The 63,979-nt window shown below is 43.3% G+C and overlaps 1 long non-coding RNA gene across 1 annotated transcript; it reads left to right on the top strand.

Moving 5' to 3' along the window:
• Positions 1-18,367: 18,367 nt before the first annotated feature.
• On the top strand, positions 18,368-51,751 carry LOC120982135. Its single transcript, XR_005774851.1, has 3 exons — positions 18,368-18,554; positions 23,982-24,010; positions 50,466-51,751. It is a non-coding gene; the product is annotated as an uncharacterized LOC120982135 (long non-coding RNA).
• Positions 51,752-63,979: the final 12,228 nt, after the last annotated feature.

Genomic DNA, 63,979 nt, shown 5'->3' with positions numbered 1-63,979 from the left:
GCGTGGCTGGCAAGAAAGGGTATAAAAGAAGAAAATCTAATGACATGGCCTCCTTGTTCACCTGATCTGAACCCCATTGAGAACCTGTGGTCCATCATCAAATGTGAGATTTACAAGGAGGGAAAACAGTACACCTCTCTGAACAGTGTCTGGGAGGCTGTGGTTGCTGCTGCACGCAATGTTGATGATGAACAGATCAAAACACTGACAGAATCCAAGGATGGCAGGCTTTTGAGTGTCCTTGCAAAGAAAGGTGGCTATATTGGTCACTGATTTGTTTTTGTTTTGTTTTTGAATGTCAGAAATGTATATTTGTGAATGTTGAGATGTTATATTGGTTTCACTGGTAAAAATAAATAATTGAAATGGGTATATATTTGTTTTTTGTTAAGTTGCCTAATAATTATGCACAGTAATAGTCACCTGCACACACAGATATCCCCCTAAAATAGCTAAAACTAAAAACAAACTGAAAACTACTTCCAAAAATATTCAGCTTTGATATTAATGAGTTTTTTGGGTTCATTGAGAACATGGTTGTTGTTCAATAATAAAATTAATCCTCAAAAATACAACTTGCCTAATAATTCTGCGCTCCCTGTAGTGTTAGGATGAACTGCAAAATCAAGGAGACAAAGAAATCTGGGCAGCAAACTGCAGAGACATGCGGTGGCTGGGAGAGGTTGTCATGATGGTCTGGACCAGATGGAAAAATAGGGAAGGAATTTGAATCAGCTGCTTCTAAGGCCACCAGGATATTGTCATGCATTAAACGAGGCATGGACTCGCGGGACAGGGATGTAAAATTACCACTTTACAAAGCATTTGTTCTGCCTCATCTGGAATATACAGTTCAGTTCTGGGCACCTGTCCATAGAAAGGACGCACTACAGCTGGAAAAAGTACAGAGGAGAGCAACTAAATTATACAAATATATAAATGGGCCATACAAAAAATACGGTGAAAAACTGTTCCATGTAAAATGCGCTAAAAAGACAAGGGGCGCTGCCTCCGACTGGAGAAGAAAAACTTCAGTCTCTGGAAGCGTCAAATCTTCTTTACTGTAAGAACGGTGAAGCTGTGGAATAGACTTCTTCAGGACGTGGTCACAGCAGGAACAGTGGACAGTTTTAAAGAGGGTTTAGATGAATACTTAAAAGTAAACAACATTAATGCTTATGAAAACGTGTAGAAATCTGAGTCTCAATTCCTTCTGGGATTCGTGTCCCCACCTATCCCATGGTTGAACTTGATTGACTTATACATTTTTTCAACCTTATTAACTATGAGTGCAAAATATATGAAATCTTATACTGTATGCATATACGGTATATCCATAGTATGGCTAAGCAACTTATACAATAGTATATATTTAGATTCCCAAATAATATACAGGTTTTTTGAAATATTATTAATATTAATAATTATTTTATTTGGTTGTACTGTATGTTTAAAAGAAAATCACACAATAAATTGCTATAGTCAAAGCTATGTATTCTCAGCGGTAACCGTATCTCCAATAACAATTCAAGAAAATGGATAACCGTAATTAAAACTTAACATTTAATTAAAGCTACTTTAAAAGATATGTGCCCATAAATCAAAAAATATTTCATTTTTTCATTTTTTCCCTTTTTTTCAAAAAGCATTTAGCCTAATGCCTAGGAGAGGCGACAACTGGCTACCAAACAGTAAATGTAATATAAAGGTGACAGAGGGTAGAGAAGAATAGATATTTAAGAGACAGGGATACTGGGTCGCTAAGCCCTATGTGTCCCTGTATCTACCCAATAGACCCTCTAGATGACCCTTTAAATCCCTCTTCCAAAGTGACAGTGACTGCCCACTTTCGTCAAGTAATACGGAAACAGAGACAAGAAGAAGGGACTCCTAAATAAAATCAACACAATTGTTCCAACGCGTTTCATTGGCTTCCGCCAAATCCTCAGGGGACCAATTCCAAAAATGATGTTATTATACCAAGGAACCCAGTCGGTGTCCCTGGCACATTCACAAGGCAATATACAATGTTTACTTAGCTGCCCAATAGTTCCTCAATATGGCTCAGCAGTGGATCTTCTGCGTGTGGCAGCAGGTAGTGTATAGTCCTGCTTGACCGCAGCATGATGTGATGTCATGTGTATTAATTTATGGGCCCACATCTTTTAACATAGCTTTAATTAAATGTTAAGTTTTAATTGCGGTTATCTATTTGTGTGAATTGTACTGTATGTTTACTATATATAATAAAGTAATGGGACCTCCTCCCCTTTACTATGTATGATATGCAGCTGTAATTCCCAAAATTAAAACACATCAGCAGCTGTGAAAATAATGATGATGTTGATTATTATTATTATTATTATCATTATATTACTATTATTATTGTTATTAGTAGTAGTAGTAGTAGTAGTAGTATTAAAAACGCTTATTTCTCTTTTCCTTCGACATGTCATTAAATATTTACAAACAATTAATTTCTAATTAATTGAATTCAAAATATCTTTATTTTATATAATATTAAAATTAAAATAATTTTAAATAATTGTATTTTTAAAATTTCTTTTAGTTCCTCTAAGATGCCATGTTCCCCCATGTTCTTGGTTATTTAACCACATGGGAAACTTATAATGAAAAAGGTCATTTTATTTTGGTTCTAAATTAAATTCTACATATAGTTGGCGGATGTAACATGAAATCAGCAATACAAATTGCCTTATACAATATCATGTGGAAGGGCTAGGCTGCTATGTAAGCAGAATCCCACCGTCTCCTGGTAAGCTATAGAAGTTGATTCTCCCGGAGACTTTCTTCTATATCATAAATGTGACACATTTTGAAGAATTATATTCTGCGACACCTGATATGATTGGAGCTGCTGCAATGTAAATGAGGCCGAGTTGGAAAAGCTGTTATCTCATTCTCCATCTGTGCGGTATAAAATGTCAAAATTCTCCAGGCTTAATAATGTGTTGTCATGTTATTACAGTCTATCTACAGTCTACACAATCTACACAGGGGTGGTATTCATGACCTCTGCTCAAGTTACATTTAGCAATATTTTTCCTTCTACTTGAAAAGTTAGTAAGTTAATGCTACTATATATTTTAAGTACACTAAAAGTAATGTATGTACACAGTGACTGCAACAGCAGAATAGTGAGTGCAGCTCTGGAGTATAATACAGTATGTAACTGAGCATCAGTACAGGATAAGTAATGTAATGTATGTACACAGTGACTGCACCAGCAGAATGGTGAGTGCAGCTCTGGAGTATCATACAGGATGTAAATCAGGATCAGTACAGGATAAGTAATGTATGTACACAGAGACTCCACCAGCAGAATAGTGAGTGCAGCTCTGGAGTATAATACAGGATATAACTCAGGATCAGTACAGGATAAGTAATCACACCTGATTGAACACTATAAATGGTATAAATCTAAGTCCTTAGGCCTTTCAGACCTTGGTCTTTTCAGTGCAACATCTTTCAAGTGCAACTCTTTAAGTGCACATACCGAATGATACCAGAATTGAACCAGAAGGGGATCAAAGGTAATTACAGAATTACAGGAATAGTTAATGCAAACAATGTTTCAATCTTTCATCTTACTCCTCCCACTTTTCCAAAACCTCCGGCAATACCCCCACATCCAGTTCCAGCAAGGAACTATTCATCTCTTTCTCCATCTTACCTTCTCATCTCACCACTTGCACAAACCTGTTTCTCATTGTAAAACACTTCCTTCCCAAACACACACAGATACTTCATGCCCTCTTTTATTTTCACCTACTAACACTCTCTGCTTCTCCTTATTGCTGGTGATATTTCTCCAAATCCAGGCCCCCCTCAGCAAATCCCCACTATCACCTCTACCTCCTACTACAAATCTCCTTCTACAAATTTCTGCAACCCCTTAAACCTAATAACCATTACTCTGACCCCTGCTCCTTTGGTTCCTCTTGCAGGAGCATTATGGAATGCATGCTCTGTCTGTAACAAACTGTCCTAAATTCATGACCTCTTCATCTCTCGAAAAATTTCCTTTCTGGGTCGCACAGAAACATAGCTGAAACCCTCTGACACCTCCTCCCCTGCTGCATTCTCTTATAGTGGATTTCATTTCGGCTGCAAACATGGTGGAGGAGTTGGTCTTCTCCTTTCAGACACCTGCTCCTACAGCCCAACTCCACTGCCACCCTCCATTACGCGCACTTCATTTGAAGTACACTCTGTTCGTATCTACTCTCCCTCCAACCTCCAGGTAGCTGTCATTTACCGCCCTGCAGGCCCAGCCACCATCTTTGTTGACCACTTTAACACCTGGCTCCTACACTTTCTTTCTGCTGACATCCCCACTATCATCATGGGTGACTTCAACATCCCTATTGACACCTGCCAATCAGCCGCCTCTAAACTCCTATCACTCTCTTCCTCTTTCGGCCTCTCACAGTGGTCTTCAGCTCCCACCCACAGAGATGGTCACACTCTGGATCTGATCTTTACCCGCCTCTGCTCCCTATCTAACCTTTCTAATTCGCCTCTCCCCCTATCCGACCACAACCTACTCACCTTCTCTTCACTCGTCTCTTCTGCTGCTCCCCCTAGCACACCCCCGCAGGAACCTTAAACATCTCAACTTTCGCTTGCTTTCTGACTCTCTTCTGCCACTCTCTACCATTTGTTTCCTCCAGGACCCAGATACTACCACCACCCTATATAACACCACAATAAGTACAGCTCTGGACATTGTTGCCCCCTCACACACAACAAAACCCGAAAAATCAACAGTCAACCCTGGCACACCACCCTGACCAAAAAACTCACACAAACTTCCAGGGCTGCTGAGTGGCGATGGAAAAAATCCCATTCTAAGAATCACTTCACCACAAACAAGTAATCCCTACTCATATTTAAAATCTCACTAGCTGATGCAAAACAGGCGACTTCTCATCTCTCATATCTTCCCTGTCCCACAGCCCTAAACAACTTTTTAACACTTTTAACTCCCTTCTCCATCTCCCAATGCTCCCACCCTCTCCTCTCATCTCAACTGAGAACTTTGCCACATACTTCAAACAAAAGATAGTCAACATCAAAGAAAGCTTCAGTGCACCGTCCCCACAGACCCTCTACACAACTGCTCAGTCCTATTCTCCCAAAACCCACTTCTCCACCATTACAGAAGAAAAAATCTCCACTCTACTCTCGAGATCACATCTCACCACTTGTGCACTTGACCCAATCCCATCCCACCTCATCCCTAACATCACCACAGTGTTTATACCAGCCCTAACTCATCTCTTCAACCTATCACTAACCTCTGGTGTCTTCCTCTCTGGTTTTAAACATGCCTCCATTACACCCATCCTCAAAAAGCCTTCACTTGTCCCATCTTCTTTGTACAGTTATCGCCCCATATCTGTAACGTTCACGTCCACACACACACAGGGGGAGGGATAGTGACCACTGCGCTCCACCCTCACCCCTGGCCCTGCCTACTTGCCTCACGAGTCCTGATGACAGGGGACAACTGGACGACAGTCCCTAACTTAGGATACGTGCAGGGAAGACAGACAAGACAAAATACGGAACATGAACGGACCGGGTCAGAACCAAGAGAGCTACGCAGTACAAAGGGTTAAGCAAAGAATGGTCAGGAGAAGCCGGGGTCAAATTCCAGGAGAGCAGAGAAGTACCAGATGAGTCCTAAGAGAGTAGTCAGGTGGGAGCCGAGGTCACAATACCAGGACGGATGCGCAGTACAGGAGGAGCAGGCAAAGGATCGTCAGGGAACGGAATCAGGTGAGTAATCAGTAGTCCAACAAATAGCCAGGAACCTAGAAATTAACAGGCAACCTGTGACTAGCAGGCTGCCTGTATTTATAGTAGGGAGTGAGGGTCATGTGACGTGGCCAGCGTCACATGACCGACAGACCAACCAGTTGAGCACCGAGTGATCAGCTCGGCGCTCAAGGCAGACTTAGGAGCAGGGAGCCACCCAGCAGTAAAGCCGCCCTGGGAATGAGGTTAAACACAGATCCACATTCCCAAAGCTAAGCAACAGGTCTGCGGGTAATGGGGGACCGAGTGCACCTTCGGAACCCCGTTACAATATCACTTATTCCAAATGCCTCAAAACTACTTGAGCAACACGTCCATTCTGAACTGTCCTCTCATCTCTCCTCCTGCTCCCTCTTTGACTGGCTATAATCTGGCTTTCCACCCCACTACTCAACTGAGACTGCCCTCACCAAAGTCACCAATGACCTACAAACAGCCAAAACCAAAAAACATTACTCTGTCCTCCTTCTCCTTGACCTGTCCTCTGCCTTTGACACTGTCGACCACTCCCTTCTGTTACAAACTCTCTCTTATCTCTTGGCATCACTGACCTGGCCCTCTTCTGGATCACATCATACCTCACAGATTGGACGTTTAGCGTCTCTCACACCACCTCCTAGTATCATTCCCTCTCTGTTGGTGTCCCGCAAGGTTCTGTCCTAGGTCCTCTGCTCTTCTCTATCTACACTTTCTGCCTGGGACAGCTCATAGAGTCCCATGGTTTCAGTATCACCTCTCTGGTCCAGACTAGTGTTGAGCGTGAATATTTGACTAGCAAATTTTTATCACAAATATTGCCACTTCGAGAATTATCAAATATTTAGAATATAGTGCTATGTATTCATTATATAGAATTATTGGCATTTTTTCCCATCTGAACACATGATTCCTCTCTGCTTTTTGCTTGTGGGCTAATGAAAAGGAGGCAATGTCAAGTTCACAACAACACAACAACAATGTAGCCAAAGTGACCCATGCCTGTATTTCGTGTTACGAATTCGCATTACGCTATTTTTACATCGCCGATTTTTCGCATTCAATAAAATAATCTCGAATTCTCGAATTCGCAAATTCTCGAATTCATGAATATAATATCGCAAATTCGAATATAGCCCCTGCCGCTCATCACTAGATCTTCACAAGACCTCCTTCTCTCCTCTCCTCTTATTACCTCTTCCCACAATCGCCTCCAAGATTTCTCCTGTGCATCCCCCACACTATGGAACTCGCTACCCCAACATATCAGACTCTCAACTACAGTGGAATCCTTCAAAAGAAACCTAAAAACCCACCTCTTCAGACAAGCCTACAACCAGTGACCCTGCTGCCTCTATACCGCCATTGCCAGTTTTACCCTCTCCTACTGTGTCCTTCTCCCATACCATGTAGATTGGAAGCCCTCACGGGCAGGGCCCTCTCTCCTTCTGTACCAGTCTGCAACTCGTCCTGTTCATGATTAGTGCAATTGTCTGTATTATGTATGTGCACCGCTTATCATATGTACAGCGCTATGGAATGAATGGCGCTTTAATAATAAATAATAATACACTGTGACTGCACCAGCAGAATAGTTAGTGCAGCTCTGGAGTATAATACAGGATGTAACTCAGGATCAGTACAGGATAAGTAGTGTATGTACACAGTGACTGCACCAGCAGAATAGTGAGTGCAGCTCTGGAGTATAATACAGGATGGAACTCAGGATCAGTACAGGATAAGTAATGTATGTACACAGTGACTGCACCAGCAGAATAGCGAGTGCAGCTCTGGAGTATAATACAGGATGTAACTCAGGATCAGTACAGGATAAGTAATGTATGTACACAGTGACTGCACCAGGAGAATAGTGAGTGCAGCTCTGGGGTATAATACAGGATGTAACTGAGGATAAGTACAGAACAAGTAATGTAATGTATGTACAGAAAGACTCCTCCGGCAGAATAGTGAGTGCAGCTCTGGAGTACAGTACAATACAGGATGTAACTCACGATCAGTAATGAATATGTTATGACCAGCGGGTGAGAACCTCCTGTCCCACGTGGCTAACTCCCTCTGATGGCAATGTCTGAGCACACCCCTCGTTCTTCACAAGATACCTCTGATGGTGAGGAGAGACTTTCCCGAGAGGAGTACCAGGTGCAACCTCAGAGGGGAATCGGAACACGAAAGAATTGGGACCAGAGTGTGAACCCACTGGACTGACCTCCAGGTCACACACAACACCCAGTGGATTCTGGGAGGCCAGAGGCTGATTAGACGGAGACATATTCAGGGTAGGAAGGCAGAAGTCAGGGCAGGCGGCAGTCAGGCAAAGTCCGTAAACGTAGATGAGGGTGAGGGCAGGCGAGAAACAACAGAACACCTTCGCTTAAGCAGGAAACTAGACAAGCTAAGAATTTAAGTTGCTCAGGCGCCTTTCTGTAGAAGGAGGTGCTTTTAAATACCTCCTGCAGACCAGCCATAGGCTGTGGAAGATGGGAGGCATGTGCAGGCTGCCTCACAAAGGGAGGAGAGACACGCCCTACACACCCTAAATACACACAAGGAACTCTGAGCCAGATCGCAAGCTCTGCTCAGAGCCAGGAGGGAGATACTGGTGGCAGGAGTGCAGACCACAGCTAAGAACCCCGCTGCCCACGTCTGTCAGCACAACGTGCAGTAGCGGGGAGGAGTGAGGGAGCCCGACGCCCGTACCTGCGTGTGGGGACAGAATCGCAGGTACGGGGAGCTGGGCTAATAGAATAATTAATGTATGTACTCAGTAACTCCATCAGCAGAATAGTGAGTTCAGCTCTGGAGTACAATGCAGGATGTAACCCAGGATTAGTACAAGATAGGTGATATAACGTATGTACACAGTGACTCCAGCAGAATAGAGTACTATTAAAAACATTTTTAGAATGATTTTCACATGGTGAATTAATATATTTAATAAAGGACTCATGTGTGGAGTGGTGACAGGTCCTCTTATTCTTTACAAAGCAATAGAAACATAACATGAACAATGAGACGTTGTGGACATTACAAGGAATAGTGAACTGTCTCACAGCCTCTGATTTTTGCATAAAACACCATCTTTTTATGTATGAGTAATTCATCTAGACAAGAAGTTCAATCAGCGCTCGGGTCAGCAGGGATTTTTTCAGGCTGGGTAGAAAAATGTTCCAAAGGGAAGCACTAAGGTTGACTGGCTTTCAATTCTGTATTATTTTCAACCGTCGCCTTTCGTTTTTCAGCAAGAAAGAAATGCAGCAAAAGATGTAATTATAGAAAATTTAGTAAGAAAAACACTTTCGGATCTTGCATTTGAACAAGAAACACTCACTGTAGGCGACGCTTACAGGTTGGGAGTGGGAAAGTGTTTTGCCTTGAATTGCGGCGGATGCGGAGTCGTCCTGGAGGGGATTGGATTTGCTCTCTGCGGAGCAGCTTAGAGCCTTCAAGTGGAGCAAAGGAAAAACAAAATGCACCAAAAAGCATCTGATTACACATTGTGGCAAGGAGGGAAATTCTTACTGTTCACATTGTAACAGCTTCTACCTTCGACGTTGTAGGTATTTGAAAAAAACGGTGGTGTGTTTTTAAGTCTCCCTTTGATATTCCACCCCTGGAGGAATTCATTGTGAGGACTCCTGGCGTACCCTTTGAGGACTCCTGGCATACCCTTCTGTACATAGACATACATTGGGATACTGCACCTATACATCTCCATTAAAAGGACCTGTCTCTAGACCTGACACACATCTTAGTAACCATTTGCATCCCCAATGTGATAACAGTTCTGTAGGATTTTTCTTATGGCTATATGCTGTTCCATTCCTTTATTATTCCTGCTAGTCCAGCTCGGTGTACCGCCAATGAGGCGAGGTGTGGCAATTGAATCAGGCAGCACCTGGTAGGGGCAAGAGGGGGACAGTGGAAGGGCCATGGGCAATGAGCGCTTTCATTGTGTAAACGCTCATCTTTACATATTCAACTGCATCGCGGTACTCAGGACAGTGATACAGTTGAATACCGCAACGGGGCACAGGAGCAATATCTCCTTGGACCACCGCTTTCTCTCATAGGCTTTAGTCCTAGTTCCTGTAGGCTATCAGAGGTCGGTGTCATCATTATCGCGCTGCCTAAGCCGGGTTGTTTAGAGCTCAGGGCACAGACTAGAAGAGGTCCATGTCTTGCACTGTGTGAGGTAAGTATATTTATTTTTATTTGGAGGGAATGCTGTTGGACCACAATGGGGTGGGGGTCATTTTTTAACTGGAAAAAGCACTATGGGTACATTGCGACTGTAAAAAGGAGCATTTTTGTACTGGAACACATTATAAAGGGGCCACTATGGGGACATTCGTTCTACTGGGGGCACTAAAAGGGGGTAGTTTTTTTCTACTGACACACGTTATAAGGGAGCATTTTTTTGTACCGGCACATAAGTGGCCATTTTTTTTACTTAGCGCACATTATAAGGGAGCATTTTAGTACTGGCACACAGGGGGTCTGGAGGCCAAAAAGACACTTCTTTTTTTACCTTTTGGCCAATAGAACATGTTTAGTTTGTCAGGAGTAGAGAAGAGTGTATCAATTTAGGTCTAGAAGATGTTTCATCTATCTATCCATCCATCTATCCATCCATTCAAGATTTTAATAAAATTTCCTTTTCAACCTCCATAGGCTGTCCATGAAGCTGTGCTCAGTGTTAATGAGAAGGGGACAGAAGCATTTTCGAGCACCAAGTGGCTATTCCCGCTACTCAAAAGGCTCCCCACTCCCACTTGATTGACAAGGCTAGAGAGACTCTGCTGCTACCAGAGCAGTAACTGCGCATGCGCTGCCTGCTACCCAGAAATTAAGAGGTGCAAACTAGTGATGGTCAAGCACCAAAGTGCTTGAGTGCTCGGGTGCTCGAGTAGAACACCTCGGGATGCTCGGATGCTCTGCAGAGAACCCGAGCACAATGGAAGTCAATGGGAGAACCTGAGCTTTAAACCAGGCACCCCCTGCTCTGAAGAGGGGAGGGTATCTGGTTCACATAAAAAGGTCATACATTTATGGAAACACAACTGAAATGGTTTGGTAACAGCATGTGGAGGATGTCTGGATGAATCTTGGACTCCCAGGTCGCTGCTGGGAACGATGTTGTCCGAGTAGTACGCCACTTTTACAGACTAACAATAATACGCACAAAACCGAAGATAAAATCAATTTTAGAGGAAAATTTGTAAGCTAAACCTACAGTCCAGTAGTGTCTGAGGAAGCCTCCTATAATAAGTCACTTTCACAATTATGCCACCATTAAAGAGAAATTGATTCTATAGAATCAAAACACAAATTTTTATAAAAGTTAGAGACAAAATCGATTGGTGTGCAAATTGAATCGGACCTGAATCGAAGTTACAGAAATTCATTCATCTCTAGCCACCATAGGTCTAATTTTGGTCTTATACCAGACTAGAGGCTTTTCCAGACCAGGGAAGTTGGATAATGGAAATTTACTGGATATCGTCCAAGCTGCAAGATCACTTTTGTGACTCATCTCCAAGTAAGTAGTAATGAGTAACTTGCTTATCCTCAAGGAGCCTGGTGGTGCCAAGTCTCTTCTACATCTGTGCTCGGAGTAATCCACTGTAGCGAGGACTCTTGTCATTGACAAATCAGATACAGATATAAATACAGCAATAACATGGGTAAATGGAGATGAAATATGTAAATGAAGAATTAAAAGCACAGTCAATTAACACATTACAAAACACAATTACTGACATATTCCAGCATTGTTAGAAAGTATCCTCATAAGTACCTTGTAGAAGAGATTAATTAGTGAACAAATTAATTTCCATGAGATTCGCGCCATAGTTACAGTCTAGCTATGGGCTCTGGATTTATCCAAATGAATGAAAAGCAGTCACGGTTCTGCAAAATCTTTTATCATATGTGATACATGAAAAGGAAGGGGAGTTCAGCACCCCAGGGAGAGAGCAGAGATGAGTACATCCATCGGGAAATTCAAGCCAAATTTTTCAAAAAGGTCTGATCTACTGAATCCAAATGTTTTGTGATTCAATTTGGGTGGAATCAAGGAGAGAGAGAGAGAGAGAGAGAGAGAGAGAGAAAGAGGAGGAGTAGGAGAGAGAGAGAGAGAGAGAGAAGAGAGAGTGTCAGAGAGAGAGAGAAGAGAGATTGAGAGAGAGACGGGGAGGAGAAAGAAAGAGGGAAGTAGAGAGCAAGAGAGGGAGGGAGAGAGCAAGAGAGGGAGGGAGAGAAAAAGAGAAAAAAGAAAGTGGAAGAGGGAAACAGAGAGAGAAGGAGAAAGGAAGAGATAGGAGAGAGAGAGGAGGAAGAAAAAAGAGAGAGGGAGAAGAGAGAAAGAGAGAGGAGAGAGATGGGGAGAGAAGAGACAGGGAGAGCAGAAAGGGGAAGAGAGAAAAAGAGAGGGGAAGGGAAAGAGAGAGGGAGAAAGAAAGAAAGAAAGAAAGAAAGAAAGAAAGAAAGAAAGAAAGAAAGAAAGAAAGAAAGAAAGAAAGAAAGAAAGAAAGAAAGAAAGGGGAGCAATGAGAGGGGGAGAAGAAGGAAGAAAGATAGAGAGCGAGAGAAAAGAAAGAGAGGACGAGAGAAAGAATGAGAGGATAGAGGTAGAGAGGAGAGGAGAGGGAGATAGGGACAAAGGAAGAGCAAGAGAGGAGATAGAGAAAGGGTGGAGGAAAGAAAATGAGAGAGAAGAGAGATAGATAAGAGGGGGAGAGAGAGAGGATGAGACTTTTCCAATCTGAGCACTTTCTATTACGGTCAAATTTATTCAAGCCTGAACTGAATTGGTCGATTCAGCCAAATTGGACATAAATACAATTTTAAAAAATTTGCTTATCTCTAGTACAAGGTACTCTGCTAGTAAGATGCTCATTGAGAGCCATGGAATTTGGGGTAAAGTTTGCGCTGTACGCCAATGATGGCGACCTGATTGGCCAAGAGGCACCACACGCAGAGACGCAATGTGCAGATTGTGCAAACTCTGTAAAGCATCCACCTCCTATCACATGCCATTTATAAAACAGATGTCTTCCCCCTCAGGATCCAGGGTTGAGATGTGACTGCTACCTCTGCAGCCCTATAGATGCGTCCCTAACGCCCAGCCTGTTGCCTAGGGGCATTTTAATTAGCATGCATTGTGCAATTCCCACTCATCATCCTGCAGGTGCCACGACACCCACCAAATAACTTTATAAAAAGCATCTTATGGCTACATGATGACCAAATCGATTGAGGGCTCAGGTTTTGTGGTAACATGGTGTCAGCCATGAGTGAAGGTAAAATTGTAGCACTACCATGAGTTGCATCGAAACTCCCATGTTTCTCTATGAGAAAACATCTAGGTATTGTGACAGGAACAGGGGGACATTTATGTGGCTCACATCCGTGCTGTACATGCGGTTATGTAACACCAAGCAAACAATTCTCAAATGCAGACAATACTATGTCCTACACAATCAGGAATTATATAAACTGTAATTCGTCATCATATGTCATTTACATGATAAAGTGTTTCCTTTGCAATAAAAAATGTGTAGGCTGTACTTCATGTAAATTTAAAACTCGTATTTTAGAACATCTCAATGATGTCACCAATCCCAAAATGAATCGGAAAATATCAAATGTATCTAGACATTTTTTACAGGTACATAAAGGTTCATTAATGGGGCTGAAGGTAATCGGCATGGAGAAAATTAAAAAACCTTTCAGAGGAGGTGATGTCATGGATTTGTTACATAATTGGGAGGCGTTTTGGATCTTCCAATGTAATACGATAGCCCCAAATGGTCTAAATATGAAACGCGAGATAATGTATCATTATTAATCTGAATAATCCTTTACATATAATTTGGTCCATGCTGTGGCAGCAATTCTTTCTATTTTTTTGTAAAAAAGTGTATGAGGCACGGTGTAATTATTGACATCTAGCTTTTTTCTGGTGTGAACAATATGTAAGGATAATTGTGGAGTATTTGCTGCAAATTTGTGTGGGGTGTGGTGCAATCGCTGATATCTAACTACTGCTAATGTGAACAACATCCAAGGATAATTGTGGAGTATCTGTTGCAAAAACGAATGGGGCATGGTGTAATTATTGATATCCAGCCATTGATAGTGTGAATAACACCCAAGGATAATTGTGGAGTATTTGCTGCAAGAATGTATGAGGTATGGTGTAATTATTGACATCCATCCACTGCTAATGTGAACAACATCCAAGGACAATTGTGGAGTATTTGTCTCAAAAATGCATGGGGGTATGGTGTAATTATTGACATACAACCATTGCTAGTGTGAACAGTACACAAGAATAACTGTGAAGTATTCACTGTAAGCATGTATGGCTCATACTGCAATTACTGACATCTAACCAGTCTTAGTGTGAACAACATCCAAGGATAATTGTGGAGTATTTGTTGCAAAAATGCATGGAGTATGTTGCAATTACTGACATATAACCATTGCTAGTGTGAACAGCATCCAAGGATAATCGTGGAGTATTTGCTGCAAGAATGTATGGGGCATGTGTAATCACTGACCTTTGACCATTGCAAGTGTAAATAATATCCAAGGATAATTGTGGAGTATTTGTTGCATGTATGAGACATGGTGTAATTACTGAATATCCAACCATTGCTAGGGTGAACAACATCTAAGGATAATTGTGGAGCATTTGTTGCAAAAATACATGGAACATGGTGTAATTACTGACTTCTAACCATTGCTAGTGTGAAGAGCATCCAAGGATAGTATGGTGATTCCAATCAGTATTGATAGGAATGATAGTATGAGTTTTTAAACTTATGTTAGCTTATGTGATAAACCTCCATGTGGGGATTTATTCCCCTCTTATACTGAGGTTATATGTATATTTACTTTATTACAACAAGAATTACATGGTAATTGGGGTGTTGGAGGATTTGTTCTGTTATTTAGTTATATGTATTGTATTTCATTGTATTTTTTATAAGTCTAAGTGAACAGTAAAGGGTTAAATGCAAGGAGTGGCTGGCATTATAATCACCTGTGTGGTAATGAAAATCCTGACCTGGTTGGTGCAGTTTTTTGCTTCCCAGGTATATAGGAGCATTATACTTGCATTTACCCCATACCATGATTAAGATTGTATAGATCGAAATGCGTTGGTAGCGTCACCATCATCTATGTGAGGAAACTGCATTCTTTTAAATTTATGAAATACGGACTGAAGATTTTTATTTATCTCAGTGCTGGACATCTCTTACTACTTTTCTGGACCCTACATTAACCCATGCACGGCAAAGTGTGAAAGTAGTCAATGGGGTGTCTCAAGAACCTGGGGTAGAGAAAATATTTCCCCATTTTTCATTAGAAAATGAACTCTTGTATAGAGTCGATGAGCAAAATGGACAAGTTGTGGAGCAACTTGTGGTCCCAAAGTCGCATCGCCAGAAGGTGATGGAGCTAGCCCATTCACATGTACTAGGGGGGCACTTATCTTATGAAAAAAACAAAGACCGTATTTTGCAGTGGTTTTTGGCCAGGGGTACATAGAGAGATAAAAGAATACTGTGATTCCAGCCCCGATTCTCAGTTACGCAACCCTGTGGCGACCTTTAGGAGTCTGTTAGTGCCACTCCCAATTATTGAAACTCCCTTCGAGAGGATTGCAATGGATTTGGTGGGACCTCTTGTTAAGTCTGCCCGAGGTCACCAATACATTTTGGTTGTCCTCGATTATGCTACCCTCTATCCTGAGGCAATACCTCTGAGGAAAACCTCGGCAAATGCTATAGCAAAGGAGTTGTTTCAAATGTTTACCCGAGTGGGCATAGCTAAAGAAGTACTCACTGACCATGGGACACCATTTATGTCAAAGGTTACAAAGGAGTTGTGTAAACTATTAAAAATAACTCATTGCCGTACCTCAGTTTATCATCCCCAAACAGATGGGCTAGTCGAGAGGTTCAATAAAACCTTAAATGGGATGCTCAGAAAAGTGGTGGCACAGGATGGGAAAGACTGGGATTGTCTTTTACTGTATCTGATTTTTTCTGTATGGGAGGTGCCTCAAGCATCTACCGGATTTTCTCTCTACAAGCTAGTGTATGGTCGACACCCTCGTGGTCTTTTGGATGTTGCCAAAGAGACCTGGGAGAGTGAGGCTACACCCTACAAAAGTGTGATTGAACACATTGCCCAAATGCAGGAAAGGATTGAAAAAGTAATGCCCATTGTAAAAGAACACTTGCTGCAGGCCCCGGAGAGTCAGTTCCGGGTTTACAACAGGTCTGCTAAAGTAAGAAACTTTAACCCTGGGGATAGGGTACTAGTCCTTGTTCCCACAGTAGAAAGTAAATTTTTGGCCAAATGGCAAGGGCCTTATGAAGTTGTCGAGAAGGTCGGAGAGGTAAATTACGGGTTCATCAATCAGGTAGACGTAAGCCCTACCAAATCTATCACATGAACCTAATCAAACCCTGGAAAGGCCGAGAGGTGTTGTTAGCAGCTAACAGTAGTTGCAAAAAGGGATGTAGCATTGAGATACCAGAGGTAAAGATTGCAAACACCTTGTCAGGATCTTAAACCCAAGAGACAAAGGAATTTGTACAGAAAAATAAAGATGTCTTTTCTGAGCTACCTGGTTGAACAGATATAATTAGACATGATATTGTAACCGAACCAGTGGTCAGAGTAAACCAAAAGCCTTATAGAATACCTGAGGCTAGGCAGAAAGCTATTTCCCAAGAAATACAAACAATGCTTCAGTTAGGGGTTATAGAGAAGTCCCACAGTGACTGTTCTAGTCCTATAGTCTTAATTCCCATACCATATGGCACCATACGTTTCTGTAACGACTTCAGAAAACTGAATTCTGTCTCCAGGTTTGATGCTTATCCAATGCCTCGAGTGGATGGGCTGATTGATAGGCTTGGTAATGCCAGGTATTTTACCATATTAGACCTTACAAAAGGTCACTGGCAAGTACCGTTGACTGATGAGGCAAAAGAAAAAACAGCTTTCAGTGTCCCTAATGGCCATTTTCAATATGTAGTCCTTCCCTTTGGTTTGCATGGGGCCCCAGCCACATTCCAGAGAATGATGGACAAAATTTTAAGACCACATCGTAAATACGCAGCTGCCTATTTGGACAATTTAATAATCTATAGCCCGGATTGGGAAGGTCATCTACCCAGGGTGCAAGCCGTTCTGAAGCCGGAGCAGATCTACCATGTTAATTTACTTAAGCCATGGAAGGATAGAGAGACCTCTACGGAAGACAGCCCGTGTCCGGGTTTTCTAGGGGAAGAGGTTCCGTCCCATTTGTCTGATGCAAGGGAAGTGGTCGCCGTCGTAAAAGTTGCTGACAGCCTCTCCTCTAAACAGGCTTAGGAGGCCAGGGAGTTCGTTAGTCGGAACACGGATGTGTTCTCGGACCTCCCTGGAAACACTTCCACAATTCAGCATGACATTGTCACGGAACCTCAGGCCAAAGTCCAGTTAAAAACATACCGGGTACCCGAGGCTCGGCGACAAGCCATCTCGAAGGAAGTGCAGTTAATGCTGCAACTAGATGTCATTGAAGAGTCTAAAAGTGAGTGGGCCAGTCCTATAGTCTTAATACCCAAGCCAGACGGGACGTTACGGTTCTGTAACGATTTTCGTAAACTGAACAAGATTTCCAAATTCGATTCTATTAGGGAAGCGGGTTTGACAGCAAATCCCCAAAAATTAGCATTTGGGCAAGAAGGGGCAAAGTACTTGTGGTACACGATTTGGCGAGGGGTTATTAAACCTCAAATTAACAAAGTTGAAGCCATTCAGAGCTGGCCAAGGCCTTTGAACAGAAAACAAGTCAGAGCATTCCTGGGTTTAACTGGTTATTATAGGCGTTTTATTGAACATTTTGCCAGCATTGCTAGCCCTTTAACAGACCTTTCAAAAGGGAAGGATTCAACCATGGTCAAATGGACCACAAAGGCGGAACAAGCTTTTCAGAACCAGAAGCAGGCTCTATGTGCACACCCAGTGTTAGTCACACCAGATTTAAAAAAAGAGTTTGCTGTGCAAACAGATGCCTCAGATGTGGGTGTAGGGGCCGTGTTGTCGCAAATGAGGGCTGGTGAAGAGCATCCTGTAGTGTACCTGAGTAAAAAGTTGAATGAGCATGAGATGAAATATTCCATTGTAGAAAAGGAGTGTTTGGTAATTAAGTGAGCGGTAGAAGCACTCAGGTATTATTTGGTAGGGAGAACATTCAAACTGGTAACTGACCATGCCCCCCTCAAATGGATGTGCCAAAACCGTGAGAAAAACAGGCGAGTGACCCGATGGTTTATATCTTTACAAGATTATAGTTTTACAGTGGAGCATAGACGCGGGAAATGCTGATGCCCTGTCCAGGTTGTACTGTTTAAGAGCACAGTTTGTTCCTTCCCCAAGGTCGAAACAGGGGGGGGGGGGAGGATATGTAACAGGACCAGGGGGAAAGTGGTAGAAGGAGTCTACATTTCACCTAGGTTCCTGTCTTATACGTTCTAAATAGCAGCCAGGGAATTGAAACAGCAAGAAAAACTAGGTTTTCTGTGTGTGTAAGGTTTTATCAAAAACCTGGTTAGAAGGGCCTGGCTGCTTGGAGCAGGGAGGTGGACTATAAAAGGCCAGACAGCTCACTAGATGATGTCTCTGCTCCTGGGAAAAGCTCTGATGTGAGTACAAAACAACCGTGTGTTTTGGTTTATGGTGCTGGGCATAAGGCTCCATTTCCTGTAGTTAGGAACTGCTGTATGCATAGACGAAGTGGCCAGATGGGCAGGTATTTCTTTTATGTGGTACTGTTTTGTTCAATATTTTTGCCGGCAACAGCAAAATAAAACTGGCTGCAGTCAGGTGCACCATACTTGCTTGGACTGGACTGTGTTTTGTGTGCCTACAGCGCCTGTCTATCCCAGGAGACGGTGATCCCGTAAGCTAATCCTTTTACAGTATCGTGTTAACCTCAAGATGAAAAAAATGAAAATCAGACATTATATAGTATATGGCCATCTATTTCTAACAAAGCTAGAACCAGCCCTATACCATGAATCCAGAGATCTCTCCTTTCATTGTTGCAGATTTATTTAAATCTGGCAGCTCGGGGGGGGGGGGGGGGGGGGGGGGTGTAATTAAAGCTGCAGCTCAGGGGACGTGTCTGTCACAGTGGGGAGTGGGGGAAACCTCCCACCGTACAATGTCAGGAATTTGGGAAAGCAACTAGGCCTGAATGCTGGGATCAGGGAGCTGGTCAACTCCTAATGCATCCATAATACTCGCCCTGACTCCTATCTGTATGAGCCAACCCAGATGGTAGGAGGGCTCATACTCAGGAACCTCATGACCTACTAATCCTCAAAAATCCCTGGAATAGGAGCTGGGGTAAGACGACCTATGCTTCCAGTACACAGATGCACAGGAGTCTCCACCGGCCTAGCTGCAAATACGGGGATGGAGAGAAAAGCAAAGTGGAATGGCAGGTAAGTTTCCAGTGACGGGAATAACCACTGAACCAAGAACACCGGAATACATGGAAACTTATCTGCCGCAGCTGCTGGAAGGCACAACAGAAGACCACACCAGTATTATCTGGAACCCATGCAAACGTACTGCAATCCGAACACCATACCGGACTCAGTACGTATTGACAAACATAGGAACCAGGACTCCAGCAAGCCCCCACTGACTTGACTTGTGCTTTCCCCTCCAGGGAACCCTGAGACCCCCTTCCGGAGGGTCAGACAGGGGAAATGTCTAGCAACCATGCTGGACTACAACACCAAACATTCCAGACATGGAACACCAAACTAGACATTACAGTACACCCATAACATAAACAACACCAAACAAGACACCAGGTGAAAATGGGTAGAGAACAGAGGGAACATAGGGGAGACATCATAGACATCGCTAAAGACATAGGGTTGCCCCTGGCAACCGGCATGCACAGCACACGCGTCACGGCGCATTTCTGTTGCAGCTCAGAAAATGCGTCCTTTCTGTTCCAGCTCTCTCCCTATCACAGTTTAAGGGGTGTGTCCTTTATAGGGGGTGCATCATTTCTGTTGCAGCTCTCTCCCTGCAACAGTCACAGCTTCAAACAGTAGAACCACAAATACCAGAAATACTATACAAACAGGCTGCACATCCAATGATTGTTAAAATGTAAATTCATTTTTAATCAGCACCAAAACATTAAAATACTGTATACAATAAAATAAACCTTATATTGGTTGTATATGTCCTCACATAAATGTGTGCAAACTGGTCCAAAAGAAGGACAATCATGAAGACATGGACCCACTAAATTTAATGAATATATGCAAAAATCATGAAGTAACGATACCCATAATGCAGCAATAGGCGTCAAGAAAAAAACTGCTTTTTCATGGGTCTCAAAAAAAAGAAGAAGTTTTTAGAGACCCCAGAGGAAACTGTATTTTCCAGCGATAAGCGTGGCACAAAAATTTGTGTGCTCACTATCCTGGATATTTACGCGAGGACATATACAAATCCTACATATGGTTTAATTTTTGTATACAGTATTTTGAGGTTGTGTGCTGATTACAAATTCATTTACATATTAATTATCATTGGATGTGCGGACTGTTTATATAGTCTTTCTGAAATTCGTGGTACTACATGGTTTGCATAGACCGGCACTCCAGTCCCCTTTACTTTTGCATTTACTATAGCTTCTAACAGTAGATCTGACTGGTGGCAGTTGAAGGATAGAACTGAGCAGGTATGACCACTTTAGTGAGGTGAGGACAGAGAAATATGGAATAAAAACAAGCAACAGGTGGCGCTACACTCATACATTCTATTGAATAAATCAATGTCTATAAAAAATGTTTAATTACTGTGGGGATTCACTCTAGTAGTTAAGTTAGGCGGGCGCAGTACAGAGGCAAAATACAAGTTTGTAATTCAAACTTCAGTGTCTATTCACACATGATGCCAAAAACAAAGCATCACTTTTGCAGTGTTGGTGTTACTTCAAACCCAATGGCAAGTTAATAAAACAAAAGTCACCTTGGTGACAGTTCTGCCTCAGAAAGTTCAAATACAGGCTTTAGGCGGCCTTTTTCCCTGACACACGGGTCTCCGCTCTCCAGCCCAGCACAGGCCCCAGATCACAGCACACAGACCTCCTGAGCTCCACTGTCAGACGGAGGTAATCCTCTCCACCTGGCAGTGCTGGCTGGTTTTTATGTCTGGAAAAACCCAGCTTGGAACGTGGGGAGTAGTCACCCACCCAGCACTTTGACTACTCCCAGTAAGAACCGTCCCGGAACAACTATTACAGCCATGCTAAGTACCAAGCTGTCAAACAGCAACTGCTGCTGACACATAAAAACCGGCTCTTACTCCACCGAGGCCAGGAACCTCGGTGCACGGACCGATCATCCACGATGATTCCTTCTACCTTCTTACATTACATACAAGTACTAAAGTTTTCGGATCCAGGTGCTAGTTTGAAAAATGTCGAATATTTTTTATGTGACAACCCCTTTAAAGCCTCATTTCCTATCAATAGATGATGTCAGAAATGTATGTATGAATACGTTGTTATCAATCTTATTGTGTGAAATCTTCCTTACAGAAATTTCCAGAATCCTCCTCAGTCACCAAGGAATCCTTCAAGAGAAATACAATAAATATAGGATAAAAGAGAGGAGGGAGATGCAGCTTCAGCCTCTAATTTTCTCTGACTGAATGCTGTGAGAGGGGAGAAGGGGGTGCAGGATTGTACAGCACTCAACAAGCACGGAGAAAGAAAATAAATATTTTCAGAGATGTAAATTATAATATTAGTCTCTTCTTCTATGGCAGAAGGACCTTTGGGTCCCTACATTTATCAGTCCCAACTACCTCTACACCCCTATACAGTAGCTACAGTATGCACCTGTGCATTCCTAAAAAGTAGAAAAATGGAGAATACTCAAAATACAAAGATAAGACACAACATGTGACTGTATTTTTGTCTCTCCGATCCAGTACTTCTCTAAAAGGGGTTGTGTCATCACAGACAATTGGGGCATATTGCTAGGATATGCCCCCATTGTCTGATATGTGCGGGTCCTATCTCATAAACGGAGTCTTCAAAGTTACGGAGGGTGCACTCATTTATTTCTAAGGGGACGACGGAGATAGCCGAGCCAGGACTCGGCTATTTTCGGCGGGCCCAATAGAAATGAATGGAGAGAGGCTTCATTTATGAGCTAGGTGCGGGTCCCAGGGGTGGGACCCACACCTATCGGACAATGGGGGCATATTGCTGGGGCATATTGTTTGTGCAGCCACCACTCCCATTAATTTCTATGGGGACGGAAATAGCCAAGCCAGTGCTCGGCTCCGTTTATGAGATAGGTGAGCCCCCATCAGACAATGGATGCATATCCCAGAACAGGGGTACTCAACTGGCGGACCGCGGTTACCAGGTGTCTGGACCCCTGCATGCAGTGGCGTGCCAAGGGTGCCGGCTCTCAGGGGGTGCCAGAGCCTAGAAGCAATGAGCGCTTCCATCAATACAGATGGAAGCGCACATTGCTGGAGCGCAGGGAGCTGGGTCCTGTCCCTCACCGCTCAGCTCCCCGCGCTCCTCCCCTCCTTTAGGCCGGCGGCGCTCTGAATGGTGAAGCAGGAAGACTTCTCCCTGCTCCACCATTAAGCCTGCAGACACAGATCGTGCTGTCGGCCTGTGTGGGCGGAGCCTGCAAACCGGAAATCTGCATAAGCTCTGCCCACATAGTGCTGCAGCGCGATCTGTTTCTGCAGGGGTGAGAGGACGGTGAGCTTCAGGAACGGGACAAGGTGCGTAGTTACTGTGTTTTTTTTTTTTTTTTTTTAACACAGAGGGGGCACAATTGGCATTTCTACTCTGGAGGGGGCACAATGGGCATTGCAATTGTGAAGAGGGCACAATGGACATTTCTACTCTGGAGGGGGCACAATGGGTATTTCTACTCTGGAGGGGGCACATTGGGCATTGCTATTGTGATGGGGGCACAATGGATATTTCTACTAAGGAGGGGGCACAATGAGCATTTCTACTCTGGAGAAGGCACAATGGGTATTTCTACTCTGGAGGGGGCACAATGGGCATTGGTATTGTGATGGGGGCACAATGGATATTTCTACTAAGGAGGGGGCACAATGAGCATTTCTACTCTGGAGGGGGCACAATGGTATTTCTACTCTGGAGGGGGCACAATGGGCATTTCTACTCTGGAGGGGGCACAATGGGCATTGCTAATGTGTATGGGGCACAATGGGCATATCTACTATGGAGGGGGCATAATGGGCATTTCTACTATGGAGGGGCACAGTGCACAGAGGGCATTACTACTCTGAAGTGGGCACAATGCACAGAGGACATTACTACCATGAAGGGGGCACAGAGGGCATTATTACTGTGTAGGGGGCACAATGGGCATTACTAACACAGAGGGCATTACTACTATTAAAAGGGATCAATGGGGATTTCTACTACAGAGGGGGCATAGAGGGCATTATTACTGTGAATGGGGCACAATGGGCATTATTACTGTGAAGGGGGCACAATGGGCATTATTACTGTGAAGGGGGCACAATGGGCATTATTACTATTAAGGGGCACAATGGGCATTATTACTATGAAGGGGCACAATGGGTATTATTACTATGAAGGGGGTACAATGGGGATTATCACTGTGAAGGGGGCACAAAGAGGGCATTACAACTGTGAAGGGGCACAGATAGGGCATTAGTACTGTGAGGGGGCACTTAAGGTATTCATACTCTGTGGGGAGGAACTAAGGAGGCATCACAATGTGTCAGGGGCACTAAGGAGCATCATAATGTGTGGGGGCACCAAGGGATCATGCTGCTTTGAGGGTGCACTTATGGGTATCATACTCTGTGGAGCACTAAAGGGATATCATACTGTCTAAGGGCCATTAAAGGGGCATCATTATTGTTAGGGGGCACTGAAAGGACATTCTTACTGTTTGGTCAGCAAATTAGGTGAGCTTGGAGGTGTGGATTGTTGTAAAAAATAAAAAATGCAGCGCTACACGCCAATGGTGTTGTCCCTGCTTATATATTTTTATGTTTTGCAGCTCGGACCTTCATTCTACAGCAGACTCAGGTATGTGGACCTTTACAAAAAGTACTTGAGTACCCCTGTCCTAGAGATATGTCCCTATTGTCTAAGATGGGAATACCCCTTAAAATCCTAGTGCTGCATTTATGGGGAGCGGTCGTAGTGTTGGTGGTGGGGTTCTAAATCCTGTGTGCAGCCAACCTGCTTCATTCATATTAGTCCCTGGCATATTTAGTTAAACTCTCCTACATCTGCAAACCAGTGTCAGTTTTCACTGCCTGTGTGGCATTGTATTCCTCATCCATTTTATTTTGAAATCCTTCTATAGAATGTTCAGTTATTAACACTGACGCCTAATCTCTTAGGCCTCCTGCACACGACCGTATGGCTTTTTCAGTGTTTTGCGGTCTGTTTTTCACGGATCCGTTGTTCCGTTTTTTGTTGTTTCCGTTGTGTTTCCGTTTCTGTTCCGTTTTTCCGTTCCGTTTTTCCGTATGGCATATACTGTAAATTACATAGATAAAATTGGGCTGGGCATAACATTTTCAATAGATGGGTCCGCAAAAAACGGAATGGAAACGGAAGACATACGGATGCATTTCCGTACGTGTTCCGTTTTTTTGCGGACCCTTCGACTTGAATGGAGCCACGGAACGTGATTTGCGGGCAATAATAGGACATGTTCTATCTTTAAACGGAACAGAAAAACGGAAATACGGAAACGGAATGCATACGGAGTACATTCCGTTTTTTTTTTGCGGAACCATTGAAGTGAATGGTTCCGTATACGGACCGTTCACGGAACGCAAAAAAAACGGCCCGTAAATGGGGAAAAAAAATGGTCGTGTGCAGGAGGCCTTACTATTACTAAATCTCTGACAGCACGGAGAAACATCTTGGCCATTTAGCAGAAGAGTCTGTCGGATTCCTCTTACTCGTCGGTTTTCTGTTAATGAGTTGTTTCACGGTGAGCACCGCTTACGGAGTTTTACATGTATGCATTCGACTTTCTTCAGCCTCACAGCTGGACACGAGATGCGGCAAGAAAAATGTCAGAAAGAATTCGGCCGGTTTGTCTTCATTAAAGAAATGGCTGCTCTTGGAGGGGGTCTTTATATTGTTAGATGAGTAGAGGATATCAGTCAGAGTCACCACTATCGGTTTTAGGTCCAACATCCTGTTTCTTTACTTGATTTATCTTTATATAGATCTCCTTGATAATATTCTTGATACACGGCTCCAAATCCCCTGCAAAGATGTAACATTCAGCCCTCACTAATGGGAGCATAGAGTCTTACCACAAACAGATGTATTATTACACTGTATCTAATCAGTATACAGTGAGCTCCCCCTAGTGGTAGCTGCAGACAGACAGAATCTTATCATGTATGATATGCATCTGCATTTGAGGCATGTTGAAAGAAGCACTTGCTATCAATGTAAAAAAAAAATTATCTAAAGGCATTTTTCAGATTTGATCCCCTGTTAGCACCTTGCGGTCTGCAAGAGAAAGGGGTCACTTCATCCCTGTGTAGCCCTGTTTCTTGGGGCATGCAAACTGACTTGTAGGCATGTCAGTATCATCACATAGCATGGGGCTCATTTTCACTACACGGTATAGCAGGTCTAGAATTAAAGGGGTTTTCCAGGATTTCAATATTGATGACCTTTTCTCAGGATAGGTCATCAATATCAGATTGGCAGGGGTCCGACATCTGGCACCCCCAGCAGATAAGCTGGTTGAAGAGGAGGCCACGCTCCGTGCAAGCGCAGCCTTCCCTTGTTTGTTTACCTGCTTGCCGTCGACAATCCAGTGGCGGGCAGGTGTAACTACAATTCATTTCAATGGGACCTCTCGCTCCTATTTAAATGTATAGGAAGGAGCCGTCCCATTGAAGTGAATAGGACGGTTTGTAATTACACCACTGCGCTGTCGACGTTGAGCTGGTAAACAAATAAGGGAAGGCTGTGCTTGCACTGAGTGTGGCCTTCCCTTCAATCGGCTGATCTGTGGGGGTGCCGGATGTCGGACCCCTGCCAATCTGATATTGATGACCTATCCTCAGGATAGGTCATCAATATTAAAAGCCCGGACAACCCCTTTAAGAAAGACGGCTGTCACATTGGAAGGATGTGTATGTTCACATTAACCCTCTATGATGCTTGAGCACTTTGAGCAGTCTTTCTCTGATGCATTTTCTCTCTTTTCACCACTGGTTATATGTGTCTGGATATGTAGCGCCATTATTGACAGCTTTGCTTTGTGACTTCCTGGCAGTCACAAGAGGCGCGACGGTCTGTTCTGTCTGATCATATGTGCCGAGGGCTGATAGACACAGTAAGTGAAGTAGACAGGCTCCGCTGCAAGCTGCACGCAGGACGATAAATCCCCTCTGACCTCACAGCCCTCCAGATCAACACTGAAGACTATATGATATCCTGTGAGTCAATGTGCAGAATAATATCGAAGATAGATAGATAGATGGATAGATGGATAGGAAGATAGACAGATATGAAATAGATTTAACATAGATATATATTAGATAAATAAATAGATAGATAGATATTAGATAGATAGATAGATAGATAGATAGATAGATAGATAGATAGATAATAGATAGATAGATAGATAGATAGATAGATAGATAGATAGATAGATAGATGGATAGATGGATAGGAAGATAGACAGATATGAAATAGATTTAACATAGATAGATATTAGATAAATAAATAGATAGATAGATAGATAGATAGATAGATAATTGTACCCAAATCAAAAGTGCACCAATTGGCCTAAAAATTAGTATATGACACTATGTGGTCTCCTAGGACTCGTTTATTTTTCTCTTTTGTCTTTCTTTTTTTTCTTTAGATTCCACTGAAATAGATAAGAAATGGAATAATGATTTGACCATATTAAGCTTTTATTTCTCTTCACATTTAGTATTTAAAAATTCTAAAAAATATTCCTATTTAGACATAACATAGATATGTAGATAGGCAAGTAATGATCAATGGATACAGTAGATAGACAGACAGATATGAACAAATCGACTGGTTCAGAATTCTAACTAAGCAATTTTCTTTTGTAATTCCAGAGACAACGAGCCTAATGTGTTCCTGTCGGTTACTGGGTAATATGTATGCCTTGTCTGGGAGGTTGTACTCTTTCACCTTACAGAGAGCCCCTAGTATAGATCTGGGTAATTAGTAACTACCTTTTAACAGAGCTGAGCAAAGGAACTTTGCTTGGTTGCCTGAGAGGCCTTGGTTGGGTACTATTTTTTCTTATGGAAACCACCGATGAGTACACATGTCGAGTAGTGTAAACCATTCAACAGGATAAAATGGCTTCGCTGTGTTTTCCATTTTGAAGGAATGCTAATTTGAACACCTTTCCCATAAACCCAAAGTGGCATTGCCTGACCTACAATACTCTGCACACATACTATGCATACTAAGCACTCTCCGTAATGAAAAAGAATACCCTCCGGACAATACATAATGTTTCCCAGAAACCAAGAGTAGTGTACTGGTCTCTTTCACTGTCCCTTGAGTGTTTTTTGGAAAAATTCCTAGGAGTCCTAGTAGACCAGAGAGTGTTATATGCTAAATTTCAGGAGCATAATTGATTTGGGTCAGAAAAAATCTATAAAAAAATAAAATAATAAAATTGGTGAATCAAATCATTGATAAATAGATAGTTAAATATGATATGGATAGATAGATAGAAATATTGATAGATTGATAGATGGAAGATAGATAGATAATAAATAGATAGGTAGATAGACATGAGATAGATATTAGATGGATAGATAGATAGATAGATAGATAGATAGATAGATAGATAGATAGATAGATAGATAGATAGATAGATAGATAGATAATAGATAGATAGATAATAAATAGATAATAGATAGATAAATATAAATATTGATAGATAGACAAATAGTGCCGGCTGTGTTGTTTTATATAGCATACCATTAGGGCCCTACATTTGTGCTAAACTGCTGCACATTTACCAAGGGACTTAATACAATAAAAATGGTGTTACTTTCTCGTGCTAGGTTTTTACCTGCAGTCCTAAAAACAGGAAGATAGGTCCACACTTCCTATAGTTCAAACGTGCAAAAAGGAATATGAAGTATTAGGTCCGCGCTATACACTTAAGTAGAAGCTTGCACAGGTGGCTCCTTCACTTGATCTTCAGTTTATTTTGTCTTTTCTCACCACCTTTTCAATCTCTGTACCGACCAGCAGTGAGCATATATTCATCTCCTCCACAGTATATAGATTGCCCAGCGGCCACCGCTTTCATGCACTCCTCACCTGATGGAAGCAGTCAGCAGGACTCTGGAAGCTTCTGATGTCCTCTTCTAATGGAAAGTGAAGGGAGCCATCAGTAGGAGCAGAGGAAGAAGTGCTGGTGCCAGGAGCTTCTACCACCCTGCAGTAGCGCGGACCTAATACTTTATATTCCTTTTTGCACATTTATCAAGGGAGATTAATTCTCGGGGAGAGCCAGAAAATCCAGTTTCATATATCACAGTGCCTTACACAAATATATAAATCACCTTTTTTAGGCCTCTTTCACACTGGCGTGTGCGCCCCGTGGCCGTGCTGCGGCCCGCAAAATGCGGGCCGCAATGCACGAGCACAGTTCGTGGGGCAGCCGCAGAGGATCGCAGACCCATTCACTTGAATGCGTCCGCGATCCGGCCGTTTCCGCAAAAAGATAGGACATGTTCTATCTCTTTGCGGAACGGAAGTACGGGACGAAACCCCACGGAAGCACTTCGTAGTGCTTCCGTAGGGTTCCGTTCCGTGCTTCCGTTCCGCACCATTCCGCATCTCTGGATTTGCGGACCCATTGAAGTGAAAGGGTCCACATCCGTGATTCGGAATGCCCACGGAACGGCACCCGTGTATTGCGGATCCGTGTGAAAAGAAGCCTTATTGTGTATCTTCATAGGGATCATAGGAATGTTGTGTGCAACTGAAGCACCATTCTTATGAATGAAGACATGTACACATAGGATGTGAACATTTCTATAGAAGGTGATATCACACAGTGTCCCAGTGACCAGCACTAAACTTGCCAAAGACGGACACTTACAGCATTAAGGCTATTTTTTTCCTTTTTTTTTGACGATCTGAATACTGTTGTTCTGTTGGGTTCTGTCAGCTGTTTTTACTTCACATTTGATACGTTCCAGTGACTTTATCTTTAAAGGGAACCTTGACGTCTGAGCTCACTGACTCGTCTCTCGATCTGTTCACAATTACTATCTCACTCAATTACTATTTCACTCGATTGAAGCAGCGTTGCCAGCGACCTAACCGCCATCTGCCCGCTGTATCTCTTTCTCTGTGTCACCGAGCCAACCAGGCTGAATTCGGTCCATTTTGCAGGATTTAGTAATCAGCACCAGATGTAAGAAACAGTTGGAGAAAAAAAAATAGTGCCATGTCTGGAACGCAGAGTTCTAATCCCTATCCATGTATGTTTTGTACTTCACTTTTCAAAAGAAATGTGCATTATAATGTACTAATATTTGACTGGCGTAGATTTTACAGTCTCTGCAATTCTAAAACCTTTTAAGAAAGTCTTAGAATTGTGTGGGAAATACTTGCACTTTTATTTATGCAACATCGGATGACTACAGTTTAGGAGAAAGGAAAAGAAAAACATTAATATTTCTTTTTTTTCTTCTATTCTTCTATTTTTACAGTGCTTTGAAAAAGTGGTGTTTTTGTTGCACTTCAACCGGGACTAAAAACAGATTTTAGAAGAGATGCGTCAATAGGTTCTAAAATTCGGGAATTCGACAGGAAATTTATTTGTAGGTTTACATCGTTAATACGGTTGAAAAAAGACATATGTAAGTCCATCAAGTTCAGCCAAGGGATAGGATAGAAGTTCAACCAAGGGATAGGTGGGGACGTGAATCCTAGAAGTTTAGGTTCGAAAGATTTCTGATTTGTTTCAGGAGAATAGGAAAAAGAGAGAGAGATTTCTCCAGGCGATCAGGGTACTTCTGATTCTGTTTGAATTTATTCAGATATTTGCTCGTCCTTAGATTTTAGTTTATATTTTATGTCATGGACCTGACGAAATTGTCCACATTGTTAAAATGGAATAAAAGAAAATACATAGTTTAGAAAATAAAAAAATAAAAACTGAAACATTGTGGGTACATATGTGTTCACCCCCTTTGTTATGAAAGCCCTTAATAAGGTCAGGTCCAATCTATTAACTTCTGGTGTGACATAAGGACCCCCTGTGTGCAAAGTGTCACATGACCAGTCACCAGGAGTGCACCACCAATGAGGCCAGGTGAGGCGATCGCCTCAAGCAGCACCAGGAAGGGGCAAGAGGGGGGCAGTGGGGTTAAGTTTAGAAATTGGCATTGGGGAGGCGCCATTTCAGTTTTCGCCTCAGGGAGCAGAAAGGCTAGGTGCACCCCTGCCAGTCACATGGTGTGAGTGTAAATACACCGGTTCTGAAAGGTACCCGAGTCTTCAACACTACTAAGCAAGCAACATGAAGACCAAGGAGCTCTCCATACCAAAACTAATCCAATGGAAAATCGGTGGCATGAGATGTAGACTGCTGTGCACTAGTGTTGATCGAGCACCAAAGTGCTCGAGTGTTCGGGTGCTCGGGTCAAACACCTCAGGATACCCGAACACAATGGAAGTCAATGGGAAAACCCGAGCATTAAACCAGGCACCCCCTACTCTGATAAGGGCCTGCTGGTAAGCTGAATCTAAAACATTATATGCGAGGGCCTGCAGCTGAGCTGACCCTCTAAAAGATTGTAGATGAGGGCCTGCTGGTGAGCTGACCATCTAAAACATTATATGCGAGGGCTGTCAGGTGAGCTGACCCTCTACAACATTAGGAGTGAGGGCAGACTAATAAGCATGTTGATATGATGGAAGAGGAGGAGGAGGACGAGAAATGGAAGATTAAACCATATACCCTTTTTTGCGTTCGAAGGGGTACATGGGAATACACTGTATTCAGTACATTATAAAAAACACATTTAAAGTGCCTTTATGTTCAGCCGCTTTCCTCTGGTGGAGTCGAGAAGTCTGGGGCAATCCAGGCCTTGTTCATTTTTATAAGAGTCAACCTGTCAGCATTTTCACTTGACAGGCGGATGCGCTTATCAGTTATTATGCCCCCAGCAGAACTAAATACCCGCTCTGACAAAACGCTGTTGGCAGGGCAGGCCAGCACCTCCAAGGCGTAGAGCACCAGTTTGTGCCACGTGTCCAGCTTGGACACCCTGTAGTTATAAGGCACAGAGGGATCACTGAGGATGCTGACACTGTCTGTTACGTACTCCTTCACCATCTTCCAAAACTTTTATTTCCTTGTGACACTAGGCCGCGCATCAGGGTGAGGGTGCTGGCGGGGTGTCATAAAACTGTCACAGGCCTTGGATAGTGTTGCCTTGCCTCTGTTGGAACTGCTGTGTGTTCCTCTCATTTCCCCTCCTTGGTTGCCCAAGGAACTACGTACTCTGCTGCCAGCGTTGTCAGCTGGTAATTTTTGGAGCAATTTTTCCACAAGGACCTTCTGGTATTACATCATTTTGCTCATCCTCTCCGCCACAGGAAAGAGAGATGAGAAGTTCTCTTTGTAGCGGGGGTCGAGAAGGGTGATCAACTAGTAATCGGTGTTGGCCAAAATGCGTACAACGCGAGGGTCACGGGGTAGGCAGCCTAACATAAAGTCCCAACAGGCAAGACTTCGCTGTCGTCATCAGGTGGATGACTCTGAATCTCCTCATCCTCTTACTCCTCTTATGCCCATCCACACTGAACAGATGGAATTAAACTTCCATACGTACTACCCTCTGTAGTGGAGGCAACTGTTTCCTGCTCCTCCTCCTCTTTATCCAATTTGCGCTGAGAAGATGAACTGAGGGTGGTCTGGCTATCACCCTGTCTAATGTCTTCCACCATTTCCCAGTGAGCGTTTGAGTAGACACTGAAGCGGGATGGTTACGCTGATAATAGCGTTATCGCCGCTCACCATCTGTGTTGATTTCTCAAAGTTTCTTAAAACCTCACACAGGTCAGACATCTATGCACTCTCCTATTGTCACCGCCAGCTCTCTGAGAAGCTCTGGCAGACGTTCTTCTGTACCTCTTGCATGATCTTCTTTGTTTTGGTTTCACTTTGTCATCTCTTTTTCTTCTCCCAGCTGTCATCTATTTACACTGATTGCCTCCCTTTATCTTCCCTCCCATACTGCCTCACTTTGCAGTTTATACTACTTCCTGGATTGTGTTCACTGCTAGAGGCTGCAACTGCTGGTTCCTCAGATAAGTCTTTTCCCTTTATTTGTGTTTCCGTGCTGGCTTGATTCTAGGTGACCCTGACTCCCTCCGTATTAAGTGCAGGGAGCCTGTGGTCATGTCCCCTCACTATTATAGGATTTTCAGGTGTCACACAGTCTAGGTACGAAGGCATGCAATCGTCTATCATAAAGATCTTTGCATGGGCATAGCAGTCAGGGAGAGCTCTAGGGGTTTTATAGGGCTCACCCATATGTTCCTTAGTTTGGGATCAAGTCAGTCGGATGTTTATTTATAACTTCCAGTTTTCTGCAACACCATCCGTGACACCTCGCTTGTGAAGAGCAGAAGCTGACTGGAAAGGCAGCTGGTATTCCACTACTGCCCTCTGCTGCTCACAAAGCCTGGCCAACATGTGGAACGTGGAGTTCCAGCGCATGCTCGCGTCGCACAACAGTCGTTGAGCTGGCAATTGTAAGCGCTGCTGCAGCATTGACAGACAGGCGGAAGCTGTCGATGATTTGCGGAAATGGGCACACATGCGGTGCACCTTCACCAGTAGATCAGGCAAATTGGGGTAGGTTTTAAGAAACCGTTGAACCACTAAGTTGAAGATGTGGGCTAAGCATGGTATGTGTGAGCTTCCCGAGGTCCAAAGCACAACCAGTAATTGGTGTTGTCCAAAATGCGTAAAATGCATGAGTCACTGAAAAAGCAGCCTAACATAAAGTCTGCCATGTGTGACAGAGTCCCAACAGGAAGACTTTGCTGTCGTCATCAGGAGGATGACTCTCAATCTCCTCATCCTTTTCCCCCTCTTATGCCCATCCACACTGAACAGATGGAATTAAACTTCCATGTGTACTACCCTCTGAGGGTGGTCTGGCTATCTCCTTGTGTAATGTCTTCCCCCATTTCCACCTCTTTCACATGCAAAGCATCCGCCTTAATTGTGAGCAGCGAGCGTTTGATTAGACACAGAAGTGGGATGGTTACACTGATAATAGAGTTATCGCCGCTCACCATCTGTGTTGATTCCTCAAAGTTGCGTAAAACCTCACAGAGGTCAGACTTCAATGCTCACTCATCGCTTGTGAAGAGCAGAAGCTGACTGGAAAGGCGATGACCATGTTGCAGCTGGTATTCCACTACTGCCCTCTGCTGCTCACAAAGCCTGGCCAACATGTGGAACGTGGAGTTCCAGTGCGTGCTCACGTCACACAACAGTCGGTGATCTGGCAATTGCAAGCGCTGCTACAGCGCTGACAGACCGGCGGAAGCTGTCGATGTCTTGTGGAAATGGGCACACACGCGGCGCACCTTCACCAGTAGCTCAGGCAAATTGGGGTCGATTTTGAGAAACCACTGAACCACTAGGTTGAACACGTGGGCTAGGCATGGTATGTGTGTGAGCTTGCCGAGCTCCAAAGCTGCCACCAAGTTACGGCCATTATCAGACACAACCATGCCTGGTTCTAGGTTGAGTGGCGAGAGCGACAGCTCAGTCTGGTCTCTTATCCCCTGCCACAGCTCTGCGGTGGTATGCTGTTTGTCACCTAAGCAGATCAGTTTAAGCATGGCCTGTTGACGCTTTCCGACTGCAATGCTACACTGCTTCCAGCTACCAACTGATGGCTGACTGGTGCTGCAAGAGAATAATTCGGAGGTGGAAGTGGAGGAGGAGGCAGAGGAGAAGAAGTGGGGGTTGGAGCCACTAACGTAGGTGGTGGCGGAAACCCTGATGGAATTAGGGCCTGCAATCCTTGGCATCGGTAGCACCTGTGCCATCCCAGGGTACAACTCGCTCCTGGCCTCCACAACATTCATCCAGTGTGCTGTCAGGGAAATGTAGCGTCCATGGCCACAAGCACTTGTCCATGTGTCAGTGGTTAAGTGAAACTTCCGAGTAACTGCGTTGGTCAGGGCACGGTTGATGTTATGGGACACATGCTGATGTAAGGCAGGCATGGCACACCATGAAAAATAGTGGCGACTGGGGACTGCGTAACGATGGACAGCCACCAAAATCAGGCTGCGGAAAGCCTCAGTGTCTACAAGCCTAAATGGCAACATTTCCAGGGCCTGTAATTTGGAAAGCTGCGCATTTAGTGCTATGGCGTGTGGATGGCTGACTGGGTATTTGCGCTTGCGTTCAAATGCCTGGGGTAAGGACATTTGTACACTGTGCTGGAACACGGAAGTGGATGTGGTCGTTGATTGTGCTTGCGAAGGTCCAGGTGCAGGGCGGGAGGCATCCGGGCCTGCGCCTTCGACAGGGGATTGGCCAGCACGTTAAATAGGGAAAGTGGAGGCAGTGGTGTGATCCTCAGACACAGACTTTGGACCCAGGCGTTCGGCCCACCTATTACGGTACTTTAATGCCATGTGGCGCATCATGCTGGTGGTGGTGAGGTTTCTAGTGTTCACGCCCCTGCTCATTTTTGTATGGCACAGGTTGCAAATTACAATTCTTTTGTCGTCCGCACTTTCCTCAAAAAAGCACCATTCTGCGGAACACCTACTCCTTGGCAAGGGAGATTTCCGCAAGGGTGTGCTCTGTGGAACAGTTGCGGGCCTGTTTGGTGTGGCCCGCCTTCCCCCTTTTGTCACCTTACTGCCTCTTCCAACCAGTTGCGGTGCTGCAGATCCCTCCCCCTCTGTACTGCTGTCCTCGCTCGGCTTGCCACCTTCCCAGGTTGGGTCAGTGACTTCATCTTCCAGCACCTACTCTACCACTTCCTCACTCTTATCATCCTCCCGACTTGTTGATCTAATAACAACTTCAGTTACTGAGAACTGTGTCTCATCCTCATCATGAACCTATTGAGACACTAATTGCTGTTGACTTATTGGCAACTGTGTCTTATGTGTCTTATCATCATCATCCACCTCGTGAAACACTAATTGCCGTTCCCCACTGTCATCTTCTTGTGACTGTGGATGCTCCAGAGTTTGGGAATCAGGTCACAAGATCTCATGTCCCTCTTTAAACGTACTTGGCAAGAGGCCCAAATGAAGGAATGTGTGGGATCACTTGTTTGCCAAGACTCTCAATGGTGGGTGGGAGGAGTATCAGGGTGAGGATTCTGTTGACCAGACTCTTGGCTATTGAGACTGGACTTTGTGGAAGACAGGGTGGTGCTTAACTGACTGGAAGCATTATCTGCTGCAATCTAACTGAACACCTGGTCGCACTGGTCTGACTTTGAGAGTTGTTTCCTGCACCGCCCTGCAAACTGGGACATGAAGCTAGGCATCATGGATGAGTGTGTTTCTTGTGCTCTGGCAGCAGGCACAGTTTCACCGTGCCCAGGGCCATGGCCTCTGCGTGCACCATCAGCATCACGGCCACTTCCCTGTCCCTTACTTCTCGCCTTCTTCATATTAAATGTTATATATGCTTGAAAGTATGTCACACATACAGTAGCGTAGGATTTGTAAGTGTATGCATAAAACAATTAAAACAGGTATTTGGGATACACACACGTTACACAGGAGAAATACCACAGATAATGTCTCTGATGTCACCAGCGGCTAATATAAAATTACAGGGAATGTCACAGGTATTTTGGATGTGAAAACGTTACACAGAAGATGTAGTGCAGATAATGTCACTGTCCGCAGCGGACACCGTCAACAGAAAAAGTACACTGGGTGTCACTGATATTTTTGGGATACGCACACATTACACATGAGATGTAGCGCAGCTAATGTCACTGTCGGTTGCGGACACCGTCTACGGAAAAAGTACACTGGATATTACTGATATTTTTGGATGTGCACACGTTACACAAGAGATGTAGCGCAGCTAATGTCAATGTCCGCAGCGGACACCGTCTACGGGAAAAGTACACTGGATGTCACTGATATTTTTGGGATGTGCACACGTTACACAGGAGATGTAGCGCAGATAATGTCGCTGTCTGCAGCGGCCTAACTACTGCACGCTATTCAGTGCAGGATTCACAAAAAAATATATATTGCTGCCACATGCAACAGTCCTTAAAAGGACTTTTGGGTCTGTAAAGTTTTAGCAATTTAGCGCAGGTTGCGTAGCAGCCAACAAATGTTGGTGGGAGGAGACTGAGTATTGCACTCGAGCACATGCGGAATACCGCCATGTGACGAGCATCGACACTGGCGTTTGGTCGAGCATGCTCAATCAACACTACTGTGCACCAATGCAAACCATCTAACATGAAAGCATCGTAGCAGTCTTGGCTAGAGGAGCACAAATCCCATTGTCTAACCTAACAAATAGGACACAAAGCTACAGACTTGCAAGATGCCTCCACAAAGCACTGACTCTAAGAATGTGAACACTACTTCTATATTACATATATGTGTCTTTATCTTAAAGTCATTAATAGCATATCACTAGAATTTGCCATCATTGTCAGATAGGTGAGGGTCCCACCTTTGGGATCCACTCCTATGTCCAGAATGGACCACCTGAAATGAATGAGAGCATACAGCGCAAGAGCAACCACCTTCAGCCACCACTCTAGGACTGCCGGAGACAAGGAAGCCAGTCAGGGTGGCCGCGCATGTATGGTGTGCTCTCTTTCACTTTGAGGACCCCTATTCTGGAGATGGGAGTGGGTCTCAGAGGTAAAACCTACGCCTATCTGATATGAATGGCATATCCTAACAATATGTCATCAATTTCTGAGATGGGAATACTCCTTTAATTATTGTTTGCGTCACAGTAAAAAAAAAAATGCATTTTCAAAATGGTAGACATACGGTATATATATATAAAAACAAGCAAATAACATTAGATTATACAAACTTTGCTTTTGTAAATTAAGCATTGCTAAAATAATGCTCCAGTTGTAAGATTTTTTTTTTTTACTTCATTATAATGGTGCCTCCTGGTGTTCAATCAGTTCCATCCTTCAACTGACACCAGGCGCATCTACTTTAAGAAGCTATGACGGTTACAGGGAGAGAGTGGCAGCAGAAATGACACACCTCCGGAGCTGTGATAGGAAGAGAGCTGCAGCAAAAAGGACACACCCCTTTGAACAGAATGGAGCAGATAACTTGGAACAATGAATGGGAAGATCTCTGGATCCAGGTGAGGTACAGGGCTGGTTCTAACTTTGTTAAAGAGAGATTGTCATGTATTATATGATATCTGAGTTTAATTTTTTTACATCAATTTTGCAGGGACACACCCCCAATTTCTGATTAACAAGTTGAATACCAGTAGTTATTAGGCGACAGCTATAAACTGCAATATAAACCAGTCTAAGGAGTGCCTGCGAGCTACAGACGAGCTTAGAATGTATTCTAATTTTGCAACCAATATCTTATTACTACAAAGCAGTGAAAATAAGGGTTGATATAGCTTTACACTCCTCCTATTGTTTTGTGTACAGCTCCTTCCTGTACAGACCTATGGTAAGAGACTCCGAGCAGACCCTGTGTGTAGTCTGTTCCCGCAGTGATATATAAATTCAGTCCCTCTGCCCTCTAACCCACAGGCAGTAGAGATGGGGCTGACACTAGCACCTTGCACCACAGTGCTAGGAATAGGAATTTGATAATTAGCATTAGTTCCTCGTAGGAGATGAACTTTCAGTTCTCCTGTTTTATATTGTGTTTGTACATTTTGTTTTCTTTGGAGGCATGAAATGGAATTGGCCCTTCTGTCTTTCTTGCCAATGTTTAGGCGCACGGGTTGCCAAGAAACCTTTCACAACAGGAAGATTTAGTAGAACAGTTTTGTTACTGCAAACACAAAGAAAACAAGCAAATAGATTTCTGAATATATTTATGATTAATGAATATCCGGGAATATTCTCAATGTTTATTTGGAGTTGTAATTTCATTGTGGAACGTGTTTGTAATCTCCAAGACTCTAGAAGGTTCTAGTTTGGATCTTGGAGACCAATTGAAATACAGGTGCATATACCAGCCTTCCATTATTCCCAAACCCATGAAGAGAGGGGGGTTAAAACTCACATATGAAACATCAGTCTTAATCTGAAGAGGTGCAAAAAAATATATAAAATACTCTCATGTACCAGAAAACTGGCATGTAGCCATTGATGAACTGATACGTTTCTCTAAAACTGTTTGCAAAATTCAACAGTGCAATATGCTTGGCAACAAAGACAGCTCGATTGCACCTGCTCAGCAATTTTGGAACTACTATGTAGATACAATGTTGTCTATGACCACCACAGATTCAAATCAACCAATCAAAGTATGGATTTCACATGATCTAATTGACTTAGTGTTTGTAGGTGGTTTATACTACACTGCTCAAGAAAATAAAGGGAACACTTAAACAACACAATATAACCCCAAGTCAATCACACTTCTGTGAAATCAAACTGTCCACTTAGGAAGCAACACTGAGTGACAATCAATTTCACATGCTGTTGTGAAAATGGGATAGACAACAGGTGGAAATTATAGGCAATTAGCAAGACACCCCCAATAAAGGAGTGGTTCTGCAGGTGGTGACCTGACCACTTCTCAGTTCCTATGCTTCCTGGCTGATGTTTTGGTCACTTTTGAATGCTGGTGGTGCTTTCACTCTAGTGGTAGCATATGACGAAGTCTATAACCCACACGAATGGCTCAGGTAGTGCAGCTTATCCAGGATGGCACACCAATGCGAGCTGTGGCAAGAAGGTTTGCTGTGTCTGTCAGCGTAGTGTCCAGAGCATGGAGGAGCTACCAGGAGACAGGCCAGTACATCAGGAGACGTGGAGGAGGCTGTAGGAGGGCAACAACCCAGCAGCAGGACCGCTACCTCAACCTTTGTGCAAGGAGGAACAGGAAGAGCACTGCCAGAGCCCTGCAAAATGACCTCCAGCAGGCCATAAATGTGCATGTGTCTGCTCAAACAGTCAGAAACAGACTCCATGAGGGTGATATGAGGGCCCGACGTCCACAGGTGGGGGTTGTGCTTACAGCCCAACACCGTGCAGGACGTTTGGCATTTGCCAAAGAACACCAAGATTGGCAAATTCGCCACTGGCGCCCTGTGCTCTTCACAGATGAAAGCAGGTTCACACTGAATGTTCTGCTGCCTGCAACATCCTCCAGCATGACCGGTTTGGCATTGGGTCAGTAATGGTGTGGGGTGGCATTTCTTTGGAGGGCCGCACAACCCTCCATGTGCTCGCCAGAGGTAGCCTGACTGCCATTAGGTACCGAGATGAGATCCTCAGACCCCTTTTCAGACCATATGCTGGTGCGGTTGTCCCTGGGTTCCTCCTAATGCAAGACAATGCTAGACATCATGTGGCTGGAGTGTATCAGCAGTTCCTGCAAGACGAAGGCATTGATGCTATGGACTGGCCCGCCTGTTCCCCAGACCTGAATCCAATTGAGCACATCTGGGACATCATGTCTCGCTCTATCCACCAACGTCACGTTGCACCACAGACTGTCCAGGAGTTGGCAGATGCTTTAGTCCAGGTCTGGGAGGAGATCCCTCAGGAGACCGTCCGCCACCTCATCAGGAGCATGCACAGGCGTTGTAGGGAGGTCATACAGGCACACACTACTGAGCCTCATTTTGACTTGTTTTAAGGACATTATATCAAAGTTGGATCAGCCTGTAGTGTGTTTTTCCACTTTAATTTTGAGTGTGACTCCAAATCCAGACCTCCATGGGTTGAAAAATTTGATTTCCATTTTTTTATTTTTGTGTGATTTTGTTGTCAGCACATTCAACTATGTAAAGAACAAAGTATTTCAGAAGAATATTTAATTAATTCAGATCTAGGATGTGTTATTTTTGTGTTCCCTTTATTTTTTTGAGCAGTGTATATGAGAATATCTTGTGCTGGCCCAATCTATGCAGCATTAAAACTTTCCTTTGATGGTCCCATCAATGCAACATGAGGATGTCTTGTGTTGGTCTATTACATATAGCTTGAAATGTGCTGCTCTGGTCCAAAGCATAAAGCATGAAAAGGCCCTGTGATGGTCCAGTCTATGCAGCATGTGAATGTGTGCTGGTACAGTCTACCCAGCATGAGAATGTTCTGCAACTGTCAAGTTCATGCAGCATGAGTATGTTCTGTGCTGGTCCAGTCCATGCAGCATGAAAGTATCTTTTCATGGCCCAGTCCACGTAATGTTAGGATGACCTGTGCTCTTCCATTCCATATAGAATGAAAATGCATGGTGTTGGTCCAACCCATACAGCGTAAATTTTTTTACTGTATTGGTCTAGTGCATGTAGCATGAGAATGCCCTGTGCAAACTCAGTCCATGCAACATGAGAATGTCCTTTACTGGTCCAGTACATGCAGCATGAGAATGTCCAGTACTGATCCAATGCATAAAGCATGAGAATGCCCTGCGATGGTCCAGTCTATGCAGCAAGTGAATGTGTGCTGGTATAGTCTACCCAGCACGAGAATGTTCTGCGATTGTCAAGTTCATGCAGCATGAGTATGTTCTGTGCTGGTCCAGTCCATGCAGCATGAAAGTATCTTTTCATGGCCCAGTCCATGTAATGTTAAGATGATCTGTGCCGTTTCATTCCATGCAGCATAAAAATGCATGGTGTTGGTCCAATCCATATATCATGAAAATGTACTATATTGGTCCAGTGTATGTAGAATTAGAATGCCCTGTGCAAACTCAGTCCATGCAACACGAGAATGTCCTGTGCTGGTTCAGTACATATAGAATGAGAATGTCCAGTGATGATCCAGTCTATTTAGCATAAGAATGTTCTGTAATGGTCCAGTCTGTGCAGCCTGTGAATGTCCTGTGTTGATCCAATCCATGCAGCATGAGGGTGTTCTATGATGATCAAGTCTATATAGCATGAAAATGTCTATGGTGGCCCAGTTTATGCAGTAGGAAAATTTGTTGTGTTGGTCCATGAAGCAAATGCCTTATGCTGGTCCAGGGCATACAGCATGAGAACGCCCTGTGATTGTTCAGTTTCTGCAGCATGAGTTTGTGATTGTCCAGACCATGTAGCATAATAATATCCTGTGTTAGTCCATGTATGAAAATATCCTGATCTTGTTCAGACCAAGAGGTTAGGAACAAGGCAATGAGCCAGAAGCTAAAGAAGTAGCAGGCAGATTACATTAGAGGGTAAGCCAATAGACCAGGTCAGTAACAGGATCAAGGTCAAGGAACAATATGAATTACAATAACAGCACTACAGCTAATAGACAGGAGCCAGGAAGGATAGCACCTTACTCAAGAGGTGAGGTCCCAATGCCAGGTCCTAGTTTAAATAGATGTGTGGCAGTGGCGTACATAGAGAAGTAAAAGCTCCATAACAAGAATCAAGGCCCCACACACAGGACAGAAGGGTTTCTGCCTAAACCCTTTTTAATGACCATTGGGCCATTTTTCCACTGCCTCGTTTGCTAAAAGTTGCTCCTTTAGAGGGTAGAGTTCTGATTAAGTTTTCACCTCCAGTAGAAGAGGAGATAATCCCAACTGAGACTGGGCCCCCTCTTGCCCTGGGCCCCATAGCAGTCGCTTAGTCTACTGCTACGGTAGTTATGCCCCTGATGTGTGGGCCTGACATCTTCTAAAAGTGCCAGTCACCTTGGCATCGAGATGCATTAGAGAACAGATCTAAAGTCCCATTCTCTAATGTAAGAAATGAAGGGGTGGGGGCCAAGCAACATAACCCACCTCAACGAGTAAAAATGACTGCCACCACAAGCATGAACCTTAAGCTAGTGAGTAAAAAGCCCTCTAGCTAGAGATACTGTTATTAACCTCTTGACCACCTGAGATACGGTTTATTAAACTACAGGCTCATCAGACATTTTATTAAAGCCATTCAGCTACCACTGTGGGACATTATCAAACAATTGAAGCCCATGAAATGCAACTGGATAACCAAGAGTGGCTACAGAAGAAATTGTGGATTTGGTCAATCCAACATGAATTATAAAACTTTGGGTCATCAGGGAAAGGAACACTTAAACTGTTGGAGCCTGAGGGAGCCCAAAAAGTCTCTTTGCCTCTTGCGAGTAGAGCTTAAATACTTCAAATGATATGGGATAGGTAAGGGCCAGCATTTAGATTTTGCATTGGTGTCCAGAACCTTTGAGTAATGCCTCTCATTAGTGGTGATATGCAGAGGCAGAGGTACTATAGCAACCCGAAATCATAATGTCCCCGGTAGGGTTCTAAAAGTTCTGATTGAAATAATTGATTGATTTCTTCTCAGTTATTTCCTTGCTATTTTTTTTAAATACATTTGCATTTTGATACATTGGGCTCTCACTCTTAACAAATGCTAAACTCTGAGAGGTTCAATGAGGTCGCCTAGAATAATTACAATTACAGCTCGACAATTTTCCTTCAGTCTTCTCTCGGAAAAAGGTATTAATGTGTAGATTTGAAAATAATGGAAAAAGATTCAGGCAATATAGCTATTTTAACAGGTCATCAAGTTTTGTGTATTAGTTGAGCAGAATTAAACTTGTAAATTCTCATTAGTTTTACAATATCCTAAGCAGAGGCTGATGCTTGAAATGACCAATAAAGAAAAAATTGTCATAATTCGTTTTATAATCCTCTTTTTCGTATATTTACCCCTCCCCCCCCCCCCCCCACTGAATAAGACTTGAATTTGTGAATGGCTTAGAATTTGTTTATTCTCTATCATTAGACTTTCCCTGTTCTCTAATACTTGTGGAGCCCTATGCAGGTTCACAATGATCCTCCAGTCAATGGAGCCTATCTGTCACCGCCAGTTCTGTGAGAAGGTCTGGCAGACGTCCTTCTCTACCTCTTGCATGACGTTCTTTGTTTTGGTTTCACTTTGTCATCTCCTTTCCTTCTCCCAGGTGTCACTTATTTAGACTAATCGTCTCCCTTTATATTCCCTCCCATACTGCCTCACTTTGCGGTTTATACTACTTCCTGGATGAAGTGTTCACTGCTGGAGGCTGCTGCTGCTGTTTGCTCAGATAAGTCTTTTTATGTATTGTGTTTCCTTGCTGGCTTGATTCTAGGTGACCCTGACTCCGTCCGTATTAAGTGCAGGGAGCCGGTGGTCGTGTCCCCTCACTATTATAGGGTTTTAAGGTGTCACACAGTCTTAGGTATGTGGGCATGCAATTGTCTACCATTGAGACCATTGCATGGGCATAGCAGTCAGGGAGAGCTGTTAGGGTTTTTAGGGCTCACCTATATGCTCCTTAGTTTGGGATCAAGCCAGTCGGACGTTTATTCATAAGTTCCAGCTATCTGCAACATCATCCGTGACACTATCTGAGCGACTGGTGGCGCCCAACAAAACTTTGAAGGGGTTTTCTCAAAAGTGACAATGACTTTCAAAATGCAGGTGCCAGGGCAATCAGCTGATCACCCTGGTTTCGGCAGATTTTGCCAAGGAAAGCCAAAGCCAGCCCGGTAGACCCTACTACATAAGGCCAATATGCCCTAATAGAGCATGTAGACTGAGGACGCGTAGAGATGTCGCGAATTTAAAATTTTCCGTTTGCGACATCTCGCGATGCATGCTGTCTGACTGTGCCACTAGCTCCTTGCGACGACCTCCCCATGCTTGCAACTCGTCTCCTCCTCCTCTCTGTCTCCCCATCTGAACTTTCCCCCTGTTCTCCTTCTCTTCGAGCAGGCACCCACGTGACATCCACGGACACATTGTCATCATCAACCGCTTCATTTGTATCTGACAACTCAGCAAAGGAAGCAGCAGCGGGTACAACATCATCATCATCACACCGTACATCCATGTGTGTAATTCTGCCTGACTAAGACATATCCCTGTTATCTACATCCTCTGGCAATAATGGTTGCGCATCACTCATTTCTTCCAACTGATGTGTAAATAACTCCTCTGACAGATCAAGTGAAGCAGCTGTGGTGCTAGTGTTGGTGGTGGCGGCAGGCGGGCGAGTGGTAACTTGAAAGGTGCCCGAAGCTTAGCTGGAGGAGGATGGTGCGTCAAGGTTCCGAGCGGAAGCTGTAGAAGATTGGGTGTCCTGTGTTAGCCAGTCAACTATGTCCTCAGAACTTTTCGAGTTCAGGGTACGTGGCCTCTGAACACTGGGCATTATTCTAGGGCCAAAGGGAATCACAGCACAGTATTTTTTATTTTTTTTATGTAATCTACTGTGACACCAGATATGAGTTGCGCTGGTGACAATATGCACTTGCAGGGCCTGAAACACACACACGCGTGCAGCAACTGACTGCTATTTATTCACAGTCAAAATTGAAGTTTTTCTTTAAATGTAATCTAATGTGACACCAGATATGAGATGCGCTGGTGACACTATGCACTTGCAGGGCCTGAAACACACACACGCGTGCGGGCAACTGACTGCTATTTATTTAAAAAGGGCTTTTTGGGGTGCTGTCCTTACAGCAGAGATCAGATGAGTCCTTCAGAACTGTAGTGGACACTGAATACACTAGCCTAGCTATCGATTTCCCTATTAAATCAGCAACAGCTACACTGTCCCTCCTCTCACTAAGAATGCAGCTTCCAAATTAATCTAAAATGGATGCTGTCCAGGAGGTGGGAGGATCTGGGAGGGAGGGTATGATGCTGATTGGCTGGAATGTGTCTGCTGACTGTGAGGTACAGGGTCAAAGTTTATTCAATGATGACGAATAGGGGGCGGACCGAACATTGCATATGTTCGCCCGCAGCGGCGAACGCAAACAAGCGATGTTCGCCGGGAATTGTTCGCCGACGAATAGTTCGGGACATCTCTACTGGGGAGGTGTCTTCATGATATAACCATTTAATGACTGTCCATATTGAGGCAGAATACCAGTGGAAGAGCAGACTTTCAGAGGGTTCAAAATGTCCTCCCACACATACACCACTAAAGTTTGGCATGAAAGCTACTGGATAGAGTGTCATGTACTTAATTGCATTCTGTTGCCCACCCTATCTTCATTATCCCTAATGTATGATAGAGGTAGGGTGGGAAAAACCTAAACATATAAAAAAAACTTTTGCAATAGATATTCAATATTCCACTCCACTAAAGGCCCTTTAAGACATGAGTAGTTCTCAATGAAGTGGCCCACTGGCCACCCTACTCCATGTCTATAATAGGGTGATAAAGTCAGCTAGCTCCCGCTCTCCTATCTTTTCTCCATCACTTGACTCTTTGCTACTAGGGATGAGCAAACCCGAACTGCAAAGTTCGGGTTCGTACCAAACTTTGCAAATTCGGGTAGCCAGACCACAACCTGGACTTTTCACTGAAGTCCGGCTTCGGGTTCTCTGTTCGGGTGATTTTTAGTGTTGGGCGCGAAAATATTCGAATAGCGAAAATTAATCGCGAATATCGGCACTTTGAGAATTTGCAAATATTTTAAATATAGTTATATATATCCGTCGTTTCGAGTATTCTAGATTTTTTTTCCATCATTAACCTCCCTTCTTGCTTATGGGTCAATGAGAAGGCTGCAATGTCTTTGTCTGAGCTTAGCAACATCCCTAGCAACCAATAGGAAAGTTGCCTACCTTTTTACTATATAAGAACCTCCCCAGCAGCCCTTGTATGCAGTATTTTGCAGATCTGAGAGAGAGCAGTGTTATTGCTGTGCCCTCTGCTTTGCTTTGTCATTACATTAGATAGTTAGTTAGTTATATATATAATACAGATAGTTAGTGGGAGATAGTCAGTGTAGGTTAGATAGTAATATAGTGTAGCTGTCCATACATACATGCTACATACATAGTGCTGTGATGTCACAATTTCACAACAATAATTAGTGCAACAATCACTAATAAGTAATCCGACTTGTTAAAATGTGAAGTTGACCGTATTGCGTCAAAATATTTGCATCATTAGTGCCGGCTTCATAATTGCGAATATATTGGAGCACTCTAGCTGCATATAAAGCTATTGTAATGTTTTGCTGTGCCAGCCATTTTCTCCAGTCTCAGGAAACTTCTAGCGCGCATTATGCAAATATTACATTGCCAATTTTTCACGATCAAGAAAATAATTTTGAATTCGCGAATATATGACGAATATTCTTCCAAATATTTGCGAAATATTGCAAATTCGAATATTGCCCCTGTCGCTCATCACTAGTGATTTTATTATTTTCTGTTATGACATGGTTAGGAAAATAATAGCATTCGTAAGACAGAAAACAAGAAGTAACAAATAAAGATCCGACTGACTTGATCCCAAACTAAGGAACATATGGGTGAGCCCTATAAAAGCCCTAAAGCTCTCCCTGACTGCTCAGCCCATGCAAAGATCTCTATGATAGAAAATTGCATGTCCACGTACCTAGACTGAGTGACACCTAAAAACCCTATAATAGTGAGGGGACACGACCACCGGCTCCCTGCACTTAATACGGACGGAGTCAGGGTCACCTAGAATCAAGCCAACAGGAAAACACAAATAAAGGAATAGACTTATCTGAGGAACCAGCAGTTGCAACTTCTAACGGTGAGCACAATCCAGGAAGTAGTATAAACCGCAAGGTGAGGCAGTATGGGAGGGGATATAAAGGGAGGCAATCACTGCTAATAGATGACAGCTGGAAGAGGGAGAAGAGATGACAAAATGAAACCAAAACAAAAGAACATCATGCAAGAGGTACTGAAGAACGTCTTTCAGAACTTCTCAGAGATCTGGCGGTGACAAATGCAAAACTATATGGCCCTTTTTAGGGGTTAAAAAAACCACCTCATCCACTTGATTGCGCTACAGCAGCTTCTTCTATCTTTACTGAACAGGACCTGCCAAAGGACCTGCAATGTGCGAGATGACGTCACCGAGCTCTCCCACGTGGTGAGTCCGTCATCACAGGTTTCTTTTTCAATCCCTAAATGGCCATATTGTTTTGCATTCTGTATTCTGAATGCTATTATTTTCTGATATAATCACCCTATAAAGGAAAAAATAATAATGTAAAGTTTGGGTCCCCATTGACTTCAATGGGGTTCGGTGTCAAGTTCGGGTCCTGAACCCAAACTTTGACCTGAAGTTCAGCCGAACCAAACTTCCACGGGTTCACTCATAACTATTAACTACTATATATATATTTTTTTTCAATTCATAAATTGCATGGCGTCCTAATCTGCCACCTCACCGGTCTACCTTTTATTCCGACTCCGCACATTTTGGGAAAGATCTGTACTCATGTAGCAAAAAAGCTGTTTTAGGGTGAAATATTTCTGCACACAGACCATGGATCTTTACAATTCTCTAAGATAGCAGATATTTTTTGCATTATACAATTAGCTTGCAATGACATATTGATCCGCGCACAGTTCAAGGTATTTTGCCGGCAGCACACTCACGGAAAAGTGAAATCACAAAACACTACATCAATTAGATGGAATTTCTTTAGATATAAAAGGATGGATTCCCACATGTGTCATTTCAAAGACATAGCATATTCGATGGTACATTTGGATAGACTAAGATTGTTAATAATGAGGTGTAACCCAAACCCCCCCTCCTCCCAAATAATCCTCAAATAATCTGATGTTTATTAGCTCTTTATTTTTGTATATTGTTATTGTTTTATTTTTATTTACTAATTTTGTTTCAGTCTCATTTTTCTTATTTCGTTTTTATATTATCATCTAATTTTATGTAATTTTTATTTCAATCTTAGTATTTTATTTTAATTTATTAATTTCATTTTCTCCTCTCTTCTTCCTCCTTCTCCTCTCTCTTTCTTCTTCTCCTCCTCTTTCTTCATCTTTTCTCCTCCTCCTCCTTTTTCTTCCACTACTGCTCCTTTATCTTCTCTTCTTCTTCCTCTACTGCTCCTTTCTCTTCTTCGTCGTCTTCTTCCTCCTGTTCTTCTTCCTCTACTGCTCCTTTCTATTCCTATTTGTCTTTTTCATCCTCTTCTTCCACTACTGCTCCTTTCTCTTCTTCTTCTTCTTCTTCTTCTTCTTCTTCTTCTTTGTCGTCTTCTTCCTCCTCCTCCTTCTTCTTCTTCTTCCTCTACTGCTCCTTTCTATTGTTATTTGTCTTCTTCATCCTCTTCTTCTTCTATTGCTCCTTTCTATTCTTATTTGTCTTCTTCATCCTCTTCTTCCTCTACTGCTCCTTTCTATTCTTTGTCTTCTTTCTATTTTTTACTTTCTCTACTTCTCCTTCCTCTTCTTCTTCTTCTTCTTCTTCTTCTTCTTCTATGTCTTCTTCATCCTCTTTTTCCTCTCCTACTCATTTCTCTTCTTCATCCTCTTTTTCTCCTCTTTTATTTTTTATCCTCTAGTACCTGTAGTTACACCTGGCGGGTCCCCTTCAACTTCATTTTCTACAATTTATTTCCTTCCACAACATAGGTTTGTGCTTTTTTAGTTGAAGTAATAGGATAAGCCATATTTCAATGTCATTCATGGATTGGACACAGCACGGAGACTGCTCACTCAACTAAAACTGAGCACATCCGATAAGATCGTTATTCCTTCCGAAATCAAATAAAAGGGAAAAAAAAGGTGTCAATGGCACGGAAAATGAGTGCAGTGAATCCCATCTATTGGGACACAGCTTTAGAAGACCAAATAACCTGTTCTTGCTGGTGTCATATGCTAGTTTACCGGACCAGTACACTTGGTGACATTCAACGCAATCCTCTGTTCCCACTGCAATAAATGGGGTTGTGCAGGTCAATTAGAATTCATGACATCCTTTTTCCCCATACATCGAAAATAAAGGGAAACGCTGTTGTTTCTTGAAAAATGCAGGTAGATATATTCCCGATGTGTCTGTCCCTCTGACTCTACACAGTTTTAGGTCACTCTGTCTTGAAGCCAATATCCACTTGAGTGTTCACAGGCATTTAATAAAAAAGTCTCCTGTGATTCTCCGTCAAGCAATAAACGTGCAGCGGCTGGCAATATTTGAAGATAATGCAAGGCGTGGGGTTTAGCAAATATTAAATATTTCATATCCCTCAGATCTGTGGTGGTTTCAAGATGCAGTCACTTACTTTAGAAGTGATTGGGCATTGATGGGGACGTGGCTATGATTTTCTGCAAAAAAATGTCAATAACAGCATAGATTGGAGAATACGCATCTGGAATATCAGGGATTGGATATCCTGCAGTGAATGGAAGCTTATAAAAGACTACAGAGATTTTTGTGACTGCTGATCTGTGATTTATCTCACAGATGTGTGTACACTGATACATTGTAACAAACTCTCAGATGTGTTAACAAGATAGGGTTAAAGCAGGTGTCCCATCTTTGAATCTGATAGCAAGCAGAGGTCTTGAAAATGGCAAGATATTATGTGTACAGACTGATTTATAACTCGTCCGTCTATAACCAGCAGGCTGGAGGGACTGTCTTGAGAATGCCTGGCTCGCCAACTTTCTGAAAATGAGAGAGTAAAATACAAATCCAGATCCCAATTAAACTTCAATACGTCACTAACTTTTGAAAAAACCTTTGACATGTCATGGAGACATATCTAATGTTTAGATTGGTAGGGGTCTGAGCATTGAGACCCCCACTGATCCCTAGAACAAGAGGAGAGAAGCACACACATAGCCGATTGGCTTTTTTTTTTGTGCTACACAACGGACAACCTAAATAGTGCTATAACCAGCAGGCTGGAGGGACTCTCTTGAGGGTGGCTGGCTCACCAACTTTTCAATTTCCTGCTTATTTTGCTGCAGTATTTCGGGCATATAAGTGGGTAAAATACAAATCCAGATCCCAATTAAACCCCAATTTGTCTAAAATGGCTACTAACACTTTTGATACATCATAGAGACATACCAAAAGTGTAGATCATTCAGGGCCAGAGTGCGAGACCCCCACTGATCACTAGAACGAGGGGAGAGAAGCATGCACATAGCGTTCTCTTTATCCTCTCTGCATGAGACAAGCTCCATAGAAGTCTAGAGGTCCATCTCGATTCTATCCTCAGAAGCAAGGAGAGAGCGCTGCATGAGACGGTCTCTATAGAAGTCTATAGGCCTATCTCAATTTCATCTTCAGCAGTGAGGAGAGATCTTCTCTCCCCTCATTCTAGGGATCGTTTTGGTCTCAGACCTTCACAGATCTAAACTTTTGAAATATCTCTAGGACATATCAAAAGTTTTTTGAAAAGTTAGCCGCCCTTTAAGTCGCCTATACACTTTGAATAACAGTTACCAATTGTGACAAACACATCAATGCTCGGCTCATCCAAAGGTGTATGTTTATTTCAATAGGGAGAAGGGAATTAGCTAAAGCCAGACCCCCCATAGGTCTACCATTATGTTACAGTCTGGTGGCTCACCTGCCGATCCTAAGGAAATTGTCCGAGTTCTGTCTACTGTAGATGCTCTACCTCTATAACAAGACATTTTCATGGGTTCGCTCATGTCTATATACAGCTGTCCGTTCACCTCTGTACAGAAGTCTTGACTCAAAGCCTTTTGTCTTCTTTTTTTTTATTTTTTTTTGCTCAATTGCCTTGGACTGGCTTTGTATAGTTGTGTTATATATTTTCTTTGCTGCTTTTGTATTTTGTGTGAAAGAAAAGACACGACCATTCTCCCTGATAAACAATTTGGGATTTTTGTAAAGGTCATCTGTGCGTCCCGACACAATGAGACTGAGAGGCAGACAGTGCAGGAGAAGAATGCATGAACTAGCTGTCTTGCTGCCATCACCATGTTGTCTCTCCGTTGCTGAAAGGCACGTAACTCTGAACAGTCGCCTCTGAGGTTATTGAGCGTCGGCTTTGTTTGCTGCCATCGCAGTAACATCATATTCAGAAAAATCAGCCTATTACACTGGTGTCACCCACAAGGTCATGATATCAACTTGATATAACACATCATTACACATCAGTGTGCTCTAACACATAAAAAAGTATAAAACACGGTGGGTTTACACTTAAAGGCTAGGTACACCTTTGGGGGTATTTTATTTTTTTAATGATTGCATTCTACTCATTTTGGGCTAGAAATCACTCCCACACCCCCACCAATCCAAACTTCAAAGTGAAGAAGTTTTGGAAAAAGAAAGGTACCCTTTAAAGAAACTGGCTACCGTTTTTGAGTGGTTTGGCGAACCCCCTCCTGGCAATACCTTCAAAAGGGAAGCATGCTTACCTGCTCACCACTGCTATGTCTCAGCTCCTTCATTCTCCAGCCTTGGCTGCCTTGCTTGGGCCCCCCACTGTCAATATCCACTTTGACCTCACTCAGTCAGTAAATGTCTAGAGCGATGACCTTTCTTACTTGCATCACGTGACCAAAAGAAGAGCAGTCATTGGCTGCAGTGGAGGTAAAGTGGATGTTGACAGCAGGGGACCCAAGTAAAGCATCTGAGGCCCGGGAGTGAATAAACCAGGACCCATTGGTGGGTAGCAGGTACTGTAAGTTTCCCTTTTGAATATCTGGCCAAGAGAGGGGCTTGCCAAAACCCCCCAAAAGGTGGTCAACCCCTTTAAGGAGAAGAACAAAACTGCTGAAGGATATTGATAAATCCTTCCTATAGAGCATGATGATTTTATTCTGCATTCTTCTAGTTTATAATAAATAAGTTTTCCTGTTAATTACTGCTTCGGCATTAATCGCTTTCACTTCATTAAATGTTTGTTTGTTAATCAGACTGTTTGTATTCATAATGTAACCCGATTATGCAAACAACAAGGTGCTCTGCTGACAGACCTGTGTGCTGATAAGAGCTATTGACATTCTGGAAGACATTATTTACACTGGGAGGATTGAGGCTTGTACTGAATAAGAACAATGATTTTCATGTACGGAATCTTCCAGCTGACTACAATCATTACACTTACCGTATGGCAGCAACTCATTGATTTCAAGCTCTACCAATAGTCTGAAGGCCACCATATACATTGGGTTATTGTCGGCAGAACCCACCATTATTGGTGGGCCTGGCCAACAGTCTGAGGAGCTACCAACAGATGATGTCAGGGTAGATAATCACTGGGTGTGTTGAACTTCAATGCTCCATCCTTTTTTTCTCTAGGGAGAAAAGTCACCACTAGAGAAGCGACATTTTCCTCTCTTGCCATGGTCTATGTGGACTGCCAGGAGAATTAAGAAATTTAACCAACATTGTTTCCTATCATCAGAAAATAATTGGTGCATATGATCTATTTCACATTTGTGTTTTATGACACTTGTATTATTGTGAATTCTGAGATTCAGGAAAAAATAGACTTAACATGACTTAGGTACATAAAGGTATATATATATATATATATATATATATATGTATATATATACATACATACAATTTTTTTAAATGAAAAACCACAGCACTCTGTCTTGAATCCAATTTTGTGTTTATTAACACCGAAAAAAATAGCAACGTTTCGACAGCAAAGTCTTTTTCGAGCTATAAAGCTTAAAAAAAACACGTTGCTGTCGAAACGTTGCTATTTTTTTCGGTGTTAATAAACACAAAATTGGATTCAAGACTGGGAGTGCTGCGGTATATGCACACACATACATAATATATACAAAAGATAACATATAGAGTAAAGTAAGCAACAATTACCAAAAGCCGTAAACAAATGAGGAAGCTCCCCTCGACCGGTGCCCAACATGGCACCCGGCCAGCATCCAGATGATACAAAGAGAGGTGATGCTGGTAAGACATCTTACTCTGATGATGTTTTCAATGGGGCAAAGCTCTTTGTTGCATAGCTTGATGTTTTCTAGTCTCCTTGTCCCTCCTAACCCCACCTAAAGGTCTTTAGTGTGCAGGACGCATGTACAGTTACTTCATACTTCAGGAACACGTTCAGATATCAGGCACCACTAATCAACTACATTACAAAGTATTAAATGGGAATGAACCACTAAAATACCTTGCTATACAATACTATCTGTACCTTGTTCAAAAAGGGTGTTTAGCAGTAAAGAGTCCTGGGGTCTCCTGAAAGAGTTGTCCAGCCTTTTGATGATATATTTCATATAAGTAGAATTGACATTTGCTTACATGTATCCTACATATAGAAATTTGATTTGGGTATGCAAATTCTACCTAAACAAATCAGTCAGACTTTTTTTTAAGAATTTGGATTGAATTTTCAGAGTCAGGTACACCAAAATCTATATATTTAATATGGAGGTGAAGAACAATAGTTACAGTATGTGTCATGAATCCTGATATATGGTAATTATTGTGAAGAACATTTTCATTTTTTGCTTATTTGGTCCGAGAGATCTAGGTCTCATATGGGTACATCCAGATAAAGGTATAACATTAGCCATGCAAACCATACAACTATATACTTATCTGTATATATGTGGGTGGGTGGCTCACACCTAATAGCTATGATGGGTGCTACTAGCTCAAAATTGGGCGCCCGATGCCAAGGTAATAAAACTTGAAATAGAAAAAAAGAGGGAGCGAGCACTCACAACATCTGTGTCATATGGAGATAATTTTTACTTAAACCAAGTGAGGTTGTAACAATAATATTAAAACATTTTCACAATAAAATACAATACACTTAAAATTACTATAGTATGGTACCAATTTGATTAACAACACTGTAGTCGGGGTGAAAAATTCTGTGGCTGCACTCCGTGACACTTGTAGAATAATGTCATATGTAAATGGGATGGATAAAACGTCTATGGGACACTTTTTGTCAGCTTGTCACCGATGTGAGCAAACACCGTATAAATAGTTCCTGCAGAAAGTTCCACTCCTATCAGGAAAATAGAGGCAAAATCCCAGACTTTTTCAGTTCCTACCTGATTCCTTATTGATGTATCCCGTTATGTGGCGTCTCCTCGAGGCAAGCGGTGCCGGCCGTCTGAGCGTCCTCCGCCGCAAGTCTCAGGCGGGTGACGTCACAGTATCGCGGGATCCGGCAGGTAGGATTCTGAACTGCGATGTACGCTGAAACACAGCAGATTATACAGATTATACAGATTTTGGAGGAATTAACAATTGAACAGGACTGGATTATGGGAACTCTAGATGTCCAATCCCTGTACACAATTATAGACCATCAACAGGGATTGGAGGCAGTCGAAAAACAACTGATAAGGGATGGCACATTCGAGGACGCCCAAATAAAATTGATACTGGAAGGCATCCAATATATCCTACAACACAATTATTTCTATTTCGAGGGGGAATATTATTTGCAGAGATGTGGCACCGCCATGGGGACCAGATTTGCCCCAAGTTACGCCAATTTATTTTTGGCAGAATGGGAATTTACTACCATCGTGCCCAGACTTGGGGCGGATCTGGTCCTATGGCGGCGTTACATCGATGATGTGATATTTATTTGGGGGAAGGGAAAGACAGAATTAATGAGGTTCTTGGAAGAGATCAATAACAATGATCGAAATTTAATTTTCACGTCTAATATTAGGGAAGAAACTGAATTTTTGGATCTCTTAATAAAAAAGACAGGTGATCATTATTCTTGCAGTACATACCAAAAACCAACTGCGAAGAATGGTTTCATTCTTTTTGATAGTTGCCACCTACCCAGGTGGCTAGTAAATGTTCCATTAGGCCAATTCCGGAGAATTAAGAGAAATTGTACTGAATCTGAAAAATTCGAGGAAGAGGCAGTTAGAATGAAATCGCAATTCCTGGATAAGAAATATCCAGTAATGGTTCTGGACGATTCCTTAAATAAGGTGAGAAAATTGGATAGGAAGTCCTTTTTTAAAGAAAAAACAACAACTGAGACAACTGAGGACCCCAAGAGTGAAATTAAAATAATCCTACCCTTTAGTAGTGATTACAAAAAGATAAAAAATATCATATTTAAACATTGGCACCATGTAGCGAGTGATAGAGTGATAGGCCCGTTACTACCAAATATACCAAAAATAATATATACAAAAGCCCCAAATTTAAAACTTAAAATAGCCCCGTCAGCAAAAGAAAAAGAAAAAGGACCCACAATTACCAATCTAGGATCCTATATGAATCTAAAAGGTTTTTATAAGTGCGGGAGATGTATGGGATGCAGGATGAGCCTACAAGAAAGAAAAATTACCAGAGTAAACTCAGCACATAACTCCTTTGTTTGGGAAATTAATAATTGCCTCACTTGTAACTCATCTGGAGTTATTTATTTGATACAGTGTCCATGCAAGCGCCAATACATTGGCAGAACAAAAAGATTATTGAAAGTTAGAATAAGTGAACACGTATCAAATATCAAAAAGGGCTATCTGAAACACTCCCTCTCCAAGCACTACGATGAAGTACATAACAGGGATCCATCGAAATTATTTTTTATGGCCCTGGAAAAAATCGATAGACATTGGAGAGGGGGTGATTATATTAGGAGGATGTCCAGAGCCGAATCAAAACATATTTATGAATTTGGTTGCCTATTACCAACAGGCCTGAATTCGGACCTGGAGATCTTCGGTTTTTTATAGGATGCTGTTCCCCTCTCTGATGGGAGATCCCATGTTTAGCCTTTCTGGCTCTGGGGCCCCCCGTCCGGGAGGAGACCGGCATCCATGACTTCTGAACCTCACTTTCTACACTTATTTTATTGGCAGAAATTGTCTTACAAATCCCCCCCTATGTATTTTGTATATTCTGTATTCCTATGAATTTTATATTATTATATTTTTGTATTTAATATATTTATGAATCAATGTCTCCAGATATATCAGCCGATACTTATTAGTGTATAGAGAAAGGGTTAGTATGTATGAAAGTATATTTATGATCTTAACAATTTTTATGTAGATTAAAATATTATAATTTTAATATTGTATCTTAAATCACGATTTTTTATTCTAAATACTGAGTCGGGTAGTCTACTAGAATATGTGAGTGGCATTTGCAACAAAAAAAAAAATGGTTGCTGAAAAACCGCACGAATACCGCACCCTTAACTGCACTTAAAACCGCAATGGCAGTTTTTGTTCTAAGATGATCCGGATTCCGGTTCCTGTTTTTGTGGATAACCATAGAGACTATAAAAGGTGGAGAATGATTGATAGCGCTTTGACCACTGAGGAAGGGGTGTAGACGCCCCGAAACGCGTCTGGTAAAGGAGAAGGAAAAGCGCCCACCTATTACACCGGATTCCCCCTACGGATTGCATGGCCATGCACGAATAAACTTCCAGCAAAGCCTATACAGACACAGCTTTCAGCGTACATCGCAGTTCAGAATCCTACCTGCCGGATCCCGCGATACTGTGACGTCACCCGCCTGAGACTTGCGGCAGGGGACGCTCAGACGGCCGGCACCGCTTGCCTCGAGGAGACGCCACATAACGGGATACATCAATAAGGAATCAGGTAGGAACTGAAAAAGTCTGGGATTTTGCCTCTATTTTCCTGATAGGAGTGGAACTTTCTGCAGGAACTATTTATACGGTGTTTGCTCACATCGGTGACAAGCTGACAAAAAGTGTCCCATAGACGTTTTATCCATCCCATTTACATATGACATTATTCTACAAGTGTCACGGAGTGCAGCCACAGAATTTTTCACCCCGACTACAGTGTTGTTAATCAAATTGGTACCATACTATAGTAATTTTAAGTGTATTGTATTTTATTGTGAAAATGTTTTAATATTATTGTTACAACCTCACTTGGTTTAAGTAAAAATTATCTCCATATGACACAGATGTTGTGAGTGCTCGCTCCCTCTTTTTTCTATATACTTATCTACATTTACAGTAGATGTATCCACCAGAAATCATATGGAGATAAGAAGCCAAAGATTGGGGTTCTTCTGAACATTTGGAGAGGACTTCAACCAGTAGCTTTGCTTAATGTAGAAGAAGAAGCAAAAAGTGAAGAAAGCCTTGAGGTGGCTATGTAGGACTTGATAAAGCAATGGATGAAAAAGCCACTCATGGCTGGAAACGCTAGTAATAATGGTTATCTTTAGAGATGAGCAAATTATTGAAACGTTCGATTCGGCCTCTTCGTCAAATTTTACAAAAAAATTAGCTTCGTGACAAACTCAGCACGAAGCGCATTTTTTTGTAAGTAGCAGGTGCCAAAACAGGGAGCTGCGATAGCGCCGCACCCCATCAATGTATTCCTCAGATGCCGCGTTCATACATGAGCGCGGCACCTGAGAGCAAAAACGGTGTAAAATTATCATTAAAAAAAATAATTAAATCAAACTTACCGCCTCCAGTTGCTTGCGATAGGCTGGCCGCCACCGTTTTGTTTGACGTCATACGTCACCACGCATAGGATTTGGGCCGAGATGTTCAATCAAGAGGGCGGCTGGCGGCCCGTCGCGAGCAAATGGAGGAGGTAAGTATGAATTCAGGTTAAATCCATTCGCTAACACGAAGCACGAAGAAATTCATGGGATTCGATTCGCTCATCTCTAGTTATCTCACGAAAAGAGAATGATAATCCAAAGATGGGTAGACATTTTAGGGTGACAAGGTATGAGCAAACCACTCTGTCAGGATATCTAGATACAAGGATCGGAGGTCAACTGTATCTCTACTCTAAGTGATGGAAAGTCTAGGAATAACCAAATGCCCATGCATCCCCTGACTTTCTATGAAAAGCACCAAAAAAAGTGAAATGTGAACAATTCTAAACCGAAAAACGGGTTTCATACAAATGACTGTACGGTGTAAAGATGCTCAGCGATTTCCAAACACACAAAAGGAATCTAAAGGCTTTGTGTATATAGCTGAGATGTGTTTTCAAACCATCTAAGGCACTGAGTAATGTAATCCCTTTTTGTCATTCTCAGTGCCATTACACCTTGAATTTGAAGTTTCTGGAATTCAGGTTTTCCGAAACCCACTTGAGTGTGATGTTCTTGCCGACGTTCCATCAAGCACAATGCAGTGGGCTGAACAGCACTTGATAGACGTACAATGCTGTGGAGCTTTATCACAGAGAAATTGAAGCCGGGAGATTTATTTTTCCTGATTGTTTGTCAGTTATTTTTCATCAGACTCCAAGAATAAAATCTTTAACAGAACAAAGAATGTGTCAATAACGTCCCGAAAAACGAGACGAGAGATAAACTGAGTACGGACATGATGTATTCTCATCAACAAAGAGAAAATGTATCTGTATATTAAAAAAATATTCAGAGTCCAGTAGTAATATAATTAGATATGTCATTTTAGTGTCGCTGTTTGGCAACATTATAGTAGTTACATTCATGTACGTATAAGGCTACTTTCACACTTGCGGCAGAGAGATCCGGCAAGCAGTTCCGTCGCCGGAACTGCCTGCCGGATCAGGCAAAATGTATGCTAACTGATGGCATTAGTAAGACTGATCAGGATCCTGATCAGTCTTAAAAATGCCTGATCAGTCGAAAAAATGCATTGAAATGCCGAATCCGTCTTTCCGGTGTCATCCGGCAAAAACGGATCCGGCATTTATTTTTTCACCTTTTTTTCAGTCTGCGCATGCGCATACCGGAAGGACGGATCCGGCATTCCGGTATTCTGAATGCCGGATCCGGCACTAATACATTCCTATGGGAAAAAATGCCTGATCCGGCATTCAGGCAAGTCTTCAGTTTTTTTAGCCGGAGATAAAACCGTAGCATGCTACGGTTTTCTCTTTTGCCTGATCAGTCAAAACGACTGAACTGAAGACATCCTGATGCAAACTGAACGGATTACTCTCCATTCAGAATGCATGGGGACATACCTGATCAGTTCTTTTCCGGTATAGAGCCCCTGTGACGGAACTCTATGCCGGAAAAGAACAACGCAAGTGTGAAAGTAGCCTAAGCAGTATTATAGTAGCTACTAGACATTAAGCCCGTTACAATAACGGGCGCTAGAACATTAGTGCATAAACATTAGTAGGAACAGTCTATATTAGGCCTTCTTCACACGACCGTTTTTTTTTTCCGTTTGCATATACGGAACCATTTGCATTTACGCATACGGAACCATTCATTTAAATGTTTCAGCAAAAAAAACTGAATGTACTCCATATGCATTCCGTTTCCGTTTTTCTGTTTTTCAGTTCCGTTAAAAGATAGAACTTGTCCCATTATTGACCGCCAATCATGTTCCGTGGCTCTATTCAAGTCAATGGGTCCGCAAATAAAACGGAACACATACGGAATGTACTCTGTATGTGTTCCGTATCCGTTCCATTTTTGCGGAACCATCCATTAAAAATTTTATGCCCAGACCAATGTTTTCTATGGAATTACTGTATACTGTATATGCCATACAGAAAAACGGAGTGGAAAAATTAAACCGAAACGCAGCAGAAACAAAAAATGGAACAACGGATCCGTGAAAAAAGGACCGCAAAATACTGAAAAAGCTATACGGTCGTGGAAAGAGGCCTTAAATGGCACTGACTGTGGTGCTAAGACTGCTGGCAGCAACTGGTGGCTAAGACTGCTGGCAACGACTGGTGGCTTAGACTTCTTGCACTAACTGGTGGCTGAGACTGCTGGCCCTGTTACTGGTTGTTGTGGCTAGTGGCACTGACTGATGGCTGAGACTGCTGGCACTGTGACTGGTGATGTGGCTGGTGGCACTGACTGATGGCTGAGACGGCTGGCACTGACAGGTGGCTGAGACTGCTGGCACTGTGACTGGTGGCACTGACAGATGGCTGAGACGGCTGGCACTGACTAGTGGCTGAGACTGCTGGTACTGTGACTGGTGACTGTGGCTGGTGGCAGCGACTGGTGGCTGAGACTGCTGGCAGCGGCTGCTGTCTGTGGCTGAGAGTGCTGGGACTGTGCGGCTGTGTGATGCACGAACAGTAATGGCGGCACTCCGATGTGGAGAGCACACCATAACCTGCGAGCCGCGGTGATTAGCCGGGGCGCAGGTGTGGGCGGTGCGGGCGGCGTGTGGAGCGTCGTGTGATGATTGGTCGGTGCGCCGTGCGCGCTGGTGTGGGCGGCGCGGTTGCGTGTGGGGCGGTGGTGATTAGGCGGCGTGCTGGTGTGGGCGTCGTGTGTTGACTGGTCAGTGCGCCGCACGTGTGCAGTTCAATTATCGACACACACACTAACACGCAGCCCTGAGCAGGCACACAGGGCTTTTTTTTTTATAGTAGATATATATCCTCTATAAAAAAAAATCCCTGTGTGGGACCATGCGTGTGTGCCGATTAGTTAAGTGCGCATGTGTGGCGGCCAATCATCACACGGCACTACGCAAGCACGGCCCACCCCTGTGCATCAGCCCGCTACTCTGCCCAGCTCCACCGTGCCTCCATCTCCCCTCCGGCTTCCTCTGCAGCCGACTGACACCCCGGGAACCAGGCCCTGCAACCGCCACCTGCCACAACGTATCCTTCACCGGACACCCTTACACACTGCCCACACCTGTGCATCGGGCAGAGAGTGGCCCCGTACCTGCTGCAGCATCGCATCCTGAAGTTCATAGAACTCCCAATGAGCCTGGGAGGACAAAGCTGGGAGCACTGGGGACCTCTGATTCTGGGCCCCGAGTATCTGTCAGCACAGGGGACACATGTGTCCCCGCAGGGGCTGCATCCTTCGTGCTCCTATTTCGCCCTAACCCTGCCCATCAAAGTCTGGAAATGGATGCACAGTAGCAAGTGAGGGAAGCTATCACAGACAGAGAGCATTACACATGTATTACACTCCAACCCCCAGAATTGTACACTTGTGGTCGGGGCTACAACTGGAACAGGAATCCTAACTAAATAATTACCTGAATAAGCGGTTTGATTTGTGCCGTAACCGCAACGTTGAAGGAGGCCAAAAGAGACAACATATAACCAGATAACTTTATACGATTCGCACTTACCACACCAAGTTCTGAACGGCAAGAGACATCTCAACGTTAGGATGAGGAATATATCTGGAGGACTGCCACCGCCCTAGTTTCCTGATGGTTATTCAAGATATCAATGACCGCTGCGTTTGTCGGAAACGAATAATACCGTATGACCGGTCCATTCATGACCCCAAACACGAGCGGCTGCAAGTATGGGGTAAATCTCATAGTAAGCTGCAGACTGTAGAAACCCCGGCAGTGTCTTGACCTCGTTAGGCCACTCGTTCGCTAGCCAGTGTGCGCCAAAAATAACTGAGAACCCAACAGTGGGAGCGGCATCGGCCTGGAGAGAGAACGAAAAAACATACTTAAATGGATAAGGCAACGGCGATAAATGACTTGAAACGTGAATGAGATTGATGAATATACGAGCGTGCTATGCGTAGTCTGTTGCGGTATAAAGCGGAATAACGGGATAATTTCGTATCTGAAAAATTACTGAACACGATCTCATGAGATGAGAATGGAGAACCTCGCTATAACCATTGTACGTGTATATATATCATAATTTTTTTTAATTTTTTTTGTAAACATATATATTTTCCCAAACATATAAACAAGTATGTGTTTATTTATTTATTTATTTATTTATTAATTAAACATATAAAATGTGAATATATTTATTTATTTAAATTTTTTTTTTTTTTTTTGCAAAGACATGAAAGACATTTTTTATATGCAATAGCTGGAGTGAACACCAGAGGGCGCCAGTATCCTAGCTAGCAACAAAGCTGTCTTGCGAACCCCCGGCCTGCATTTCCATCTGTGGTCACCAGGGGCGCAAGGACCCGGACAGGATCGATGCCGCGCGGGAGACCGGGAGCAAGCAGGCCAGCAGCAACAGGAGAGGGAACAAGAAAAACATAAGTAAAGAAAAAGAACCCTGCCTCACTAATGGCACAGCGGCCCATGGTAAACATTTGAACGATGAACTCGGGATCACGCTGACCCCTGCATCCTACCTACACTGCCGCGTGGGAGCCGATGCTGCCAAGCAGATCGCTCAGGTGCAGCGTGACTCCCCCTTACCTGGAGAGCCGGCGCCGCCGACCAGACTGAAGCAACGTGGCCGCTGACTGAGGCGGCAACTTACCTGGCTTGCGGGGCGCACTCCGGAGACGCTCGAGGGGCAGTATGGCACTGTTTGTAGCGCTGTAGTCTGCTGTAGCCACGTTCTGTGCTGAAATTGACGTACAGAGTGGAGGGGGGGAGTGACCCTAAAATAGCGGGGTGAAGCCCCTCCCACAAATACAGGCCAATAAATCGGCCTTATTACATATTAAACTCTAACCCCCATCAATACACTACAGCCCTCATTGGAGTGTAATATGTGTGTAATGATGGGGATTGGAGTGTAATATGTGTATAATGATGGGGATCCTGGGGTGTGAGGCGGCTGCAGAGGAAGCTGGAGGGGGAGGAGGATGCACGGCGGAGCTGGGCACAGCAGCGGGCCGGCGTGCAGGTGCGGTCCTGGGGACAGTGTGGGGAAATTGCTATGTGGGGGCAAATTACTATATTGGACAGTGTGGGGGAAATTACTATGTAGGGGAAATTACTGTGTGGGGGCAAACTACTATATGGGGGCAGTTTTGGGGGAAATTACTGTGTGGGCGCAAATTACTATGGGGGGGTTACTATGTGGGGGCAGTGTGGTGGAAATTACTATATTAGGTGTTGCTATTGGGGAGGCACTGTAGGGGCAATTCTATTATTTCTGGGGACACTATACAGGGATTATTGCCTGGAGCACAATAGAGGGTGGTATTATTACTGGGGGCACTCTATGGGACATTATAGCTGCTGTGGACACTATAGGAACATTTGGGATAATTTATCAAACTGGTGTAAAGCAGAACTGGCTTAGTCGCCCATAGCAGCCAATCAGATTCCACCATTCATATTTGACAGCTCTTTTGGAAATCCAGTTCTACTTTACACCAGTTTGATAAATGACTCCAATTATGTCTATTAGGGTCACTATATTTTCAGCAGTAAAGTACATGGGACATTGGGGGGCACAACGGGCACAGTATTGGGGGTGGCAGCAGGATGACACGGTGGGGACACCAGGATGAGGAGGTTGATGGAAAAATTGAAAAATCTAACGTGTCTGTGTTACAAACTGTAAAGACGAGATGTGGCTGAAATAATTTGCCATGGTGGTCTGGGTCAAATGGAGGAGAAGAGGAAACAGAAGGTCTACATGACAGGAGATGTCACTGGATGTAAGAGGTATGTGGTGCTGTATTCTCCTCCATGTCTTTTTTATTATAATTATATGTATTTGAAATTTGGCGACCAAATTTTTCAGTTTAGGACCCAATTTGGGGTAATTTGGGGTATTTTTTTTAGTCTGAAGATGTCATATGGCCTAGGAAGAGACTGTGGCGCTCATGAAGCACCGCAGCCTCTTCATGCAAAAAAAAAAACTAAACTAAAATGGAGGGAGGGGCCCAAGTTGGGTAGACAGCCCCAGGCCTATCATGCACTTAATTCGCCCCTGGGTGTGGGCCACGTGTGGAGCACTGTGTGCAGAAATGTCCCCACGCCACGCATGCCCAGTATAACAAACGGCACACACACACGGACACAGGGCACTCACACAGGGATTATATTATGTAGGATTACACTCCAGCCCCCATCACATAAAATCCCTGTGTGAGTGCCCTGCGTCTGTGTGCCGTTTGTTACAGTGGGCATGCGCGGCGCAGGGACCCATCAGCATCATTATGGGGGTTGGAGTATAATATGATGGAGGTTGGAGTGTAATATGTATACAGTACAATGTATTTCCTCCTGTATCCCCCCATCTCTATAATATATTCCCTGTAGCCCCCTCTTTAGCTCTCTCTAATGTCATGTTATATTCTAATGTTAGTTATATTCTTGTACATATGAGCAGTATTATAGTAGTTATATTCTTGTACATAGGAGGCAGTATTATAGTAGTTATATTCTTGTACATAGGAGCAGTATTATAGTAGTTATATTCTTGTACATATG

This window comes from Bufo bufo, chromosome 11 (genome assembly GCF_905171765.1).
Source record: "Bufo bufo chromosome 11, aBufBuf1.1, whole genome shotgun sequence".
In the NCBI taxonomy this organism is placed as follows: Eukaryota; Metazoa; Chordata; class Amphibia; order Anura; family Bufonidae; genus Bufo; species Bufo bufo.
The sequence above is the reverse complement of the archived record's forward strand: the minus strand, read 5'-3'. Positions and strand labels throughout refer to the sequence as shown.